The sequence below is a fragment of the Callithrix jacchus genome, chromosome Y (genome assembly GCF_049354715.1).
Source record: "Callithrix jacchus isolate 240 chromosome Y, calJac240_pri, whole genome shotgun sequence".
NCBI lineage: Eukaryota > Metazoa > Chordata > Mammalia > Primates > Cebidae > Callithrix > Callithrix jacchus.
In genome coordinates, this window is record NC_133525.1 from 8,544,935 (window position 1) to 8,616,835 (window position 71,901).

General features: G+C 44.4%; 2 protein-coding genes and 1 long non-coding RNA gene across 4 annotated transcripts in view; all 3 read left to right on the forward strand.

Annotated features, from left to right (window-relative positions):
- LOC118150924 (uncharacterized) overlaps positions 1-2,814 on the forward strand; it is a 3,286-nt gene extending 472 nt beyond the window's left edge. Inside the window, exons 2-4 of the long non-coding RNA XR_004739028.2 lie at positions 1-75; positions 2,083-2,188; positions 2,737-2,814. The exon at positions 1-75 is cut by the window's left edge and continues 77 nt beyond it. This is a non-coding gene — a long non-coding RNA (uncharacterized LOC118150924). The remainder of the gene's footprint in view (positions 76-2,082; positions 2,189-2,736) is intronic.
- Positions 2,815-26,402: 23,588 nt separating this feature from the next.
- On the forward strand, positions 26,403-29,385 carry LOC118150952 (testis-specific Y-encoded protein 3-like). Of its 2 annotated transcripts, none has more exons than XM_078364517.1 (6): positions 26,403-26,767; positions 27,399-27,476; positions 27,605-27,716; positions 27,824-27,969; positions 28,077-28,158; positions 29,164-29,385. In XM_078364517.1, the coding sequence occupies exons 1-6, from the start codon at positions 26,501-26,503 to the stop codon at positions 29,184-29,186; spliced, it is 708 nt and encodes a 235-aa protein (XP_078220643.1). In that variant the 5' UTR covers positions 26,403-26,500; the 3' UTR covers positions 29,187-29,385. The 2 variants fall into 2 exon arrangements, with proteins under 2 accessions (XP_078220643.1, XP_078220644.1); XM_078364518.1 differs by having other exon boundaries at positions 27,851-27,969; positions 29,164-29,377.
- A 7,102-nt stretch (positions 29,386-36,487) lies between these two features.
- Positions 36,488-50,671, forward strand: LOC118150921 (RNA-binding motif protein, Y chromosome, family 1 member B-like). Its single transcript, XM_078364531.1, has 12 exons — positions 36,488-36,625; positions 38,693-38,805; positions 40,077-40,180; positions 42,526-42,703; positions 44,309-44,461; positions 46,430-46,544; positions 47,410-47,520; positions 47,612-47,700; positions 48,376-48,493; positions 49,353-49,463; positions 49,548-49,636; positions 50,027-50,671. Exons 2-12 carry the CDS (start codon positions 38,700-38,702, stop codon positions 50,314-50,316), a joined length of 1,464 nt encoding a protein of 487 aa, XP_078220657.1. The 5' UTR covers positions 36,488-36,625; positions 38,693-38,699; the 3' UTR covers positions 50,317-50,671.
- Positions 50,672-71,901: the final 21,230 nt, after the last annotated feature.

Below are 71,901 nucleotides of genomic sequence, written 5' to 3' on the forward strand. Positions count from 1 at the left end.
TGGTTAGCGTCCATGGCTGAATGCTGCCAGGGCATGATTCTGGATCCTCTCTACAGCCAGCTGTCTGACTAAACTGTAAGTATTTAGAACCATGAGCAGGGAATCATGCTTATTTTTACTTTTTAGATCTGTTTCATCTCATTAACTATATTTGCATTGGATTTCAGTACATGAAAGGGACTTTGGTGTTCTTTAGAAAATATTAGGCCAGGCATGGTGGCTCACGCCTGCAATCCCAGTGTGTTGGGAGGTCAAGGCACGAGGATTGTTTGAGCCCAGGTGTTTGAGACCAGCCTGGGCAATATTGTGAAATGCCATCTCTACCAAAATGCAAAAATTAACTTGGATGAGGGTGCACACCTGTACTCACAAATACTTGTCAGGCTGAGTCAGGAAGGTGGCTTGAACCTGACAGGCAGTGGTTGCAATGAATCAAGATTATATCACTGCGCTCAAGCCTGGGCAAGTGGATTGAGAACCTGTTTCATCTCCTTTCAAGGTCGAGGTGAGAGGGTCACCTGAGCCTGATAACTCGAGGCTGTATTCAGCCATTATCATGCCAATGCACTCCAACCTGGGTAATGGAAGTGAGACCCTACTAGCTCAAAAAACAAACCAACAAAAAATGCAAACTAAAAGAAAATATTGAACAATATTTTAAAATATCAAAAATAATATGTAATATTTAGATATGTAGTATTTACATATATATTTACATATTTTTATATTATTCAGATTTATAGTATATTTATAAAATGTTGAGCCAAGATTGTACCACTTGTAGATGTCAAGGCTACAGTTAGCCATGATCAAGTTACTGTACTCCAGTCTGGGTGACAGAGTAAGAACCTGTCTAAAAACAAACAAACAAACAACGAAAGGAACAAAACAAATTGTAGCAAGAGTGAAGTTTGAAGATGTACAAGTTAAACACTATTCAGTGCACAATAGAGAGCACCAGTATACATATATATTTTATTTATTTATATTAATATATTACACATTAATTTAATGTGTGTGTGTGTGTGTGTGTGTAATTTTTTTTTTAATTAACCATGCTTGGTTGTACACACCTATGGTGCTAACTGCTTGGGAGGCTGAGGTGGGAGGATCACTTGAGTCCAGGAGTTCAAGACCAACTTGAACAACACAGAAAGACATTGTCTCAAAAAAATATTTATTTAAAAATTAGCTAGTTTTGGTGACATATGCCTGTAGTGCCAGCTACTTAGGAGACTAAGGTAGGAGGATTGCTTCAGCAGAGAGGTCAAGGCTACCGTTAGCCATGATCAAGGCACTACATTCCAGTCTGGGTGACAGAGTGAGAACCTGTCTTAAAAACCAAACAAACAAAGAAAAAGTACGAAATAAAGCGTAGGAAGAATGAATTTTGAAGCTTTACAAGTTAAACACTATTTGGTGTACAATAGAGAGCACCAGTATAAAGTAATATACAATAGAAATTTGTTGGATTAAATTGCCAAATAACAATTTACTTAATTTATTTTGTCATTATTACTGTTGTTATTGAGACAGAGTCTTGCTTTGTCATCCAGGCTGGAGTGCAGTACCACAATTTCAGTTTACTATAACCTCCACCAACTCAGGTGCAAGTGATTCTCTTGCTGAGCCTCCCTAGTAGCTGGGACTAAAGGAGCATGCCACTCGGCCTAGCTTTTGTTTTTTTCTTCTTCTCTGTATTTTTAGTAGAGATGAGGTTTCAACATATTTTCCAGACAGGTATCAAACTCCTGACCTGAAGTAATGTGCCTTCCTCAGCCTCTCACAGTGCTGGGATTACAGGCATGACCAACCATGTGCGAACTAGGAAAATTATATACAGCAACCATTTAAGTTTAAATTGAGGTAAAATGAAATGCTTTTCTCATTTTAATTTTTATTACATTCTCTATGTTTCCATTTCATTAGGAAGCATGTGCACTCTAACATTTCAGGAGTTATTGACCAGGAAGTTTTTTTACTTGGTCACAAAACCTGCCTGCACCCAAGTTTTAATCCACAAATTGGAACAGATCCAGAAATGGGAGATATACGAATGGTCCTTCTCCAATTCCCTTTCAGAAATGAAGAAATGGAAGATGCTCACACTTATAACACGTTTTGGAAGAGATGGATAAGAGATGTTATAATTGCTTGTAGAGACACTGCAGGGTATACCAATATCAGAGTAAGCCACGAGTCATATTTTCTATATCATTAATATAATTCAGGTGAACTAATGGAAAAATACAATCAGAAGTACATAAAAATCTTGTAAGCAATTGAATCCATTTGCTCCACTTTGTAGGGGTAAAAATTGAAGTAAAGTCACAATGTCAGGCATTGAAATTATTCTGTCTTCTAGTACTTGGTTTAAAGTGATTGGCCAGCATCTGAGAGGATGTGGAGAAAAAGGAACACTTTTACACTGTTGGTGGGAGTGTAAATTAGTTCAACCATTGTGGAAGACAGTGTGGCGATTCCTCAAGGCCTTAGAAATAGAAATTCCATTTGACCCAGCAATCCCATTACTGGGTATATATCCAAAAGACTATAAATCGTTCTACTATAAGGACACATGTACACGAATGTTCATTGCAGCACTGTTTACAATAGCAAAGACCTGGAATCAACCCAAATGCCCATTGATAATAGACTGGATTGGAAAAATGTGGCACATATACACCATGGAATATTATGCAGCAATCAGAAATGATGAGTTCGTGTCGTTTGTAGGGACATGGATGAATCTGGAAAACATCATCCTCAGCAAACTGACACAAGAACAGAAAATGAAACACCGCATATTCTCACTCATAGGTGGGTGATGAAAAATGAGAACACATGGACACAGAAAGGGGAGTACTAAACACTGGGGTCTATTGGGGGGAAAAGGGGGAAGGCCAGTGGGAGGGGGAGGTGGGGAGGGATAGCCTGGGGAGAAATGCCAAATGTGGGTGAAGGGGAGAAGAAAAGCAAAGCACACTGCCATGTGTGTACCTACGCAACTGTCTTGCATGCTCTGCTCATGTACCCCAAAACCTATAATCCAATAAAAAATTAAATAAATAAATAAATAAATAAATAAAGCAGACCAAAGTTTCTGAAAAAAAAAAAAAAAAAGTGATTGGCCAAAATCTAAGAGTCTATGAAGTAAGCATGTATCAGAAGGAAATGGTGGGAAGGGAGAATCTTAACTATCTCAGGAATATTTGTCATAATTGAAAGCTATAAAATAAAATCTTATAGGAAAGCCATGTTACGTGCTGACTAATGGAAGAATGCATATCTCATATCCTTCTCATCTCTATTCCTTCACAGCACGATAACTTTGGCGGCAGTATCAAGAAGTTGACAGTTCAGCTTCTAGACCTCTCATTCTGCCACGATCAACATATTCACATGGCTAGAAATAATACTTTATGTATCTGGACTCTGCCACAAGAAGACTGCTGGGTACGTACTATATAAAGGGAAAATTAGCATTGTTGGGTGGTTGAGATTTATAGTATCTTTTTCAAATGTTGAGCCAAGATTGCACAACTTGTGGATATCAAGGCTACAGTTAGCCATGATCAAGTCACTGTACTCTAGTCCTGGTGAAACATATTAACAATGCTACAAAGGTGCATAATGACATGTATTTTTCTTAATCAGAAATAAGGAAGAAGCATTTTCACTTAAAAACTCAGATTAAAAAAAAAACGAGAAGTAGTGAACTTATTTAAAAGGTCATTGAAGGTAACAGTGGCCCATGCCTGTAATCTTTGCATTTTGGGAAACTGAGGCAGGAGGAGCACTCAAAGTCCATGGGTTCCAGATGAGCCTGGTGAACACAGCAAGACATTGTCTCTAGGGAAAAAAAAAATTACCTGGGTATTTGGACTGTGCCTGTAGCTCTAGCAACTTGGAAGGCTGTAGTGAAAGAATTGCTTGAGCCTGGGAGTTAGAGGTTGTCGTAACCCATGATCTTATCACTTCACTCCGATCTGGGTGAATATGTTCCTAAAAAATAAAAATGAATAACTACAATACATAAAAAGTGTTTAGAAACAATGGGAAGAACAGAGTTATGGTTAGTTTCCCGGACACGGTTGTTAGAAAAAAAAATATCATCTAATTAAGCAAATATAAACTGAGAATTTATAAAAGTGAAAATCTGCAGTTATGAGGGCTTATTATCAGTTATGAAGATCCAACATAACACAACAAAATTAGTCATGAATGACACATGTCTACAAAGAACCACTTTTTGAAAGAATATAAGGGTCTTCTTCTTAAAGCCTAATGTAGCATATCAGGTAGTACATTTTGAAGAAGATAATATTTAGTATGTAAGATAGCCACACTTAAGAAGATAAAATAATTATTATTTGTTTATTTATGTTTTTACACAGGATCTTCACTCTGTCTTCCAAGCTGGAGTGCAGTGACATAATCAGAGCTCGTTGTAGCCTTGAAATCCCAGGCTCAGGTGATAGTCCCATCTCAGCGGTCCCAGTAGCTGGAACCACAGATACCTGCCACAACAGCCAGTTAATTTTTACGTTTTCTAGTGGTGGGGTCTCGCCATTGCCTAGGCTCATCTTGAACTCCTGGACCTCAACCTCCCAAAGTGCATAGGATTACTGTCACATGCCACCACACTTGGTCGTAGAAGACAACTTAACTAGCCTCACTAACATGGTCTCTAGTAAAATTACAAAAGCTAGTTGGGCGTAGGTCGTACACACCTGTAATCCCAGCAGATCTTGCCATTGTACTCCAGCCTAGGGGACAGAGAGAGAGACCATCACACAAACATACACAAACACACACACAGTTAAAACATTTAAAATATGAATGAAATTCGTGATGGAGAAGGAATATTATATCATTTCAATATTCTTTCCTAACAAACATTGTGAGAGCATTTTCCCAGTTTAAAAGACTAACATAAAACAATCTTAAAATCTGTAATTAAGAAACTTGCAATTAGACAGAATACCTGTACAGGCAGGGTATTCTATCTTAATAGGGTACTTACAGGAAACAGCCCTTCTCCTGGTTCTCAGAAAATCCAACCCTGAGCCCAATGGTTTGTAAACTTACTGTTTGATAAGAAATAAATCAAGTGTACAGCATAGTGCAGTAATTAATTACGAGATATTATGGTCAATGATCCTGAAGAAACCTGTATCACAAACAGCAGGACTATATTGAATACATGAGTTGCTACCTGTCTGGATTGATTACATTTTTAAAATGGGCTTTGTCAGAAAAGCAGCTCTTTCTTACAGAAATAAGCTCTACAGATATATTAAGAACATTTAACACAATAAATATTTGGACAGGAAAGTGTGCTTTTTGAAGAAAGTTGGTAAAAAGATACAGAAGGCATGATGACAGAAAAATTAGCTGGATCCACAAAATTTGACATTACCATATTAGACCTGTTTCTTTTCATCAGTGGGAGCCACAGAAAAATTTTCCCACAGAAATATTTCAAGGCAAAACTCGCATATTTTAAAAAAAAATAAAACATTTTTTTTTCTTCTGGAAGATGGTAGACAAGATGACCTTTAAAAATTGAATCACATTTAACAATCTGTTAAGCAGTGTATTAAAGAAGTTTATACTCTTTACATTTCAACATAATGATCCAGCATATAGAGCAAAAGCAATGAGGGGTCATTCGTTCATAATATATTAAGTGTGTAAACATGTATTTCGTGTTTGCTAAGGGTTATTGGTTTTAAAAACATGTAAGTATGCTTACTATCATGAAGCTACTACAGGAAGGCAGGAAACAATGCAAAAGTGAAGTGTTCAGTGGTAAAATATATTTTGATAAATTAATAGGTGAAAGGTTAGAAATTAATACATTCATAAGTAAAGATGTTGGAAACTGTACTTTTGGAGCTACATGCCTTTAAAAATACTTTACTCCAGCAAAGACTAAGCCCATGGGGAACTAACCTATGCAAATGTTTGTGGGAAGAGAATTGCTGGGAGACAAAATTACCATTGAAATCACCCTGAGACTAGAGTTAAGCAAGAAGACATACTCCCATCATGCGGCAAGATGAACAAAGGAAAACTCTTAAGTGAGATCAGAGGCAAATCCTTTTGCTTTTACTCTGAGTATAATTCTGGCTAATGGGAGAACAACCTGTAAGGTGTAGGTGGGTGTCAGAATCAAGCACAGAGACCAAACAAATGACGATGGCCTGAACAAATGTAATGGCAGTGGAAGTGATGCACACAGTCATATGAATGTGTAAGTCGTGCTTCATCTAAACTTGCTTGACTAAGGATGTAAGTAATATTCAGGTAATGCAGTTGAGTACAGAGTTGATTTTTTTGTTGTTTAGAACTTTTCTCTAAATTCCCTCGACCATATGATTTCACTCTTTTTTCCAGAGTTACAATAATTTATGCTTAAGTGTTTTACGGAATTCTTGAAGTATGTACCATGCAAAATTTATTACTGTCCATCAAGCAACATGGAATGAAAAGCGTAATATTTTATATATACATTATATATAGATATATATATAATGTAGATATCCTATAATTGAAAATATTTATAAACCATATAAGCTAGATAACTGATTTATAAATATAAGTATTCATAAACATATACAATGTATGTAGCTATATATATATATGTTATAATTAAAGCCTATGTATTACATATATGTAATTATGCATTATCTATCTATATAACGTATCTATAGTATATGTCTATATGTATTTCTAATATGTATGTTTATCTCTGTTTCCACCCATTCAGGTACAGCAAGGTAGTCCTGTTCTTTGCCTCTTTGGCAGTCACTGGGAACCGGTAGGCTTAGTCAGTCACACCTCAGAAACCTGCTATGACCCTGCTCTTGTCATCAGGGCAGCCCCATACATACCTTGGATGAGATGGCTTATCAAGGCATCCCAAAAGCCACTGGGTTCTATTGCCTCTATACCCTGCTATTTTACTCCTGCAGTAGCCAATGGTCCACAAAACACACTTAGCTCTAACACAGGCTCTGGACGTTGGCCTCCCATGAATTCTCAGTCCAAACATGGAGGAGATTAAGCATTTCTCCACTGAACAGAAAGCACCGGAATCGTTATTCAATATTTTTTGGTTCAAGTAATACAGACTTTTTTCATGACAACAGGCTATTACACTCTCAAAGTGGTCACCTCTCCTCAGCTAGCAAATTCCCAATGATACAATCACGGATTTCTCCTGATGCTAAACTATGGGATCATTTGGATAGAGCTGAACACTGGAGTACCCCAGAAATGGATACTTCTCAATCTTACGTTTTTCTGTATCCCAGAACTTCCAAACAGCTATTATAGCTATATCCAGGAATCTTCCCCAGAAAACTACATTGAATTATAAATATCAAACTGTGACTGATTCAGCAAGATCCTTTATTAATATATTAGCTAATATAATTAGGTTTTATACTCTACCATTAGTTAATGCTGGTGGAGCCTGGTTTTTGTTCTCAAGTGGCATAGATGGATCTCCAGTTCCTTCTAAGGTAGATACTGGTCAGTCTAAAGTTCAGTCTATTAAGGTTTCATCTAGTGGGCAACTTATAACTAGACTCTTGCTGGAAATTACTCCTGAAGTTGAAACTTGGAAACAATTTGTATCTTATGAAACAGGAACAGTGATGCAGATTCAATTCAGTGAAGAGAATATTAGATACCAAATGTACCATGTAGCTGATAGAGTTAACCCCAGTGCTGAAAGAGTAACCTACAGTTTGATTCCACAGGGACCTTTCATAGTTAATAAAATTGAATTGTTGGGCTCACTCTTCCCTCACTGCATGTGGATATCAGTATCCTACAGTAGCCCATATTTTTGAACCAGTCTTGAACCTATTTGGGTCCAAAGAAACTACAGAAAAGACAGACGGACACTGGATTCTCGCTGAACCTAAGATCAACTCAGTTCCGGATTTCTTTGATAATTGATACACTGTACTCATGTGCTAAGTCAAAAAGTGACAATCTTAGGTCTGGGACCCAGCATAAAACTGATATGATCAGGCTCTCAAATCACAGATACGAGGCAAAATTAGTCCATTGAATAAACATAAAGCTGTTATACACAAACACAGGATGCAGACATGTATCTTAGTACATCCTATCATGAATATAATTGAGCCCTTAATTCACTCTAAAGTTGATATAATCAGAACTTGGAGTCAGCCTGCAACAGACATAGTCCAAACTTGGACCCAGCCAGAAACTCAGGCAGGAAGACTCTTGACTGACCTGAAAGCTGATGCAATTAAACCATGGTTACAAACTAAAACTGAAAGAATGAGAACCCAGATTCAGCATGACTTTAAAATATTGAGGCCCAGCACCCAGAATGAAGAATGTAAAGAAAAATGCTGGACCCAAGCAGAAACAGATCCAGTTAGGTACTTGGCCCAAACAGAAATGCAAACAGTGGCACCCTGGACCCAAACTGAAGGTGATATATCCAGACCTTGGAATCACACTGAGGCTGATATCACCAAACTTTTGTGTCAGTCTCAAGCAGAGATAGTCACACAGGCGAGAGAACCAGCAACTCTTGACAGATCACCAATGGATGCAGTCTGAAACTGAAATAGTGAGGCTCTGGAACCATCCTGTGGCTAATAAGTTAAGAGACTGAATAAAACATGAAGCTTATGTATTTAGACACTGTGGTGAAGTTGAAAGTGATAAAGTTAGATCCCCGACCCAATCTCAAGCTGACACTTTGAAACCCTGGATTCAGAAACACATTGTTGTAATCAACCCCTGGGTACAAGATGGGTACATTAACACCATGGATACAGGGAGTGTCTCAAGAATTATATCCCTGGACACCACTTGGAAACTGACACAGTTGCACTGCAGACCCAGGCTGAAATTCCAACAGTAAACTACTGGACAAAAATATTAGCAGATACAGTTGCAACATGGACAAAGGCTGAGTTTCAAGGAATAGCCTCCTGGAGACAGTCTGAAACTGATCCAATCATACTGGGGACTATTCACTACCCAGCCGTGAATCTCTGGACATATTCTGTCTCTGAAAAAGTCACACATTGGAACCAAGAGGAATTTACAGCCTTATTACCTTTGACAGAGCCTATGGATCAAAGAGTCGCACTACGGATCCAGGACAGATTTCCGACAATGAATCCCTGGGCAAAAACTATAGCTGAAACCGTCATACCATTGATCCTTGATGAAATGCCACCAATAAATCCCTGTACGAAGTTGCAGCCTGATTATTCAGCAGTAAACAGCTGGCTCCCATCTGAATTTAATCCAGTCTCACTGTGGACCATGGTTTATTTGCCAGCAGTAAACTCCTGGATACTGACCAAGTAACACTGTGGACCCAGGCTGAGTCTCCAGCAATACATTCCTGGAAACAGTTTGAAACTGATTTGATCACACTAGGGATCCTTGCAGAATCACTCATAATGAATTCATGAATAAGCCCTCCTTTATCTCATAAGATGACAGTGTGTATCCAGCCTGATCCACTATTATTAAATCCTTGGACACAGTCTGTAACTGATACACTCACAACATGGATTCTGGTTGAAACTCTAGGAGTAAGTCCCTGGGCACATTATATATTCATATCATGGACTGCTGAAAGACCAACAGTATGCCGGACTCAACCATGGACTCAGGATGAAATTCTAGCAATAAATCCCCAGACAAAAGCTACAGCTGATACAGTCCTTCCATGGAACCAGGCTGAATTTATAGAAGGAAATTCTTGGACAGACACCATCTGAAACTTATGTAGTCACACAGTGGATCCTGAATGATTCTCCAGCAGTAAATTCATGGACACATACAATAGCTGATGCAAACAAGCTGTGGCCCAAGCCTGAACATCCAGTAATAAATCCCTGGACAAAGTCTGTCGCTGATAGTACTATATATACCATGGATTCAAGATGAGTCCCTAGCAACAAAACTATGGACACAGTATGTATCTTATACAACCACACCATGGGCCCACAATGAATCTTCAGCAGTAATCTCTATACACTACCAGTATCTGATAACATCATTCTGAGGACACAGGCTGAGTCTCCAACAGTAAATCCATGGACAGAAGCTGTAACTTCCACAGTTGCACAATGTATCTCCAGCAGTAATTCCATGGAAACAGTCTATACCTTCCATAGTTGTATCTTGGACCAAGGTTGAATGTCCATCAGTAAACGCCTGGACAACATCCATAGCTGATACCATCACACTCTGGAACCAGCCGGCATAAACAGCAAGATACCCATGGATACTGCCTCGGGCTGATACTATCCCACTATGGGCACAGTCTGAATCTCCAGCAGGAAATTTCTGGACACAGCCTATGTATGACACAGACATACCATGGCCTCAGGCTGTATCGCCAGTAGTGGTTAACTGGACAGAACCTGTAGCTGACACATTCACACCATGGACTCAGTTTGGAATTTTTTTTTTTTTTTGAGACGGAGTTTCACTGTTTTTACCCAGGCTGGAGTGCAATGGCACGTTCTCGGCTCACCGCAACCTCCACTTCCTGAGTTCAAACAATTCTCCTGCCTCAGCCTCCCGAGTAGCTGGGACTACAGGCACGCACCACCATGCCCACCTAATTTTTTTGTGTGTTTCTAGTAGAGACGGGGTTTCACCATGTTGACCAGGATGGTCTCGATCTCTTGACCTCGTGATTCCCACCTCGGCCTCCCAAAGTGCTGGCATTACAGGCTTGAGCCACCGTGCCCAACCCCAGTTTGAATTTTTAAGTGTGAAGGCTTGGATCCAATCTGTATCAGATACACTCATACCATGGTCCCAACCTGAATCTTCAGCACTAAAGCATTTGACACAGGCAATAGTTTTTACAATGAAACTACGGAACCAAGTCCATAAATCTCGGGAAACAATATGAAAGTGCTTATGTTCACGTGGTGGACCAAGGCTGAATCTCCAAAAGTAAAAGACTGCACACAGCCTATGCCTGATATAGTAATGCCACTAATTATATAGCTGAATCTGTAGGAGTAAATCCCTCCACAACGCTTGAAACAGAAATTGTCATACTGTGAACCCAGGGTCATTCATTCTAAAATCAGCAATCCCTGCACCTATACTCCAGTTGATGGGGTGACACCATTGGCTAAGAAGGTTTATGTCACAGTAAATCCAGTGATACAGTCAAAAATTGAAATAGTCACATCATGGACCCAGGATCTGTTACCAGCAGTAAATCCCTTAACAGTGCCTATAAGTGGTATAGTCACACTGCACAACATGGCTGTATCTCTAGTAATACTCTCCAGGAGAGAGGCTCTAGCTGATGCAGTGAAAGTATGGACCCAAGCAAAATATCCATCAGTAAACACTTGGAACCAGGCTGAATTTCCAGCTGTAAATCCTGTGATACAGCGTTAGTCTCTAATTGTAACCTGGACAGAGTCTGAATCTCCAGCCCCAAGTCCTTTGTTACAGGCTGAGACTGATACAGTCATACCATGGACCCAGACTGAATCTCTGGTAGTAAATTCCTGGACAAAGCCTGTAGATGATGTACTCACACTGTGTACCCAGCCTATAACTATAGATGATACACTCACGCGGTATACCCAGCCTATAACTGCATCATTAATTTTATTTTCACAAACTCTACACGTTACACTGAAGGCATGGATTCACACTAAATTTCTACCAGTAGTCACCTCAAAAGTTATACCCAGGACCCAGGCTTAATTTCCAGCACTAAATCCCGGGATCCAGCCTGTTGTTTATACAGTCACAATCTGGTCCCAGGTTGTCTCTCCAACAGTAAAGACCTGGGCACAACCTTCATCTAATACAACCACATTATGGTCCCAATCTAAATATCCAGCATTAAATACATGGATACAGTCTGCATTTGATACATACATAGGACTGATCCGATCTAAACCTTTGACAGTAAATCCCTGGATACTACCTACATCTAATACATTAACAGGGTGTATGTCTAGTAGTAAATACGCAGATAGAGGCAATAGCTTCCATAGTCACACCATGGACAAAAGCTTGTTCTTCTAGCAACAAAGCCCTGGACACATCCTGGACCCGATATAGTTGCACTGTGGACCCAGGCTGAATCTTCTGCACTGATTACCTCCACGCAGCCAGTATCCAACACGATTACACCTTGGATGCAGGCCCAGCGTCCAGCAGGAATTTTCTGGACTACGCAGACTGTGTCTGATCTACTTATTTCAAGGACCTATCATGAATCCTTGGCAGCAAATCCAGGAGCATGGGCCATAGTTTCCACAGTGTTTACCACGGACCCAAGCTACCCCTTCAGCAGGAAATTCCTGGACACTACCTGTGTCTGAATCAATCACCACATGGGCCCAGTCTGAATTCCCAGTAATAAACACATTGACCGAGGCTGCAGCTTCCACGGTCACAAAGCAGACTCATGATTTTCCAAATGTAAGTTCTTACACACAGAACGGTTTGGGCACAATGGGGACAATGCTTACAACTGGAGCTAGGACATTGTGGGCACTGCCTGAAGCTAAATTATGTAGAGTTTTAACACAACATCAGCCTGATACCACACAACCTTTGATCCAAGATGAAAATCAAGTGTCTGTTTTATGGACACATCATGAAATTGAAAATATTAATCAATTGGCCGTGTCTGAATTTGGAATACCTATGTCCTGGATAGTGACTGTGCTGCAAGCCGCAAAACCATGGCCCCAGCCTGAAGCACTCGTTAGCAGAACTTTGTTTAAAACTCGAACAGAGAAGATAAAACCCTGAGCTCAGCCAGAATTTGAAACACTAAGCACATTTACTCCATTTGGACCTGGTAAAACAGACCCCAGTGCCAAATATAAAACTACTACATTTATGACAGGGATACAAATCTGAAACTGGTAACTTCTACGCCTGCACCCAACCTGGAGAAGGTACGGTGAGATCCGGACCATTTCTGAAGGTGATACAGTAAAACTGTGGGTGCAGACTGAAGCAGGCTCAACGCACCACTGGACTCAAGCTAAAACGAAGCAAATCCGACCTTTGACTCATGTGCAGTTTCAAGCAGTCAGCCCTTGGACCCTGTCCATGTCTGATACACTATTGAATCATGTTGAAATGGAAACAGCAAAAATGCTTGACTGTGTCGAACATTAATACTGTGAGTCCGTGGTTTCAGACTCAAAACTATATAATTAGAAATGGTATTCAACCTGATTCTCAACCAGTGACTATGTGGTTGCAGCCAGACTGGCAAATATTAAAATCATGGAACCAATCTGAAAAGGATGCAGTCAGACCCTGGACCCAGTCTGAAGGTGATGTTGTCCAGCCTTGGACCTTTGCTGAAACCAGGACAGTCAGATTCTGGACACATTCTGAAACCAGTAAAACAACAGAATGAGCCTGAATCTCAAGCAGTTGGGACATGGCCTGAAGCTGGTAAGTTCACACTTTGGTCCCCAGTGCAAAACGATGCAATTTGGCCCTGGACCCAACTAGAATCTCTAATGACACACTCCTGGAAGCAGAATCAAGTTAGCATAAATTACCCTTGGAATCCACGTGTACCTGTTACAATCAGATCATTGATGTATTCTGAGATTCATGCCTGGACCCACCCTGAAGCCAGTACAGTAATAAGATACTGGTTCCAGACTCACATGAATGCAATAAGACCCTGCAGCGAACTTGAAACTGAAGGATTCCAAATTTGGACACCAAGCCAAGTAATAAAACCTCAAAAGTTGACTGAAATTGACACAGTCGCATCTTGCTTACAGACTCAACATGATACAGTTAGGCCCTGCATTCATCCTGAGAGTCGGTGTCTTGTCTGTCTCCCTGGACCCATGCTGAAGTTGGTATATTTTTTAGCAGTCCAAGAAACAGCTGCTACAAATCGAATGTGGACTCAGCCTGAAACCCAAGCAGTGAGACCCATGATCAAGCAGGAACTGATCTAGTCAGACCCTCATTTTACATTCAAATGAGTAAAGGCAGACCATGGGTTCAATCAAAACCTCAAATGGTCAGTCCCTGCATCCAGCCTGAATCTCATATAGTCAGTCCCTGGATAATTCAACCTTTTATCCAGTCTGAAACCTCCCTGGTAGGATCCCAGCCCACAGTTCTACCTCCAGCAGTCAAACCACGACCCTTGCTTAAAGAACACTCATGTCTTGGATACTGCCTGGAACCCAAGCAGACAGACCCTTGACCCAGTCTGAAGCTGATACTGAGTCCCTTGCTGTTTTCAAAGCTGTCAAAGTGAGAATGTGGATCCAGCCTGAAAGAGAAATACTAAGACCCAGAACCCGTTATAATAAGCCTGACATAACTGCATCATTTTCACCTCCTGACATTGAGCCTAATGGAGGAACACTATTAAAGAGTCATTTCGGCTTCCTATCTAAACGTGTACCCTTTCTGCCTGTAAAATCTGTTTCTTCCCCAGATCAGTATTTTGTAGCTTTGTCAACTGACGTAATTGCCACAGAAAGCCAAGATAAAATCGATTCTCTGCAACCAAGCCCACTTAGAAGTGTTTGGCTTCCTAGGTTTGTTTGCCAGCACTATGGCAGGAAATTAAAAATAACAAGACAGAAGAAAGGCCTGACCTCCATTCTACCTCTCTTACCTCTCTTTCTTCCTCCTTTTCCTTTCTTATCTCTTGTTCTCTTCCATCTCCAAGGACACTGTCTCCTTCCTGTTCAGTCTTTTCTTCTTGCACCTGTCCTTCATTGTGCATTTTCCCATCTTGCTCAGTTTTTTCTCCTGTGGACTTCTCTCCTCTTCTCCCATCCATAGCCTCTTCTGCTAATCCTCTTCAGGAAATATCTTCCTCAACATTTACTGACGAGTCCATTCTTCCTCATTCTTTATCATCCTTGCATGCTGCTCCAGCCACACTTTTAACAAAACAACGTCTCCTGATGCCTGGATCTCAATCCGGACACGAGCCTGGACAACAACCTCTTAGGCATTCAGAAGTCAAGGTTTCCCTGGCTGAGTGTCAACCAGCTGTGATCTGGAAAGAAAGTTTCCAGGCTTTCTGGCTCTTCAAGATGGCAGTTGTTTGTCATGAAACCACGGGCAAGTTTAGTCAGGCCATATGTTTGCGTTAACGTACTTGGTAGTAAGACTCTTTTTGAAGACCAAAACTGGAGTTTGTAAAATCAGAGGTTATGTTCTCAGATCTTTGCAATAGCAAAATTTACATTATTGTATGATTCATCAGAGATGTCTAAATATTTAGAGAATATCTTATTTTAGACAAACAGGGCTTATGAGCTGTGTTTTATAAACACAATTCTATTCTGAAACAGTACTTTAAGGATAGTCTTACTTCTTACACATGGTATTATCGGTACCTTAAAAACAGTCTTACTGCTAAGAAATGGCGTACTACTCCACTTGAGGTATATACACATATACAGACATTTTTGGATAACAATAATACTATGATATTTTGGATACTAATATTTCAAATGTCAATAATGCATATGTGGGTGTTTGTGTGTGTCTATATATATATACACACACATATATGCATGTATGTATATGTGTATATATATGCATGTATGTATATGTGTGTATATATATGCATATATGTATGTGTGTATACATATGCATATACGTATATGTGTGTGTGTATATCTATATATACAAATTAAATTATTATTTGAAAGAAAAGTCTGCAGATCACCTTAGTGCTATACCTAAAATTGTAGGGTAAATAATGTGTCTTTCCAAGTATTTTCTCAGAAATGAAGATACAGAATTTTCCAGCATTTTCCTAAAAACCTAAAATTAGATTTCAGAGAAAGGAGTCTATTAACACTAATCTTACTGTATCCCACATGCGGATCCCTTCCGCAGACTGTGCATCACACCCTGGTCTTATCTCGAACTGTCCCGACTGCTGGGAGGCAGAAATTGGTGACTTCCCTTGGATAGTTTCTGTGCAGCTGTCTTTCTCTCATTTCTGTGCTGGCTCCATACTAAATGAACAGTGGATCCTTAGCACAGCTAGATGTGCCAATTTAATGTAACTCTGAGTAATTCATTGCAAGATTAAGACACTATTATAAAGAAATTAAAGCATTGAGATTATTAATGAATATATTTCTCTTTTATTAATATATTTGTGTGTGTGTGTGTGTGTGTGTCTCACTCTATTATCTATACGTGGAGTGGGTATCTATACGTGGGAGGCTACTTGACTCACAGTAGCCTCAAACTCCAAACATTAAAGGACCCTCTGACCTCAGTCTCCTGAGCACCTGGAACCACAGGCATACACCACTGTATTTGCGTATTTACTTATTTATTTATTTATTTTGCATGGATGCAGTCTCTCCAAGTTGCCCATCTGGTCTCCAATTATGCTTGAAAATTGTTTACAAACTGCTATTTGTGCTTTAGTGCTTATTTGAACTTCATCTGTTTCACATGACGTCCAGCGCTTTTTTCATATTGAAACAGGGAAACATTAAGACTCTTTTCTGATTGTTTTTTCCCAGAAAAAAAACTCAACAGCCCTGGCCCTGATCCAAGTGGGGCCTATTGATCTCCAGGATCCCGCCCAAGCTCAGACTGTCAACACTGATCACGCCATGCCCTAACTAGGTACGATGGGACCTCTAGGACCTGGGTTGATCTTCCTGAAGCAGCCTCTTCATTTTCAACCCCTACTGCCTCCTATATGGCTAGCTCAAAGTCTGAAACAAGAGAAAAATATACAACTATATGACTGTTGGCTACCCAGTTGGTCCCTTATGAGGGGTGAGTATTGAAGAAGACAGTGGGATGGAAGAGCAGCATCTTTAAAAAGATAATAGTATCCTCCCTTGAATAATACAAGATTTTGTCTTTCCTGTCACCATACTCTTCCTCTACTATCTAGGCTAAAGTTAAAAATAAACAAACACAAAGATCTTTTCTCTGTTTTCCATCATGAAGTCCTGGAGTTCTGCAAAAAAAGGCATCTGAGCGTCCTACGAGTCAGCCCTTGTGCCCAATTCTGGCCCAAGCTGAATGAATTCACTTTCTGTGTGAAGGCAAAAAAAAAAAAAAAAAAGCTACAGGGGAGGCTGGCTGTAAGATGACAAATTCATGGGGTGGGGATATCAGGGAGAAAGAGGAATAACTGAAACACCAAGAGTTACTTCTGGCCCTCCCTCAAAATAATTATCGATATCTTGTTTCTGTTTTCTTTCAGGGTGACCTGGGGCACCTTTGGCGTGCCATCTACAGCAAAAGGACGCTTGGGTGCAAGTGGGAATCTTGACTCAGTTGATGAGCACTGCACAAAGCCCTGTGTCTTCAGGCAAGTCCACTCTTTCCTTTTCTGGCTCCAGGGAGTGATACGGCCTAGCCATGCACACTGGTACCAGCAAGGGCCCATGACTGTCTCTGGTTCCACGTCTCTTGCACTCTCCACCTCCGAAAATGCCTCAGCTATCACCTCCACTCCTGCTTCTATTCGGCCGCCGTTCATCTCTCTGCCACAGCGTCAGGGTAAGGCTCAAAAACTTGGTAGGGGAAGTAGAAAAAGAAGAGAAAAAGAAACTTGGTAGGGGAGATAGATAGAAAAGAACAGAGGAAAGGAGAGGGAAAGCTCTTCCTGAGAAATGCATGAGATTTCTATCTACCAAATCTTAGAAATTAATTTCTCATGGCTTACAAAGACATTTCATGCCTTAAATATGATTTAATTTCCACAGTATTTTTGTATCATCAAGATTAGGATATAGATCATATGACTTGATTTTATTATAGTTACCTTAATTGTTTACTCTGATACTAGAAAGTAGAATGGATTGAACAAGTTCTTATGGCAAAGGATGAATAGGGCTAACATTATGACTCACTCTCCTAACACAAAGTTATTTCTTCACTACCACATAGTACCTTACGTTTGTAATAGAATTCTTCTAAAATAATGTAATTTTCAGTTAAAGATATTCTGATGTTTGGAAAAAGAATAGGAGTTGGTAAATAAAGTGTTTTAGTTGTCAATGTAGTAGAATGTGTTACATTGTGATGATCATTTTTCTCCTGCCATTGGCTGCTAGAAGAAAAACCAAAAACTATTAGCAATGACTGTTTCACATTCCTTTATTTCCAGTTATTTCCTTGGAAATTCAAGGATCTCTTTTGGTCTCCTGTATTAAATTTTTACTTAACCACAGCTATTTTATAGCTACCTCCTATTGCCCTAGCTACAGTGAATACTGCATTTAAAATACAAAGTAGGCTGAAATAATTTGCTCACATCCTCGAAAGTCTAATTCAATGACAACTACACTGAAGATGTTAGTTATGCTTCTTATTTCATCTATTTTATTATCCCTTCTATTGACAAATTACGTTCTCATTTTATCTCGATATATTTATTGACCAGCATTGCCTCAACTCAGTTTTCTGAGGAACTCTAAAATATTCATGAAAATATGACCTCCTTCCTGAACCTCAAACTTGAATTTTCATTTAAAGTCTTGGTCTGATATCTCCCTAAGATTATCAGTTTAGTAAGACAAACCCCCTCCAATTGGGGGAAAGGTGACTTATCTCCAAATTTTTCACGTTTCTAATTTCTTCAAATTTAATTATTTTTTTGTGGTCTACCTACTTCAAGAACTTTCACGTACTTACATAAATGTTGCAGTGGGGGAGAAAGGTGGAATGACTCCTAACATTTCAGCTAAACAAATGTAAGCTAAGACATAAAGAAATTATAAACTTGGAAAAAGAGTAAGAGGAACACTTTTTTTTTCAAGAAATATGCACTAACCAAAAATAGGCAGACATTCGTTTTTTGCTAGTCATATTTAAAGATGCTTACCTGGTTTTGCAGAAATAGGAGGTGTCAGAGTTGCCCGATATTTGTGCACTACTGTTGGGGTTACCATCCGCGGGGTCTGTCCTGCTGACCTGACTCAGCCATGGATGACTGAAGTATACTGACACATAGATATTATGTCTTGCCAGTTTGGCTAAGGGTCCATGGCCTCTTAAAGACTCCCTGGAGAGCACTATAACAGTTGCAACTGTCGCCCCACACTCCCACCAGCCAGTGAGACTCACTTTTAGTTAGTAAAGTTTAATTGACAAATTAAACTTGAGTCAACACCACCATATGTTAAAAGTGCAGGTTTTGATGCCCACAGTAAACAGCATTACATGGTAATCTTCCTGGTCGACCTCTCCTTGAGAGGGCCATCCAGCTCAGAAGTTACTTTTAAAACCACATGAGTAAACAAGATATTAACTAAACTGCCCCATTAAACCTTAGCTATTTGCTTTGCTTATTAAATAAATTTTAAAAGAATTTAGGCTGCTTTCAGCCAAAAACTACAGAAAAAAGAAAAACCCTTAGGTCTTCCAAAGGGGTTTGCGACACTATTCAATAACTTTCTCTAAATATTTTCGCTTAGTATTTGTGCCACCACCCTGAGTGAATTCCTACAAGGAGGGATGGAAAACTTTAAAAAATGGTCTACAGATTAACTGTGCTTATTTTTCCCCTCAGTTTTGGCAAATCACATTTCTCTGTGATATGCCATGCCTTGGCAGGCTGTGATCATCAGCTGTGGCAGTCAGATCTGCAGTGGTTCCACAATTAGTAGCTCTTGGGTTCTCACAGCTGCCCACTGTGTCCGGAACATGTAGGTTTGTGCGCCTCTTCCTATACCCTATAATTCATTATCCCTTAATTATATTGCTGAAGGATTCTCCGTGCAAATTAACTTCCGTAGTGCGAAACTGCTATTTGTACATGAGTGCTTACTTGAACTTCATCTGATTCACACGACCTCGCGGGCTTTTTTCACATCGAAATGTGGAAATAATAAAACTCTTTCTTGATTGTTTTTCTGAGAAAAATCTCACAAGCCCCGGCCCTGGTTCAAGTGGTCCATCTCACTTACACAGAAAACTTTCTTGTTTTAGGCTAAAAATAAATTGCCTCTCTGTGTTTGGCTAATTGGTACTTCTGTTGGTTAATTCCTCTGCAATCCCATTGTGTGTGGACTCTCCATTCATAAACTTCCGATTTCTCTGATGAACTCGGAACCTGCCTACTGTATCATGGCTAAAAATATATGCTGGAAATCCTGGTGTCGTCTTGAAGGGTTCAGGTTTTCCAGTGGATGTACTTTAATTACCTTTGCCTACATACACAGGAATCTTGAAGGCACTGCTGTGACACTGGGCCTGAGGTACCCAGGAGCATCCCTGAGACTTGTTAAGGTGTCTACCATTTAACTGCATGAGAGATTCCGGATGGGGAGTGGGGCAGCAAGGAATGACCTGGCATTACTTCTCCTTCAAGAGGTCCAGACTCCCACTCAGCTCTTAGCACCCTTGGGCTATCTGAAGAACCTGAATGGTGCAGAATGCTGGCTCGCTGGGCCACGAAATCTTATTCCAGGTCAGCGGTTACTTTTCTCATTAGGGTAGTAGCTCAAAGACATGAGGTTCATATTCTTAATATTATGGTTCAGAGAATAACTATGAGTACAACTGTATTCATTATTAACTATAATGCATTTAATCCTCATCAGATACCCACTAGGAAATTTGTATATGTTTTATACGACGATGATAGTGATGATAACGTCACAGGAATTCAGATCTGAAAAAAATTATATGAAAATCTTTCTCTGTACAGTCAAGTTTTATAAACCAAAGTAGAGATGATTTGATTCCCAACTCGGCCAACTTTTGGACAAAGGAAAAACAGGAGTTTTGTTATTTTGTTTCTTTTTACCTTTACATGAAAATGAAGTGGAACTTCACTCGGAATTTCAAATTGCATAATTTAAACTTGACTTGTTAATTTTGAAGAGTGGCATCTATAAAGCGATGAAAATGTGAGTAGGCTGTCCGCAGTGGCTGAGCTATGGATAGTTCCAGCACTGTGGCAGATTTAACTAGGAGGAGCCTTTCAGCCCAGGAGTTTGATACCATCTTGGGAGATATAGGAAGACTTCACCTAAGGAAAATAATCAGGGATGATGTTGCACAGCTATGTGGCTATGTGGGAAGCTGAGGCAGGTGGATAGCTTGCACCCAGGAGGTCAAGGCTGCAGTGAGCCAAGACTATGCCAATCCACTCCAACCTGGGTGTAAAAGCAAGAACTTATCTCAAAAAAAAGCAAGAAAAAATGCCAGGCGTGGTGCCAACAATTTGGGAGGGTGAGGCGGGTGGATCCCCTAAGGTCAAAAGTTCGAGACCAGTCTGACCAACATGGGGGAAAACCCATCTCTACTAAAAATACAAAATTAGTCAGGTACGGTGGTGTGTTCCTGTAATCTCCGCTACTCAGAAGGTTAAGGCAGGAGAATTGTTTGAACCCAGGAAGTGGAGGTTGCAGTGAGCTGAGATCACGCCACTGCACTCCAGCTTGGGTGACAGAGCAGTACTCAATCTCAAAAAAAAAAAAAAAAAAAAAAAGACTAGAAAAAGAATGAAATACATTAATGTAGGGTATAAAATAATAATGATAAAATAAACTGAATTTCTTTGTATAAGTTACAGATGCAAATGTGTTTACAGGACATTAGGAATAAGACAAATCGTGGTCTCATCTCAATGCTTAGTGTTTACATGTAACGTATGTTCTTTGGGATAGTTATAGTCCATTTGTCTTTCTAGGAGAGACCGATGAGAGTCCAGGATGTTAAAGATGCAAGTGATGGAAGCTTCAAGTTGTGCCCATCTGTACCCTGACATAGGCAGTTCTGTCCTTTGCTTCATCACTCAGGCCAAAGACTCTGATGCAAATGTGGTATGCGGTCATTCTTTTTGTCTTTTAACAGGTTAGAAACTATCACTTTGTTTCTGTATAAATGGATATAGAGCCTATGCCTAAATGAGAAGTACAAATGAATCATTGATCAGTAGGAATAAATTTTCAAATTCTTTAATTACAGAACAAACTTTCTGAAAAAAACCTTTGTTAATATCTGAGTTTTCTTACATGGGTTGTTAATCTCTAGCCATGCTAAATCACTAGTATGCTGCTCTTCAAACAAAATAGATATTTTACATAATTCCCTTATTCTAATAATTCTATCTTTATACCTCAGAGCTTAAGGTGAGCTTAACATTTTCCGTTTCCCTAGTGAAAATAACGTTTTAAGGATTAGTTGTCAGTGATATTTTTGAATGTATTTGATCAGGATAATTTACCTATGCACTTAACTGATGTCTCCCTTTCTTCTGAATAGATCCTTATTATCCACTTAAATTTAAATCTAAGTTTTAGAAGTTGGGATAGAGTTTAAATCCAAATTCTGTGTTTGAATTCACAGGAGTCGGTGAGTCCAGGAAGTGCCATTATGTGCAGGCCAATAACTGGCTATGGCAGTTGGAGGCAAATAGGCTTCGCCAGTCTCAAAGCCCTAGCTACTATAGTGAGTCCACAGCTCCCTGGATCTTATCTACGTCAGCAAAAGAAGGCCACCCAGTAAGCCAGGCCTCGGGTAGAAACTGCTCATTCATCTACTCTCCTTAAACAGCCAAACTCATTGCCACTTTCTTCAGCAATAATTACTGCAGCCCAGAGACTTTGGTAGCCTAGCGACTATAACTAGTCACGCTACAGTCTGGTCACAGTCTGATAAAACCCCAGAGCAACAAAAGCTAAAATATTGACTTAAGCCTTCTAAAATCTCTCTAAACATACATTCAATAAATATGGTGTTTCTTCATAACAACTGCCGTGTTATTACTTCCTAAACTAACGCATGGCCTTGGATTGTTTCCATTTCATTCTTGAAAACGATTCACGAGTGTGTCTTTAACATGAACGTGAATACAGGATTTCATTTCTCTGCAAATAGCGTTTTCAAAACGATGTGAATTAAAAATGCAAACACTGCGAAATTGTACTTCTGAACTTCACTGGTCTTTCAGATTATATTTTCACACCTACTCACTCACACGAATTTTCATATCTGCACGTTCTCCTCAGGTGGGGGAAAATAGTATCAGAGTTCCTGAAGAATTTATGAAGGAAAGAATGACAGTGCTACCCAAGCAAGGTTCAACCTATTTGCAGCACTGTATTCAGTGAATGAAAACATTGCTTTTCAAATCCTACTAAAGTAGTGAGTCAATAGATAAAATATTACAATCACTCTACAATATGTGTACGTGAAGAATACAGAACAAGAGTTAAAATACGTAAACAAACAAATGAGGCCGGGCATGGTGGCTCATGCCTTTAAATCCCGGCATTTTGGGAGGCCCAGGTGGGTGGATCACTTGAGGTCAGGGGTTCGAGACCAGCCTGCCAAACATAGTGAAACCCCATCTTGACTAAAATGACAAAAATTAGCTGGGCATGGTGGCACGCACCCGTAATCCCAGCTCCTCAGCGGGCTGAGGCAGGGGAATTGCTTGAAGCTGGGAGGGGGACGTTGCAGTGAGCTGAGATCACACCACTACACTCCAGCCAGCCTGAGCAACAGAGTGAGACTCCATCTGAAAAAATAAACATAAGTTCATATTCTGTTCACGAAAAAGTGCTCACAGGCAAACTCACATATCCAACAGGAAAATTTTAAAAAAATCCTTTGAAACAAACATTCCACAAGAGGCAAGTAAGAAAACAAATATACATCACAAATAATAAACAGAGCCACAGGGGAAAGAAGTTAAAAATGTACAAGTAAGTACTCTAAAGGAATCTGCAGGTCACTCAAAACTTTTCTTGAGTCTATTTCCCTATATTATCATATTATCAGCCAAGCAGCTGAAGAAGCTCAGGTTGTTGGTGTCCCGCCTGCCTGCAGATGGGGGCTTCACCCTCATGAACCTAGAGCCACTGGAGTGCAGTGGAATCAACCACCCTGTATCCTGGAGAGAGGGGAGTGGGGAAGGCTCATGCCAGGCCTAGCCTCTCACGCACCACTTCCCCTGGGGAGCCTGGAGGCACTACTTACCTAGGACACCAAGGGGATACTCCTTAATGATCACCGCACGGACGAAGTAAAGGTTGTGAGGAAAGGAGAACTTCATCCTGCTGCTGGTACCTGGGATGGCTGAGTTCCTCCACCTGCCTGGTGACGAAGGGAGAAGGAGTAGGGCCACAAAGAGACCATTTCAGCTACCTGGGCTGAAGCGGCCTGCCAGCTGCTGGAGAGAAGCAGGCATTTCCTCCACCCAGCTCGCCCCTCCCCCCAGAAACCCCACCCCCGCACCCGGATCCAGGCCGACCCCTGAGTCCTGACCTCTCCCCCAGACCTAGGCTTCCCAGCCTGACCTGCAAATCCATCATGTAGCTAAGCAAGTAAGCCAGACTGTATGGTGGCTTGCGATCTGGGGGGGAAATATCTGGCTGTGCTGCACAATCTGCCTCTGCTCAAAGAGCCTCCAGATGATTGAGTGAATGTCCCATAAAACACAGTGGAACTCTGCAAGAGGGCAGAGAGTGTGGGGCAGGGGTCTCCGGCAGACCTTGGGCCTGGCACCCTTTCTTGGTGGTCCTCTGACTGTGTCCGGCGTGGGGGCACTTCACGGCTGTGGTGGACTTGGGCGTGGGTGGAACGAGGCCGAGAAAGCCTACGCTGTCCAGGGGCCACCCACGGAAGAAGTGGTCAGGAGGTTAGGGGGCGGGCTGGGTGGTATGAGGCGGCTGCTTCCTCAGGATTCCGGAGCCGCACGAGGCCCTCGTGTGCTGGCTGCTGAACAGGGTCTGATGCTCTCTGGCTGTATGGTGTTCTCCTCTCCCGAACTCCCTGAGGGGTGGATGACTCCCCATGAGGAAACCGCTGAGGGTAGAAGGGGCTGCAGGGCTGTGCCTGGTGCTCCCCAAGGGGCTCTCGTGGGTGCGGCGGAGGTTATCTATGCTCCCAAGGGGCCTACGACACCCCTTTGGGGGCAGGGCCAGCAAAAGGGAGGAGAGCGTGTCTGGGGAGCTGGTGCCTGCCTTGCAGAGGAGGGCAGCCCCGTGTCCCAGGAACCCGAGTCTTGAAACCTGCAAGGATATGGGTCTCCCCAGAAGCCGGAGATGCCCTGCCATCTGGGGCATTAACGGAGCCCAGCTCCGATTGAAGGACCTCCGGCGAGTCCGTTGCCAGCCAGTGCTTGCTGGGGCCAGGGCTAGGCTGGGCCCGCTGGTCCACCTGCTGCCGCTCCTCGGTGTTAGCCCCCTCCTCGGCCACCGCGTCCACGTCCACCATTACGTCGTCCACCACCACGTCGTCCACCACCAGCACTGCCTCCTCCCGCACGGCTGCCTCCTAGCTCCTCGCCCCAGCCGCCCACCCTTGCAGAGCCTCCAGCCTGAACTCGGCCCCTCCTGGGGGCGCTCACAGACCATGCCCTGCGGCGTCCTCCCCAAGACCCCGGCAGCCCTAGACTCCCCTGCTGAGAACCCCGTGCCGTGCCTACCTGGACCCAGGGTTCCTGGGGAGCCCCACCCGGCTGGCTGCCCTAGGCACTTGCCGTGGGGCCCAGGTCCCCAACAGGAGCCAGGTCCCCAACCGGGGCCCAGGAGCAGGAGGCGGAGGCCCTGGTCTTACAGAGCCCAGCCAGCAGGTACCACGGCCGCTGCTGCGCTTGCGGTAGCCTCTGGGTCCACAAGGTGTGTCCAGGGCACTGGACGCCAGGTGCTTTGGAATGCTCCTGCGAGTCCAGCATCCTCAGGGAGGAAGCAAGGTACTCGGAGCCTGTATGCGCCTAGACCTGCAGGAGTCCGAGCGAGAGTTTCCACCTCTGGAGCAGACAAATTCCACTCCAGCAAGATATTAGGCAACTTTCCTTCCAGGCGCCTGCCCCGCCCCACTTCCTCAAGCCTCTCCGCAGCCCTCGCCCCAGCAGCCAGCGCTGGTGCCTCTCTCTCTCCTCTCGATCTTGGATCTTGGAATACTCAGTACCATCTACCTGGCCTGCCGAACGAACTGAGATGCTTCATGTGTTCCCTGTGGATCAATGGCCTGCCACACTCATGATGGCAGTTAGGGCACAGGGCTTCCATGCCCACAATTCCAAAGGGCGGGCAGCCCGCGTGTGCCCGCACACACCGCCGCCTGCCGCGAGCTCCCAGGGCTTCTCACCCAGGCTTACCCGAGGAGGCTGCGGCTGCAGGCCCAGCCGGGGGCGTGGCTTCCATGGACACGCCCACCGCCCTGGCACTGACTGGCCGCCGGGAGAGGCCTACAGCCTGCTTCCAGCTCGGCCACCCATTTGGAGGCAGTTGGCCACGGGTTCGCCCGGAAAGTCCTGCGCATGCGCGCTGGGGGTCCGCCAAGCCACGCCCAGGCTCCCGTAAGCGCGGCAGAGTAACGGGTTGGCGGCGGGGGGCCCGGCGGCGCCTGGAAGTCCCGCGCATGCGCCCTGGGCGTCCGCCAAGCCACCCGCAGGCTCCAGTAAGGGAAGCAGAGCAAGTAGGACGCCTTGAGGGAGGAGGAGGAGGAGGCGGTGCTGGTGGTGGAGGACGACATAATGGCGGAAGTGGAAGCGGCGGCCGAGGAGGAAGCCGATGTCGAGCGGGAGCGGCAGGACAAAGGGGCACAGCCGGGGCCTGGGCCCCTGACGCCAGAGTCCGCACTGGACGAGCTCCGGGCTGTTCAGGTGGAGCTGGAGCCTGTTAACGCCCGAGCCAGGAGGGCCTTTTCTCAGCAGAGGGAAAAGCTGGAGCGCAGGCGCAAGCCCCACCTGGATCGCAGAGGCGCCATCATCCGGGGCATCCCCGGCTTCTGGGCCAATGTCGTATCCTTTTCAGCACTTTTTCTGTTCGTCCGGTTGAAAGATGCTCTAGGGGAACTGTAAATAACTTAGGGGCAGCTCAGCATGGATATGTCTATTCTGGAAACAACGGTGAGTTGCGAGATGCGAGTTGCGGCGTGAAAGTCTGGCTTTAGAAGGCCGGAGCGGTCGCAGGTACTGTTTTCCTGCCTGCGGGCGGCACAGAAACCCTTCGAGATGCCGAGCAGCAGGTGGTTGAGTCATGCTTTTGAAGAGCAGAAGCGAGTTCTCCCCAGCAGAGTTTCTTTTTCGGAGAATCAAGCTACTGATAAGGGAGTGTGATCGCTCCCCCTTGCCAGTCAGATCTGGGACAGGACATTTTCGGGTATAAGCTGGCTCTGCCCCTCCTGAGACGCCAGCAGCCCTCTGCAGATTGCCCCAGTCAGCCTCAGAATTATACACGCTCCGAGAACCCACGAGGCCTTAATTCCGGGCAGGGGGTGGGGAAATGAAGGTCACACACTGAAGCAGATCTCAGAAATCCCGTACCCCAGCCTTAGAGCTTCTTCCGTGTTCCTTCTGGCTCTTAGACCTGCTTCCCTGTTGCTTGTACCTCTTCCTTCCATCCCTGTAAAGGCTCTTTGACCTAATTCAGATTGCAAACCACCCCCAGATGTCAGCCCTGATCACTGACCAAGATGTACGCATGCTTAGCTACATGATCAACTTGGAGGTGAGGCCACGAGGACTGAGGCTAGAAGGTTTAGTGGGGAGGGGGAAGGGAAGCAACTCCTTGCTGTCAGCAACAGTGGGCACCTCACCTGGAAAGATACGTAAGCTTTCTCCACTTTGTCCTGACAGGTGAAAGAAACAAAGCAACCTATTCACGTCTGCAAGATCATGTTGTTCTTTCGGAGCAACCCCTACTTCCAGAATAACGTGGTTACCAAGGAGTATCTCGTGAACCTCACAGGTGACTGGTGGCTCCCAGGAGGGGCAGTGGAAGGAAGGTGGTGGGTAGGTGGATGGATCATTGCCAACGTGATCCAGCCCACTTCCCACAAAATCCCCTCTCTGTAGAATACAGGCCTTCTCATTCCACTCCAGTTCAGTGGCATCAGCGTTATGAACGTGTGGCCTACCGCCGCAGACACCAGAACAGCAGCCTTAACTTCTTCAACTGGTTTTCTGACCACAACTTCGCAGGATCTAACAGGATCGCTGAGGTGGGTCCTCGCTGGAAAACATCAGGAATGACCCCGGTGTGTTCCCAGCTGCTTGGCTCACCAGTCTCAGCCCTGATGAGGCCTTTCCCAATTGATTCCTGTGATAGATCCTAAGTAAGGACCTGTGGCGCAATCCCCTGCAATACTACACGAGGACCAGGCCACCCGAAGAGGGAACAGAGATTTCAGGTAAGCCGTTCAGTTGGAGCTAGAGCTGACTGATCCTCAGGATGAGGAAGGTGGACATGCCTGTATGCAGGGAGCCTGGACGCTGCATTCGGAAATGTAGAAATTGAGGCTCCTTTCATACACGTAGGAATACCTCGACAGGGAGACAGAGAGTGACAGAATCCAGTACATCCAGGGCATTTGGGCTCAAAGAGGCACATCAGAGACGGCACTGCAAGGCAGGTTAGAGCTGGGGAGTCTTAAGCCCAGCCAAGCATAGTCGCTGTCCAGACTCACTGAGAAGTGAAGCTGAATCATTACCTTCAATTTGTGGCACTTGTTTCCATGGCTGCCAACCCCACTGGCAGTCATCCTACCAGCCCCTTAAGATTGGGCTCCCTGGATATGCCTCCTTGCCACAAACCACAATGACTGTTTAGACTGCTGTTCTTATACTATAGCCCGATCAGATTTCTGTGTGCTCTTACTGTCCCAGAAAATCACCAGAGAGGTGATTATGCATTCACCTATAAAAGAAGAACATGTGAACTCAACGCATAAGTGAACGTCAAGATTTCCATCATCCTTGTCTAGCTTAATGTGCTTAATGTGTCTTATGATACCCCAAACAAAGGACTGTGGAGGTACCTCATCCCAGCACACTGGGCCCTGGATATCTTAGTGCACATTATCCCCTTTCCTTGAACCACTGCTGCTTCTGCAGCACAAAGCAAGCCTCCAGCTGCACTGTCTTTGCTTTCTTTTGCCTCTCCAACTCTGTCCTCTTGGAAGAATCCCAGATTGCGCCACACCCAGTCACTGTTGTTAGCTGACTTCCGTCACAGGGAGAAAATGCTGGCAGTGGGGCAGGTATGACAGAGAACAGCTGGTAACATATGGTAGGAGGAAGTTTAGGAGATCACAAACGGGGAAGGGGTAGTCTTTTCTGGGCGGGCCCTAAAATTAAAGCATTTAAAACTATTGCTCAGAGGAAATGCATTTTGACACGCAGTTGTGTTTCTTTAGGGGACTCCCATTTTTCGGGTTGAATATGATGGTGCGTCGGACTTCACCTGAAACGGCAGAACTCCTGAAAAGTTACTACATTATTCAGGATGTCAGTACTCAACATGGTCTTATGCACAGGAAGCAAAAGAAAGACAGATCCTGTCATAGAAAAATGCAGATAGGAAGAGGGGGTAAACTTGGATTTCATGGAGTGAAAATAAACACTGTCAAGGACGTGTGACTCTTGTGTGTGTGTGTCTGTGGGCGGGGGGGGAGGGTTGTGTGGGTCTGTGTGTGTGTGTGTGTGTGTGTGTGTGTGTGTGTACCCAGTGGATTCCATGTGTTTCATTCTCTGCATCATCTGCAGTGGAGACGGGCCGCTAAAGTTATAGAGTGACTGGGTGTGGCGCATTTTGGGATTCTTCCTAGAAGCCAGAGTTGGAGAGGCAAAAGAAAGCAAAGGAAGTGCAGTTGGAGGCTTGCTTTGTGCTGCAAAAGCAGCAGTGGTTCAAGGAAAGGGGATAGTGCGCACCAAGATATCCAGGGCCCAGTTTGCTGGGCGGAGGTACCTCCACAGTCCTTTGTTTGGGGTATCATAAGACACATTAAGCTAGACAAGGATGATGGGAATCTTGAAGTTCACTTGTGCGTTGAGTTCACATGTTCTTGTTTTATTGGTGAATGCATAATCACCTCTCTGGTGATTTTCTGGGACAATCATCCTCTCGGGTCCCAGCAACATGGTAAGAAATGCGCATGTGAGGTGTGTGTAGGGACTGTGAGAAAGGATACAGACGCATGTGGGAAGGCATTTGGGATATGCCTTTCTCTTTTTAATTTCTGTTTGTTTTTTTTTTTTTTTTTCCAGCATAGATGACTAAGGGAAAACACAGACATGCAGAGGTGAGGGTAATGGGGGTGGATCCATGAAATACAAGAATGCCAGCGGGTCCATGCATGGACTCTCTGTCCCTTGATGACCCAGGATATGGACAGTGTTGTTGATGTTTACATCTTCAGATGGATTAAGCTTTTCTCCAAGATTATTAGGTCAGGAGTCAATATTGTTTGTAACTAACACATTGCGGGTGCATTTTGTTCCTTGCCAAGTATAGTGAGGATCTCTTCTCGCTAATGCAGGGCACTGTATATTGTTTCTGGAGCCCAGGGCCCTTTTACTTTCTGTGGGCATGCTTTTTTTTTTCCAGCGTACTTTGCAGAAGGTTAATAATGTAAAGAGAAGGAACCCGAAGTGGCAGATCATGTGTTACAGGCCTCACGCAGGAGGACAAAACATAACAGCCTTCATTCCGGAGTGAGTGACTGGTAGCCAGGAACATCTGCGTCCACGCACAGGACAAGGAGTTGTCTCTGCCGCAGAGGGGGAGGGGGATTTCAGTGGTGGGTCCAGAACTTGCTTCTCCGATCTCAGATAAAACAGTTCCAACAGGAGCATCCGCGTTGGCGAGGCACTAAGGGAGTGCTAAGGTTCCTGTGCCGTACGGACTCTGGTCACCACAGCTTCTGTGAGAAGAGCTGTGCTGTCTCAGGGAAGAGGGTTTGAACAGTCAAAGTTCTTGCAGTTTTTGTGCTGCCTTCCATATGCATTACGGACCTCCTGCTGGGTATCAGCAGTTGAGCTTTGAAAATCCATAGCCCAGTTTTGCCCCTGTTCCCATGCAGACAGCTGAGGCTCCTGAGTGAGAGCGTTGGCCTCCTCTGACTGCTGTCCCCATGACCCACCAAGGCAGGAGAAACGGGTTTTCTCAGCAACTTACTCTGTAAACAGCGGGAACTCTTTGGCTCCCTCAAGCTGTCCTCTATGCTTCCCTGTGCTGGTCAAAGGACACTCCTGCACAATAGAGTAGCCCGACGGTGGGAGTCGGCAGCAGATTGGTGTGTACACTCAGGGCAGCTCAGACTGGGAAATGTCTAGGGACTTGCCTGTTACCAGGACATCACGAAGGGTCTTGCCCCAACCTTAGTGCCTGAGAAAAAAGTGAGGAAAGGGTCTTGCCATGATTTTTCTAGGAGGGAGCTACGTAACGAGAAGATCATAAGTAAATCCCAGGACTTGTTTTGGGATTGGTCTGTTGTAAAGTGGTGGTAGGGGAAGACCTTGCCCCAGGGAAGAGAGTAAACCAGCAACTGTCCCTGTGGACGGGAGTGCCAGGGCCTGGTGCCTCAGGCATATTGGCCACCCCTCAAAGTGAATGCAGCTGACTGGCCTTCTTCGACTCCTGCTTGCAATTCAGTCTAGTGATTTCACATGGGTCCCGAAGTCATAATTTCTTATCAGAGAAAGTGCTCAACTGTACCATCGGTCTAATAAAAACAATCAGACATCTTTTCTTGGTGCTATGTAAACTTTTGGAAAATATTACTTTGGCCAGTGTGCTGCCCACACCTTCAATCCCAACACTTTGGGAGGCCAAGGTGTGTAGATCAGCCGAGATCTGTAGTTCGAGGCCAGACTGACCAACACGGAGAAACCCAATCTCTACTAAAAACAGAAAATTGGCCAGGCGTGGTGGTGCATGCCTGAAATCCCAGGTACTCGGAAGGCTGAGGCAGGAGAATCACTTGAAACCTTGGAGGAGGACGTTGAGGTGAGCCGAGATCACAGCACTGCACTCCGCCTGGGCAGCAAGGCTGAAACCCCATCTAAAAAAGAATGTATTTTAAGCTCTGGGGAACACGGACATGTGTGCAGCTTGGTTACATAGGTAAAAGTGTGTCACGGCGGTTTGGTGCAGCTGCCAAACCATCACCTAGGTATTAAGGCCACCACGATTTAGCTATGGCTCCTGATGCTCTTCCTCCCACTACTTACCCTGAGAGGTGCTGGTGTGTGATATTGTTGTCCCTGTGCCCATGTGTTCTCATCTTTCAGCTCCCACTTAGGAGTGAGAACATGCGGTGTTTGGCTTTCCGTTCCTGTGTTAGTTTGCCGAGAATGAGGGTTTCCAGCTCCACAGACGTCTTCGCAAAGGACATGGTGTCATGTGTGCACGTATTTCTCCAGGCTTTCCTAGAAAGACAGAGCACACTGCTACACCCACATACATAGCAGCATGATTGACAACGGCCCAAAGATGGAAGTAGGCCACGTGTCAATCCATGGATGAACAGGTGAATGGAATGGGCTCTGTGCACATTCCATCGTGGAATACTATACAGCCAGGAAAAGGGATGAGGCTCAAACACAGGTGGCAGTGTGGATGAACCTTGAAGACAGCAGGCTCAGTGAGAGACGACAGACATGAAAGGCCACATAGCATATGACTTCATTTATCTAAAATGTCTAGAACAGCCACAGATTTCACAGAGACAGAAACTAGAACTCTTGAGTGGCAGGGACTAGGAAGGTGGAATGGGGAATTGGTGTTTCTCTTCTTTTCTTTCTTTCTCTTTGTTTGAGAGGCAGTCTCGCCCTGTCACCCAGACTGGAGTACAGTGGCTCCATCTTGGCTCAGTGCAGCCTCCGTCTCCCGGCCTGGAAATTGGCAATTCTCTGCCTCAGCCTCACGAGTAGCTTGGAATTACAGGTGCGTGCCACCACGCTCAGCTGATTTTCGCATTTTAGTAGAGACAGGGTTTCACCTGTTGGCCAGAATGGTCTTGACCTCTTGACCTCCTGATCTGCTGGGGTTACAGGCCTGAGCCTCCTTGCCCGGCCTGGAAATTGGTGCTTACTGTGGACGGAGTTTCTGATTGGGAAGATGGAAGGCGATGGTGATGATGGTTGCATAATTATTTCAAGGTACTTATTACCAGTGACTTGGACTGTAAACTGGCTGAAATGATAGGCATCACATTATCTGTGCTCTACCACAATGTTGAAAAATTATATTGCTATTGACAGGAAAAGATGCTTTCTTTGTGGAAAAGGATAGCATTTAGCTGGCAACAGTGAACATTGCCCAACATTTAAAACATATATACATATGTTTTATATATTGAGTATATTTTATATATAGTATATTTTATATATATTATATATTTGTTTAGTATATTTTATATATATTATATATATATTTAGTATATATATATATACTAACATATAATATATAGTATATTTTATATATAGTATATTTTATACATATTATATATATATGTTTGTATATTTGAGATGGAGTCTCACTCTGCCACCCAGGCTGGAGTACAATGGCAGGATCTCATGTCACTGCAACCTCTGCTTCCCTGGTTCAAGCGATTCTCCTGCCTCAGCCTGCCAAGTAGCTGTGATTACAGGCACCCACCACTACGGCCGGCTAAGTTTTCTATCTGTAGTAGAGATGGGGTTTCACCGTGTTGGTCAGCCTGGTCTCAAACTTCTGACCTCAGATGCGCCCTGAGACCTGGACTGCTCACCTGACATTTTTTTCTGTTCCATCTCAGATGGCCAAACTCCCTTGGGTGGTACTGCAGTGGATTGAGACACAGGCCCTGGCTGATGATCTGGGCTACTGGGGAAATTTTGGGGGACAGATCGGGCCGTGGTTCGAAGCCAATTCTCCAGAGGCCTGGGATTAATCGGCAAGGTCCTCTCCCAGGATCCCCACAGTGGCCCCACCTCAGCAATCCTGCCCGACCCTGGGCAGTCATGGTGCACCAACCAGCTGACGAAGCTGAGGTAGGCGGTATTCCGCCTACAGCTGGGGGCTTTACCTCCATGACCCCGGAACCACTGGACTGCAGTGGAATGAGAAACCCTGTACCCTGGAGAAAGAGGAGTCGGGATGGCCCATGCCAGGCATATCCTGCCACATACCACCTCCTATACCATGCCGGGAGGCACTCCTTACTGAAAGTGCAACAGGATAATCCTTAATGATCACTTCACTGTGGAGGTAAAGGCTGTAAGGAGAAGAAAACCCCTCATCCTGTGGCCCATTACTGGAGATGTCTGAGTTCCTCAGCCTGCATGGCTGAGGAGAAAGGGGACAGACTCAAAGGGACCATACCATCTAGTTGGACTGAGGTGGCACATGTGTTTCGCCTTCCCAGCTCTCCCCTGACATATGCTGGGGCCTCAGGGGGACCCCACCCTGACCCAGACACATGAGCCCTCACCAAGACCCAGTCCCCATTGCCTGACCTGCAAATGCATCATGTAGCTAAGCAAGACTTCATTGTGCTTCCTGATGCGGGAAGCATCAGGATCTGGGTGGGCTGCACAATCTGCCTGGAGTTAAGGAGCTTCCATACGATTGGCTGGGCGTGCCACAAAACAGAAGTTTTGTTGGTGCGTCCAAGGTTGGTGCTCCAACTTTGCCGGAGCACCAAGAGTGTAGGGCAGGGCTATCCCCAGAACTCTGACCTGGAACCCTTTCGTGGTGGTCCTCTCTCACTGTCCGGAGTTGGGGCACTGATGTGGCTGTGGTGGTCTTGGGGGCAGGTGGAGCATGACCGAGAAAGCCTATACTAACAGGCAGCCAGGCACAGAAAAAGTGAGTGGGCGCGGTGGCCTGGTGTGAGGTAGCTGCTTCCTAAGGGTTCCTGAGCTGCACGGGTGTTGCTGCTGTCCGGGCGTGCAGTGTCCTGTTCTCCCGGCCTCCCTGAGGAGTGCAACGGAGGTCACACGTGTTCAGGGCCTGCACCCCTTTAGGTGCAGCACAGAAAAAGTGTGCCGGAGGGAATAAAATGCGTGCGGGGTGCCGGTGCCTGCCTTGCAGAGGACAGCAGCCCCGTGCAGCATGAACAGTCTGGACTACCTTGGCTTTCTGAGGTGAGCATACTGGAAACAGGCATGGGGAGCAGGGGTAGTTGAGAGGTTGCCATAGGCAACCAGACTTCCTTTCCTCCAGGGGCTTTGCCAGAGAAATGTGTCCTTGAACTTTCGGCTGGGGGTGAAGGCTTCCTGATGAGGCTACTCCCCCTTGTTAGGGATGAGCTTGGCTCCCCGTCCCTACCCTGTGCTCTCAGGCGGGCAAAAACAAGCTGCCATCCTACCTACCGGACTCTAGCAATGGCCCCCCTCTGGTTCCCCCCCCGCCGCCCCCCAACCCGGAACTCTTGCACCTTTGGCCTGGCCCCACCAAAGCCTGCCTTGGGAAGCCTGAGCTCACCCTCTGCTGCCAGCCATCCCACATGGGCAGTTGCAAGGAGACTGCTCTGGTCCAAAATCCCCAGAGCACATCTTCAAGTCAAGTGGCTTCAGCGAGTTTGCATCTGGCCCAGGAGTGCTGGGGCCGGGGCCATGCTGTGCCCACTGGCCCTCCTGCTGCCGCATGTCAGCCTCCGCCTTTGACAGCCACCACATCCACTACCGCCATTACGTCGTCCACCGCCAGCAGCACCTCCCACCACAAGGCCGCCCCCTGACTCTGTACACTAGTCACCCTCCCATACCTGCAGGCTGAACACAATGGCCTCCTCTGGCATCCCAAAGACACCTGCCTCTGCTGCTGGACACACGCCAGGGAACCCCTACACTGTGGGGAGCAGTCCTTGAAAAACACATGGACTGAGAAACCATTGCTAAATCTACGTGGACCCAGGGCACCTGGGAGGCCCCACTGGGCTGCAGTCCCACGCACGCACCTCGGGGTCCTGGGCCACAGCGGGATCAGCTATGCCCAGCAGCCCAGAGTACACAGGGCCAGGCCCTGGACTTGCAAAGCCCTGATGGCAGAAGTGCACGCTGCTGTTGCCCGCTGGCGGGAACCTCTGGGTCGGTAATGCAGTATCTTGCATGCCACAGTGTGTACACAGTGCATCCATGGGTGACCCTGGCAGCTGGCCTCAGGTGTGCTTAGGACCCAGCACGAGCGGAATGCTTCCAGGAGTCCAGCATCCTTAGGGAGGAAGCATGGCACTCGCCTAGACCTGCCAGGGGTGCAGACAAACTCCACCCCAACGAGGTTCCAGGCGGCTTTCCTCCCAGGGGCCTGCCCCGCCCCACTTCCCCCAAGCCTGCTCCGCTGCCGCCCTTGCCCCGGCAGCCCGCGCTGGTCCCTCCCCCTCTCCTCTGGAATTGCAACATTCAGTACCATCTGCCTGGCCTGCCTAATGAAGTGAGATGTTTCATGTGTTGGCTGTGGGTCAGTGGCCTGCCACACTCATGATGGCAGTTAGGCCGTGGGACTTCCATGCCCGCAATTCCAAAGGGCTCCCTGCCCGCCAGGCCTGCGCGTGAACCCAGCGCCACTGGGCGGAAACTCTGACAGCTCGTCACACGTGGCTTGCCCGAGGAGGGTGGAGCTGCAGGACACCCGGATGCGGCCCCGCCCCGCCCCACCGCGCCCCACCGCGTCCCACCCACCGTCGCACTGATTGGCTGCTGCGGAGAGGCGCAGTTTCCGCTTCTTCCGCTGGGCTGCCGGGGGCTCTTTCCCGCGCAGTCCGGTTCCAGGCGTCTCACACGGCAGCGGGGCTAGAGGCGTTCCAGAGCCAGGTGCCAGCACCCTGAGGGCCCGGTGACCCAGAGGCTGTTTGTCCTACTGAGAAGCACCTGTGGTTTTGTTTCTCCGCTCAGGTTGGTCTCTCGGCAAGAATACAAACGCAGCGAGGTGTTCGGACGTCTTCAGTGAAAGGGGCTGCTGTGGTTTTCAGTGTGTGGGTGTTGAAATATGGGAGGAGACGGTAGAGAGGGGGTCGTCCTTAGTGCTCGTGAGAAACTCATGTTGGTTAAACTCATTGATGTTTCTTGAGGATTCTTCCCTTTACGGTTGGACAAGTCCGATGTGGGGGCAAGGTGTGGGAGACGGACCTCGGGCGCCATTGTTGTCCCGTGCACTTTTTATGGAAACGGTTATTCTCTGTGAATGCGGTCATAAGTCAAATGCACAGGCAGTGTACTTAAGCACTGTGATCAGAAAAACAAACAAACAAACAACCTGTACTTTTACCTAGCACATTGCAAATTTCTGATTTTCTTCACAGGACTTAGCAAATTTTCACATAAATTGCATTACTCTCGGGTATGTACAAGTCTGGAACCATGAATAATCAGTTTAAATTTGCCTCTTTTAAACGTGTAATCGATGACAGTATTTGAAAGGCTTTTCATGTATCTCTGCTACCGTAAGTAATTTAAATGGAAGACGTGTTTGTAAGGGAGATAAATGGCGGTAGATAGCCGAAAACGGAAACAAAGAGATGTGCTTAAGGTTTTGTATTAACCTGGCAAACTGACCTACTCCTGTAATCCCAACATTTTCGGAAGTGAAGATGTAAGAATGACGAGGTCACGAGTTGGAGAGTAGCCTGAGTAACATAACGGGGGTCCTATAACCTGTTGCCATTCAGGCACCAGGGACCGGTTTGGAGGAAGGCAGCTTTTTCACAGACGAGGGGTTGGTAGGGGGAAGAAGGCGGCGAGTGGACATGCTGCCGAGCGGAGAGTCGGCCGCTTGCCAAGGGGCACGGGGTGCGGCGGGGCTTCTGCTCAGAACGGCGTGATGGGGCAGTTTTGGCGGCAGCGGGGTGGAATGGAGTGCAGTGTGTGACAGCATGGTGATAGGGTGGATGGTGTCATGCAGCTGTGGCACCTCACGTCATTCTCAGATGCTACCTTCTCATAAGGAGATGGCCACTGAGATTTCTCGCGTGCCTAGGCCAGAGTACTGCTCCTAGCCTCTGCCGACCTCACGGAGGCGGGGCTCAGAGACTTAGAGTGCTTCACCCCTTAATTTGCAGCCCGGTCCCTGAAAGGCCAAAGATATTTATGGCAGAAAGCCAGAGTTTGTAGATACCCGATCTCGTGTATATTTCCAATCACCAAAAGATTGTACAATATTTAAAATGTTCTCCCCGAAGAAAGCATGTAGGTTAAGCGTGTCATTAAATCATTTATCAAGATATCAGGTGGTTTCCTGTGGCAGTTCCCCCTTAAAGAAACCATCACCTTGGTAGCTTCTTGCTGGCACATCACTTGAGCCCAGAAGATTCAAAGGTGGTCAGCATGGGACAACCTGGGTCTATTTAAAGACACACACGCGCGCGCGTGCACACACACACACACACACACACACATCCCTGCACACACCCCTGCACACATACACACACAAACACACCTACACAGCTCTGTTAGCTACATGGGGCCACCTGGATCTATGTTGAAAACACACACGCACACCCCAACTCTGGTAGCAGGCCACTGTAGTCCCAGCTACTTGGGAAGCTGACATGTGACAGGATCACTTGAGGCTGGCCGGAGGAGGCTGCAGGGAGCAGTGCACATTGGCATCAGGAATCTTACCTCTTTACAACAATTGTACTTCATAAAAGCTACAATTTTCAACGAAAACTATTTAAATTGGGGAATCCTGTGTATTTCCACTTTGTAAAATTAGAATAGCTTCCCTTTTCTGGTTTTACTAAAGAGATTTTCTCAGGTATGCAGTGAAATATACCATTAAGCCATGAAGCCATTCCCCCTTGTGCTCTTTATGTTACCGGTATAGGAAGTAAGATACATTAAAATAGGACAGCCCCGTTAAGGGAATTTCACATCAGTTTTCAACACAGGATGTAAAAAAATTTAATATTTTCACCTTGTTATTATTATCTAAATATAGATTTATTTTTTTACCATTTACAGCAAAATTATGGAAGCAGGTTGCCTTGGCAAGCTGTTCGTTGGTGGGCTCAGTAGAGAAGCCACTGAAGAGACGCTAAAAGCAGTATTTGAGAGACATGGTCCCGTTTCTGAAGGTAACCCTTAAAGCCAACATACAGGTTTTGTCCCCAAAGTAAACATATACTTAATATCTGTAATTGTTTACATAATTTTCTGTTTGTATTTACTCTCTTGTTTTGAAGTTTCTATTCGTTATTCAGGATATTCTCATGGCAGCAGGTGAAGGGTCTGTGGTAAAGTTCACCTGCATAGTACGGCCAGTGGGGCGCAGTGGCTCACGCCTCTAATCCCAGCACGTTGGGAGGCCGAGGCGGGTGGATCACGAGGTCAAGAGATCCAGACCATCCTAGTCAACACGGTGAAACCCCGTCTCTACTAAAAATACAAAAATTAGCTGGGCACAGTGGCACATGTCTGTAATCCAGCTACTCAGGAGGCTGAGGCAGTGGAATTGCTTGAACCCAGGAGGCGGAGGTTGTGGTGAGCCCAGATGGGGTCATTGCACTTCAGCCTGGGAAAGGAGTGACACTCAGTCTCAATAAAAAGAAGATGAAGAAGGAGAAGAAGAAGAAGAAGAAGAAGAAGAAGAAGAAGAAGAAGGAGGAGGAGGAGGAGGAGGAGGAGAGGAAGAAGCAGAAGCAGAAGAAGAAGAAGAAGAAGAAAAAGAAAAAGAAGAAGAAGAAGAAGAAGAAAAGTGGAAGAAGAACAAGAAGAAGAAGGAGACTCTGAGTTCCAAATTAAGAGCCCATTATTTGTCTGAGAGACAGCTCACCCTGATAATCTCTCAGGCCAGACGAAGGGGCTTGATTTCCCTTTATGCCTTGCGTTAGGTAGGGGAGGTGGAGCCTAGCTGAAGCAGAATTTTACAGACGCAGAACAAGCAAGTTAGATAAGGAACCTGGTACCCAGGGGGCAGGAGGTTCCCAGGATGGTTGGTTGCTAAGGGTATTTGCATCCAAGCATGGAGGAGGTAGCAGGGGGAACTTTTCATAGGCTCAAACCCCGAGGAGGGTATTGAGAGTAGCAGGTAGACTTGCCAAACAGGATGTGGTTACAGTGGTTACAGGTACTGGGAGTAGCTTTGAATGCAGTGTGACCTAGGAATGCACCTCTAGGGGGCCGAGGCAGGGAGGGAGAAGCTAAATGGAGCATGTCAGGCTCACAGCTAAGATGGAGTCAGTTAGGAAAATGGAAGAAAATAGGCTGTTGATAGGGGTGACTCAGTGTGAAGAATCACAGGAAGGATGTGAATTGGAATTTTCTTGTTTCTTGATGTAACATTCAGATAGTTAGTACTATCGTAGTAGGTCCATTCTATAAATGAAAAGGTTTTCATATATTTTAGTTCTCTTGATGAAAGATAGAAGAATGAAGTGCAGAGGCTTCGGGTTCATTACTTTTGAGAACCCTGCAGATGCTGAACTTGCTGCCAGCGAGTGGAATGGAAAGGTAAGTTTCCCTTATTAGTGCTATTCTAAGCCTGTTCTTCAATTAACAGCATATCTAGGTCTTTTCAGTACCAGTACACTTTGAAAATAATATAATGACGTATGAATGGAAATGGATTAGCTATCCTCTTTCTTGGACATATCAATGCAAGTGTAGTTGGAAGGATATTGGAAGGAACATTATATAAATTGCGTTATGGTAATCCAGTTTCTATGTTTTTATTTCAGTCTGAGTGTAAATAGGGTTTGAAAGCTTTTGAACAGCTTTAAAACTTAGAAGGAACTCTGACGAAAATAAGAAACATCAGTCAAGTTTATTAAATGGCTGCTAAAGGAATCACACGTCCAACTCGTAGGGAAATGTCTATAGCACAGAGAAACGGTGGATCGACATCTAGACAGACGTAGAAAATATAAGTCTTTTGTAGATCGACGTCTAGACAGACTATCACAAGAAGTAACGATTCTCTGCCATTTTCTGAAAATACATTCTTGAGAAAGTTCATTTAAACAAGACCGTTACATTTAAGGAAGTGTTAGGTACTTGAAAATAGAAAATAATGCGAGAACATTGAAGCCGGATAACACAACAAGCAACTGACATGTTTGCCCATCCTTGCGCCCTTCTCCTGAGAACTTTTTTTTTTTTCCTTCTGTAACCGGGGTGACATGCATACCTCGTCACTAGGTAACATGCATACCTTGTTGCTAACTCTTCCAGTGTGTTCCAGCACTTGCTTCGGTCCGAACAGTGCATCACGTCCTGTGGAGTCTTAAATTCTAGGGACTCTGTATTTGTTACAGCTTTAAACTTTTATGCAAGTCTCTTACCTACTGAATTCCTTTACGTTGCATTCAGGATCATTCCCTTGGAGATGCCCTGGAGCTTTTTTATTTTACAACGTTATCCCAATCGGTTTTTAGTTCCTGCTATATGGATGCCATTCCCAGTATGTTTTCCTGGACCTCTTGAGTATTACTCTTCCACGTAAATGTTGCGCAAATGGCAGTTTATCCTTTAAGAACAAGTTAGGTTTCCTGTGTTCTCCCTCAGTGTCTGTTACAGAAATTTTGTGCTCACTGTATTAGGTATTAATCACTTGATCACTAACTTATCTCTATTCACCCATATCCTCTCATATTTTAAGGTGTGGTACAACCTGATAGTTGCTTCGGTTCGTGGTTTCATGCTTGGTATGGGGACAGTTTTGACCTAGGTATCGTAATATTTTGGTATTTCCCCCCAGGTTTCGTGCTCAAGAAGAGTTCATCTGTGTAGATATCTTTTCCAAATTACCTGTCTCACATATTTTATAATGGAAAAGTTAATATAAATGTCATATGCAGACAAACGTTGAGAAGGGAAATAAAGAAGATCCTATAGAGTTTTCACAGGGAGCTTGCAGTTTAAGAAATTGTGTCTGACTTGGAACACTGGGAAGGAAGCGACCATGCGCAAAACTGGGGAAATTATTCTGGGCCGAGAAATAACACAAGATGTCTCAAGATAGGAAGAACTGCTGATTTGGATGCAGCAAGTCTTGGATGGAGTTTAAGATCTTTCCCAAATAACAAAAGCCATGTAATGTTCAAATAGAGTTATTAGCAGAACTCGGTCAAACATTACTTGGGCCTACAGAAAAGATGGAACTGAAGAAAGTTTTTGTGAATTTAATTAGGACAGTAAACCATTTCTCAGAAATAACATGAAGTACTACATTAAGGGTCTTGTTTTAAGACACCTCTAGGCAAAGTAAGAAATGAGTAAGGCAGAAAATATGAATGAGACTAAACAGGGATCACGTTTATTGAGAAAGAACTAGAGTAGATACAGAACTGTAAATCATATTGGGACATTTTGTGTGATTGACAGCAGCAGGATCAAGAAAGTATTCATAATGTATAATGTGACTGATCACTTTGAATAAATAACCTTATGTTTTCAAATGACACATCCTTTCGTATGGGCTCCAGACACCGAGGCTTTTAAATATGTGATGTGAGTGCAAAGGTGAAAGAGATTCTGTATTGTGAAGAAGAGATGGGCGACATTGTCCCGTACAATTTGTCATGGTTTAACTTTTCTAGGTGCAGTTTTTAGTAGCGGAGGCCTTTTCGAGGGAATCGAATAATGGAATTGGTGTTCATTTCTTAACAGAATGCATGGTCCCAGTGATTGTTGCAGGTTTTGCAGTGTTCGCAATGTGGGCATTTCAGGAAAAAGAAAGTTTGTGTTTATTTAGGAGACGACATCTAGAATGTTAATACAGTTGATATAAAAACGTCTGTAAAATATGATTAGTTCAAATGTGGCACTTTTGCTGATGGTATGCTTAATCCTTTCAGTTTGTGGATGGAAAAACAATAAAAGTAGAACAAGCCAAGGAACGGTTTTTTCAAAGTGGTGGCAGGCAGGGAACACTGCGTTTTTCAAGAAAGAGGAGACCCACAGGAGAGCAGAGATCTGCAAGTGGAAGTAGAGGACAGACGAGACGTCGGCATCCCTCACGTGGAGAACGCTTGGGTAACGTTATAAAATATAAAGTCGGAAGCACAGGACTGAAAGACAAAAAGCTTGAAAACGTGGAAATTTCTGAAATTTATTTATATCCTTTATGAACAGAAAACTAACTGTTAATGAGCAACATTATTGATGAATACTAAAAGTGGAATGATTAAACTAATATCTGAAACTGGTTCTAAACTCCGAATTACTTTGCATCGAAGTAAGACACGTTTCAAATTGAATGGAGTTTATGAATCTTGATTACATGTTCTCCACAGATTTTCCACTCAACACGTTTCCATTAGTTGTACTTTAGAGTTACTTATTTTGGGTCTCAGAATTTCATGTGGGTTGTGTTATCCAAATGCCATGAAACCTAGAAGCCCTTCCAATGGGACATTAGTAACTGCGCAGTAGAGGACTTACTTAACAATATTTGTTTGTGTGTGTGAGTGTGCGTGCGCGCGCGCACGTGTGTGTGTGTAAACATGTACACAATACAGAACCGTTTCGGTTTTGATACGGAGAATGTGTAAATAGGCCTGCCATAAAGCATTTTCCATTCATGGAGTATAGAACTGCAACGTCTCAAATGATTCTGTGACTCAGAAATGCCAGAAACCGTGGCTTCACAGATACGTATGTGTCTTTCTTTGCTGGAGGAAGAGCTTCTGAAAATGGTATTTAAGATTGGTTTACTCAGTAGGACAGAGGGCTTAATTTTTACTTAGAAAAAGAAACCATGTATTGAGAAAATACCTGTTGGTTAACTTGTTTTATCAATTAACCAACCATCAAAGATCTAATATTTAGTTTGGAATTTTAATTGCTAGCCATGTAATATATGGGAGAGATATTTTCTAAATTTGAAACTGCGGTGTTCACTTCATTTTAAGAGGCAGGTCTTTTTGTCATTTTTGATTGCAATTAATCTCGAGGGTGAAGATTATTAATACTGTGCATGCATGAGAACGTGTATATTTTTACATGTGACACCACCAAGGAATTGGAATATGCCTCACACTTGTTTGTAGATACGTAAAAGAATATTATTATTTAATACGTGATTCTTAAAGATTATTAAAACTGATCATGGGCTAAGAGTAAAAGTGGTATGTTATAAAGAACTATAAGAATTCTGTGTTATGTTCATAAATTTGCAGATGACATATCTTTCTGAGGTGTCACTGTATCGTTGTATATATAACTGAGATTCCTTGAGTGTAGTTAGGTTTATGTTTATTATATGATTTGAAAATGGTTTCATAATATCAGAAGGATATGAACAGTAATTTATCGTTGATCTCCTAACTTTTTTTTTGTTTGATTATATTTTTGTATTTAGTCAATAGGCTTCTGCTGTGAGCTCCCTCTCCACTTATCCCACTTGTCTTTCTCACACCAATATACAGTGTTCCTTGAGTGTTTATTTTATAGATGTTTAAATGGATTTTGATATTTTGAAACTGCACTGATTTGGTATACCAATTCTACATTCCTTAGCATAGACCAACGTGAATGTTTAAGATTACAATACGTAGGGAAGATTTAGAAGTATCTCCTGCTCAGCCATTTAAGAAATGTTGGTGTTACTGAACTGACAAGATTTTCTTTGAAATACAGATGGTGGTGAATCCACTCGTGATCTCAACGTGAGTTCTTTCAGGGGAACTTTTCCAGTCGAGAGCCGTCCATCTTCAGCGAGCGGAGGTCCTCATCCTAAAAGATCTGCTCCTTTTACTGTGGCTAGAAGCAATAGTGGGATGGGAGGTCGAGGTAAATGCCACCTGATGGAATTCCGTCATTTTTGTATGACTGAAAATGAGCCCTTTGAACTGAAGGCTTAACTTAAAGTTCGAGAAACAAAACAGATGTGACACATACATTGGCATATTTACTGTTTGAACACTTTGATATAACACTTTCCATCTCACTGCCTAAGTTACAGCTTTATGGTGAAGAAACACTTGAGCTTCAAATGTCACATAAAAAAGGGATTACAGTGAGGGCAACACTCCTTTTAACGCTGTATTCGCTAGAGAATGCCTTTTAATTTTTCTTGAAGTTCCTGGTAGTATACTTTGAGGTCATCTTCTTAATTCTATCAATTCTTCCATTTCCTAGGTTCCTTTGCATTGGACCACTGGTGTTCCGATGTCCAAATTGTATGTTCAGTTTCTTTGTTGGGTTGAAGTACTGCCTTCACCAGGCCAGAGTGCACTGGCCAGATGATGGCTCATTGATGCCTCACATTCTGGGTCTCAAGCGGTTACTCTCCATAAGCTGCCTGCTGTTGCTGCAGCTAGTGGCATGCACCAGCACACCTATGAAATTGTTTTTTAAATACATATTTTGGTAGAGACAGGATCTCACTACCTTGTCCTAGTTGACATTAAATCCCTGAGCTCAAGCAGTCGACTTGCCTCAGTCTCCCACACTGGCCCACGCTGTGAGCCATTGTGCCTGGCCATCCAGATTCTGAGACCCCAGCAATGCTTATGTGAGAGGCATTCTGACCGGTTTTTAGGATGCTAAGAGCATCCTCAGACATGCATGTTGGACAAGAGCGTGTCCGACATTTTGAGCTATGTGCATGTCACAGAAGTGCAGAGTTGTGAAATATAGGAAGGGCTGTCAATTAAGACGGTACAGGGATGTTTAAACATTAACACAAGATACTTAGTGTAGGACTTGAAGTTGTTTGAGGGGAGATTTCCGAACTAAGCAACGTGAGGCAAGCAGTAGGGTTGAATAGAAGTAATAGTTGTGCGAAGGAGAAGTGTAAGTTTTCAGAGCGAACAGAAGAAAACCAGACAATAAAGTAACAGCTCTCAGCAAAGAACTCATTAAGCAAAGTAACAGCTCTCAGCAGAGAATTTTAGGCAGAACACATTAAAATTCTTACTCTTAGCCCTCCATGATAATATGGAGAAAATGAAAACATTGCATTTTCAACTTTATCTTTTGTAGTGGAGGATCAGTGAAGTTAGGTATCTGCCGACCTCAACATGCACAAGTCAGCACATTTTCTTTAAAACTTTAGCCACCGGACACATCATAGGTAGAAGGCTGACCTCTAAGAATCTGCACATGAAGAGTATATTAAAGAGGCTTTTTCTATTTTGAGAGCAGCATAATGATGTAATTAGCACTGTAATAGTACTGCTTATTGCCAGGAGAAGAATTCTTGGCCATCATTAGAAAACCTGCACTAGTACATTTTAATTTTTCAACCTCTATGATGGGGACAGTCACTTAGACAGCAAGGAGAACACTTAGGTGGAATCATACCATGCAGCCATTCGAGGGTTGCAGTGTTTGTGCGAGTGAGATACACTGACCAACATGGGTAAGTTTCCTTTCTTGAGCCGAGAAAGCACAAACGTGGAAACTTTACAATCAGCGAAGACTTTGATGGTTTTACAGGTTTTGCCTGTGTCATTACTAGACGTAGGCGATTCGTGTGAGAAGGAAAATAATAACTAAGGGTTATAAGCCATTGAAAGTGAATCTTTACCTCAGTATTAGTGTAGGGCTTAAGTGTGTAAGAACTGGCCTTGCAGGAATGAAGAGATAATTCACAGCCGTAAGAAGGTATTCATGGTGTCATGAATTTCTGGCGACCTAGAGAAAGAAGAACTGAGTCATTGGAGAAATATCTTGTAACAGTTGTCATAGAAACCAAGTAACAGTGTTTCAGGTTTTGTGCTGGTTACATGACATTTAATCATGTTAAATTTGCAGGTTCCCCATCACGTGGAAGAGGGAATTACCGAGGTCCTTCACACGGAATGTCAGTCTCTTCCTGGAGACGTGACCGTATGTCACCAAAACATGGTGGTTATGCAACTAAGAATAGGTAAAGGAAAAATGAAAAACTAGTCTGTTGCGGTTTTAGTGATGAAATTCACGTAAGGAAATTGAACATTTTAAGGTAAACCGTCGAGTGGTTTACATGCTGTGTTGTGCAACAACCACCTCCGTCTAGTTCCAAAACCTCTTCATCGCTCCGCACTGCAACTCCCTTGCCAGTTAAGCAGTCCCTGTCATCTTCTGTTTTCCCTCAGCTGCTAATAAACTCCAGTCTGTTTTGTTTGTGAACTGACGTGTTCTGCCTGCTTCGTGGTCATGGGCTGAAACACGACTCGACTTTTGTATCTGTTTTCTTTCTGCCTCATGTCCTGAAGTTTCATTCACATCATACATAGCACTTCAGTTGTTTCACAAGCTGTTAACCCATTCTTTTGTTTGCGTGTTTCCGCCACACTATTCTTATGCAAACGTTTGTTTGAGTACACTTACTCAGTGCCGGGTATGTACCAGTGATAATTCTTGGTCTACTGTTAATCTTTTCTGTTTTGAGGCCCCACCACTGATGCACTCCGTAGTAGCTGCATCATTTTCCGTTCCGGCAAGCATTGTATCAGGATTCCAGTTTATCCGCATTCGCTCACAGTCTTGGTGTTCCGAGCATTTTGAAATGTATAGCCATTTTAGTATGGCTGAAATATGATCTCATACTTGGAATTTCAAGTGAATTTTCTCAATAACTATTGATGACTGTCAGTTCCACCTGTCTTTTGGGTATTTCCATGTTGCATTTAGAGAAGTGCCCAGGCCTTTGTATATGTCTGGCCTTTATTTCATTTAAGCTGCAAATAAGTTATGTTTTTGATACTAGAAGCTGACAACTTAAAATTTGTTTCTTCAACTTATGCAATCAGAAGTAATCCAAGTTTCCGAGACACCAAGGAATATGCTTCGATTCGCAGACACCGTGCATACCGTGATCACGCTCGTTCTAGACAGGATAAAGGTCCCACCAGAGGATATAGGTATTATAACATTTTTCGCTTTTGTCCAACAGATTTCTTAAATTTTTCATTCTGACAGTGTCAATCTTTTTTTTTTTTTTTTTTAATTTAGTGGTCATGATGGCTACGGAAGGCATGGTGGTAGAGATCATTTTGAACGTCCTGGTAGCAGTCCTAACGGAGCGTCATATCAGACATATAGTAAGTCTCCACGTTTGATTTTTCAATTACAGAATCATATTGAATAGACCTGAGTCTGTAAAAGGGAAAGGATAAAGGAAAAATATAACATGTTTAAACACCGAGAGTTTTGAACAGTAGAAGGCTTAGAGAGTTTTACGAAACTGCAGTAGTACATTTTAGTTTTTCCACCTTTAAGATAGGGGCAACCACGTAGAGACCAAGGAGAGCATTTAGTTGGAATCATAGCATGCAGCCATTCGAGGGTTGCAGTATGTGTGTGAGTGAGATGCACTGAACAACATGGGTAAATTTCCTTTCTTGAGCCGAGAAAGCACGAACGAGGAATGTTTACAATCAGCGAAGACGTTGATGGTTTTACGTGTTTTGCCTGTGTCATTAATAGACGTGGGCGATTCATATGAGAAGGAAAATGATAACTAATAGTTATAAGCCATAGAAAGTGAACCTCTACCCAAGTATTAGCGTGTGGCTTAAGTTTGTAAGAACTGGCCTTGTAGGAATCAAGGGATAATTCAGAGCCGTAAAAAGTATTCATGATGTCATGCATTTCTGGCGACTTAGGGAAAGAAGAATTGATTCCTTGAAGAAATATAACAGTTGTCTCAGTGAACAGGTAATAGTGTTTCAGGTTCTCTGCTGTTTCCGTAACGTTTAATCATGTTAAATTTGCAGGTCCCCCATCACGTGGAAGAGAGTTTTACGGAGGAGGCCCTTCACGCGGAATGTCAGTCTCTTCCTGGAGACGTGACCGTGTGTCAGGAAAAGATGATGGTTATGCAACTAAGACTAGGTAACAGAAAAATGAAAAACTAGTGTGTTGTGGTTTTAGTGATGAAATTCACGTAAGGAAATTGAACACTTTTAGGTAAACCATTAAGTGGCATTTATTACATGCTGTGTTGTGCGACAGCCACCTCCCTCTAGTTCCAGAACCTCTTCATCACTCCGCACTGCAACTCCCTTGCCAGTTAAGCAGTCCCTTTCATCTTCTGTTTTCCCTCAGCTGCTAAAAAACTCCAGTCTGTTTTGTTCGTGAACTGACCTGTTCTGCCTGCTTCATGGTATTGGGCTCAAACACGACTCGACTTTGGTATCTCTTTTCTTTCTGCCTCATGTCCTGAACTTTCATTCACATCATAGCACTTCCCTTGTTTCACAGGCTGTTAAGCCATTCTTTTGTTTGTGTGTTTCCTCCACACTACTTTTATACACACGTTTGTCTTAGTACACTTACTCAGTGCTGGGTATGTACGAGGGATAATTCTTGGTCTGATGTTAATTTTTTTGTTTTGAGGCCCCACCACATTTCTCCGTAGTAGCAGCATCATTTTCCGTTCCGGCAAGCATTGTATCAGGATTCCAGTTTATCTGCATTCTCTGACAGTCTTGGTGTTCCTAGCATTTTAAAATGTATAGCCATTTTAGTATGGCTGAAATACGATATCTCTTGGGTTTTGAAATGCATTTTGAGAATAACCAATTATGGGTATCAGTTCCACCTGTCTTTTGGGTATTCGCATGTTGTACTTGGAGAAGTGACTAGGCCTTTATATATGTCTGGCCTTTATTGTATTTAACCTGTAGATAAGTTGTGTTTTTGATACTAGAAGTTGACAACTTAAAATTTGTTCTTCAACTTTTGCAATCAGAAATAATCCAAGTTTCCGAGACACCATGGAATATGCTTCGATGAGTAGACACAATGCATACCGTGATCACGCTCCTTCTAGACAGGATAAAGGTTCCACTAGAGGATACAGGTATTATAACATTTTTCGGTTTTGTCCAATAGATGTCTTAAATTGTTCATTCTGACAGTGTCAAACTTTTTTTGTTTAATCTAGTGATCATGATGGCCACGGAAGGCATGGTGGTAGAGATCATTTTGAACGTCGTAGTAGCAGTTCTAACAGAGCGTCATATCAGATACATAGTAAGACTCCACGTTTGATTTTCCAGTTACAGAATTATATTGAATAGACCAGAGTTTTTAAACGAGAAAGTATAAAGGAAACGTACAACATGTTTAAATATTGAGCGTTCTGAACAGTAGAAAGCTTAGAGAACGGTACGAAGCTTAAAACCTCAGTTTTAATTGAGGGCCGGTTCAGAATGAAATTCCTTGAACTTGGAAATACTGCTCTTACGGCTCTTTTCAGTAGAGCCTTGTGAACAATGCAGAAATAAAGAGTCTCCTGTCAATAAAGACAGATGAATGCTAATGTTTCCAAATAGTACTTTATCTGATTCATGCTTTAGTGATGCCAGTAAAAATGTTTACATGTATTTTAACATAAGTTCCGTAATTTTATTAACCCCACAGGGACGTCTCGTGGTGCAGCACCTGCACAGGGGCCTCGGAAGACTTATGGTGGAAGCAGTTTCCCTGATGATAACAATGCGCGAGATAGGTATGGCAGAAGTCGGGAGAAGTACTCAAGGAGCCATGGTGATTTCTCTTCCACTGATGCTGAGCATTGTGGCAGAAAAGAACCAACGTGTCCACCGTCTGTGGAGAGAATGAACCGTGCTTCTCCTGAAGCACATGGGAGCTCAAGAGATGGGACACCTAAGGGAGAGGATGGGGGAAGGCGATCTGAAAAAGGAGACTGAAGGTGCTGCTAAAAATCATGATTATTGCATACCAGACCTTGATGTTGAATGGCAAATCAATATGTGGTTTCTGCATTATTACCTGAGTATCACTATAAGAAATAGGTTGTTTTGGGGAGGGAGGGGAGATACTTCCTTCATGAATGTTTTTGAGGTATTAAGCTAAAAGCTTATTTTTTGCAAGTAATTTTACAACTGTTAGTGCCAACTGAATTGAAAACTATTCTGCTTTGATGTAATGTCCGTTTTAACATTTCCGGAATAAAATTTTCCATGTAATATAAAATGCCTGATTTTATTGCTACACATGCTTAAACGCAAATGACGGAGGAGAGTAAACTGCGGTGTTGAGAGATTTCTTCATTTGTTTGCACCTAAGCTGAAACAAGACTAGGCATCTCTGTCCAGATTCCGTTGGAATGTGTACAGGTTTCCTACCTGGGCTGTGTTTCTTTAGTTTATCCCTGTATTCCCAGCACTTTGGGAGGCCTAAGCAAGTGGACCACAAGGTCAGGAGATTGAAACCATCCTCGCTTACAGGGTGAAAGCCAGTCTCTAATAAAAATACAGAAAACTAGGCAGGCATGGTGGCACACGGCTGTAGTCGCAGCTACTCTGGAGGCTGAGTCAGGAGAACTGCTTGAACTCAGCAGGCGGCCCACCTCTTTGGGAGGCCTAAGCCAGTGGACCACAAGATCAGGGGATTGAAACCATCCTCGCTTACAGAGTGAAAGCCAGTCTCTAATAAAAATACAGAAAATTAGGCAGGCATGGTGGCACATGGCTGTAGTCGCAGCTACTCTGGAGGCCGAGTCAGGAGAACTGCTTGAACTCAGGAGGCGGACGTTGCAGTGAGCTAGGATTACACTGCTGCACTTCCACCTGGGGGACAGGGTGAGAATGTGTCTCAAAGAAAAATGTAGCGGTTTTGGCCAGGCCAGGTGGCTCACTCCTGTAACCCCAACACATTGGACACATCAAAAGGTTAATTTTCAGAAGGCTTCAGAAAGACTACTGAACTAATCTCAAACTAAACGATTTGCCCTTTAAGGGATACTAAAGGATAAAGGAAAGCATTAGGTGGGTTTTGTTGCTGAAGTTGAAGGTACCCAGAACATTCTTCTTGTAGCATTCTGTGACTAGAGGGCACAATGGTTATGAAAAACTATTTCCACCTTACTCAAAAGTGAGCCAGCTAAATTTCCTAAATACATAGCTTAATGATATTAATCGTTCCGAAAAATTGGAAAATCAATGTCTTTCATGAACTAACATTAATTATTTCTTGAAATACTTGCAATGGTTATAAATAAGTGTGTAGCAATACATTCTCACAAATACGTATGATCCAGAAGGGCTGGTGTTTTGTGAAGTTATTTTTATTTTATTGACTTGTTCATATATTTCTTTTGTGACGCAGACTAGCATTGTCACTGAAGCTAGGGTGCAGTGGCTTGAACTTAGCTCATTGCCATCTCCACGTATTGTTTTCAAGCTATGTTTCTCCCTCTGCATCTTTAGTAAGTGGGATTTCAGGTGTCTGTCAGCTGGCTAGTATTTTGTAATTTGTACAGAGACCATTTCACCCTGTTGGGAATGGTCTTCCCTTCAATCAGGATCCACCCTCTTCTGTCTCCCAAAGTGCTATTAATACAGGCATAAGCCAGCATGCAAAGCCTGTCAGCTTTCCCCTATGCTCAGCCTATCGGGTTTAATTTACTATGGACAGGAGTGCTTTAAAAGTCGTCACTTTGGGACAGTTAAGTGTACAATAAATCGGCATAAAGTTTCAGAGTCCAGATTGCTTAAAGGTTCAAGAAATTATCTGGTAATCAAAATAAAAATGGTGGTGGAGAAACCCAATGATGCTATCAGATAAAAAGATTTGGACCCCAGTAGGTAAACCAATTAATTTACTGGATCACACCGCCTGACGAAATGGAATATATAATGAATAAAAATCTAATTAATGGATGAATATGCTATTCAAAGATACAAATAACTACTAAACATGTAAGAATGCTTACGTGAGTGCTCTTTAGTTTTCCATTGAAACAGAACTCTTATAATCCGTAGTGTTTAGAGGTAACAAACTAATCTGTGGAAGGAAGTATTTTCATGAGAAAATTGGACCAGATTTGTTTTTTAGGGTAAAAATGTGCAAATAATTTCAGAAGAGAGAAGTTAGCACCTTTGACCTTCGGGTGGGTTATTCATGTTATGATGTTGCATTTTCGTTCACATACAGCGTAGAAATCTGAAGATTAAATAAAATGATAAAACTCCCTAGTCTTGTGTGTCCTCACAGTGGCAAATCAAGATATAGTGTCTGTCCAGGTGTGGTAACTCGGGTCCTTAATGGCAGCACTTTGCAAGGCTGAGGCAGGCATTGCGCTTCACCTGAGGCATTTGAGACAAAGGCTGGGCGACATGGACAAATAGAGTCTCTAGGAAATAGGCAGAAATGGCTGCATTTAATTGTGCATCAGTGTACCTCCTCTTTTTTGGATGCTAAGGCAGCAGGATATCTTAAAGAGATGAGGACCAGTCTGCAGTGAGCTTACTAGCCCGCTCCACTGCAGGTTATTTTCAGAGGCCAGGGAGACACGTTTTAAACAAAAAGTGTCTATGATACTCTGACCATAGGAGTATTTTTCCTAAACCATCTCCATGTGAAATTCGTTCATAGGAATTTAATAGAATGGGAAACAGAAAATAACCTGTGAGATACAATCTCGGCTCACTGCAACATCTTATTCCCTGCTTCAAGCGTTCTCCTGCCTCAGCGTGTGAAGGAGCCGGAATTACAGGGACTCACCACTACGTCCGGCTAATTTTTGTATTTTTAGTACAGACAGGCTTTCACCATGTTGGTCAGCCTTGTCTCAAACTCCTGACCTCAGGCGATCCATCCACCTCAGCCTCCCAAAGTGCTGTGGTTACAAGAGTGATCCAACGCACCCGGCCTCTAATGTTTGTATTTTTAGAGGAGACAGGGTTTCTTCTCGGGGTCCTGGCTGGCCTCGAACGCCTGACCCCAATAATCCACCTGCCTCTGCCTCCCAACCTCCTGGGACTACAGTCGTCAGCTAACTCACCCAACCACATTTTTGAGTTTTCTTTCAGATGCACTGTACAAGGAACTCATCATGTGCTCTGATACCTTCACTTGGAAGTCATCAGTAAGTGTAAATTATACGGACAGGGTTTGCTGCATTTCCGCATATCTGTAAGTTGAAGGAAGAGATAAATGGACCTTTCAAAGCTGACTCTCCAACAATGTGTAACACCTCTCCAGTGGGGGTTTCCTTCTGAAAGTGGGGTTTGCTTTGAGAAGCAAACCACGCTGATATTACCAAAAAAATAGGAAGTTCTAGCCAGATGCACTGGCTCTCGCCTGATTCCGGCACTCTGGGGGGCCGAGACCGAAAGATCTCAAAGCCAGAAGTTCAAAAGAAGCCTAAGCAATATAGCAACAACCACCTTTCTTTAAAAAATAAAACCAATAACAATCAAAGAAAATTAGACATAGCGTCTAGTCCTAGTACCTGTGAGACTACACACCTGTACTCCCAGGTACTCAGGAGGCTGTGGCAAGAGAATTGTTTCGGTCCGGGAGTCTGAGGCTGCAATGAGGCTTCAGTTCACACCAATGCACTTCTGCCTGGGTGAGAGTGAGAACCTTCTGTCTCCAAAAATAAATAAATAAATACAATTACCTGAAAAAGTAAAACCCGCTGAACAGCTGTTACACATTCTTAGAGACTGAACTTGAATCAACGTCAATTACCTCATGACTGGACAGCAATGGGCATGTATGCTAACTATAATATGCATTTGAGATTTTACAAAGGTTTGATTTTCTGGTACATGATACTTCTACCACAAAAATGTCATAATTTGTTGGAAAATATTAAACATGCATTTTCTTTGGCACTCGTGAGATGTGCAATTGCGATTTTATCTAAAAAACAAAAAGATTAGTCAAACGTACCAGATTAGTCAAAATTGAAAACCAGAATACATTCGACTGCCTAGAATACTGAAGATCAATTTCAATTCATTTGTGACACTCTCTGCATCTGGAAAGAGATACTGCCATCCTTTATTGTCAAATTGGGCTCATTCAGGCTCAAACCTAACAGCAAGATATGCCAACTGGAGGCCGGGCGCAGTGGCTCACACCTATAATCCCAGCACTTTGGGAGGCCAAGGCAGCCAGATTACTTGAGGTCAGGAGTTCGAGGCCAACCTGCTCAACGTGGCGAAACCGCATTTCTCCTAAAAGACTACAGAAATTAACCGTGTGTGTTGCCAGGAACGAATAATGACAGCTACTCTACAGGCAGAAGCAAGAGAATCTTCTTTAGGAGGCAGTGGATTTGCAGAGAGCCTAGATAAAGGCACTGCACACCAGCTTGGGTGACAGAGCCAGACACTGTCCCAAATCATAAAATAAAAAGGATTTTGAAGTAATTTCAAAGCTGAAGTGTGGACTTTAATTAACTTCTCCCTCAAATGGAATTTTAATTAATTAATTTATTTTTTGAGGCGGGGTCTCACTCTGTCATGCAGGCTGGAGTGCAGTAGTGCAATCTCGGCTCACTGCAGCCTGAATCTCCTGGGCTCAAGGGATTCTCTCACCTCAGCCTTCAGAGTATCTGGGATTACAGGCACCTTCCACTATGGTATTTCCATCTGCTCAGCGTTCAGAGGGGCATAAGATCAGGTACCATGAATCTGAGAATAAATTCTAGCCACTCACGTTTTTCGTCTGTTAGTTTGGGACAGTGTCTGGCTGTGTCATCCAGGCAGGAGTGCAGTGGCCCAATCTCGGCTCACTGCAGTCTCTGCCTTTCAAGTTCAGGTGATTCTGATGCCACAGTCTCCTGGGCAGCTGAGATCACAGGTGCCCACCACCACACCCAGGTAATTTTTTTTTTTCTTAGTACAGATGAGGTTTCACCATGGTGTCCATGCTGGTCTTGAAATCCTCACCTCAGGTGATCCACCTGCGACGGCCTCTCCATTTGATGAGTCTACAAGAATTAACCCCCAGGACCAATTCAAGGACTGGTTTAGATAATGGTCACCTTGCTTGGCTCCAATTCTTTGTGACCCAGTTTCTTTCTTTCTTTCTTTCTTTCTTTCTTTCTTTCTTTCTTTCTTTCTTTCTTTCTTTCTTTCTTTCTCCTTCCTTCCTTCCTTCCTTCCTTCCATCCTTCCTTCCTTCCTTCCTTTCTCTTTCTTTCTTTCTTCTCACGTCTTTATTTATTTTGAGATGTAGTCTCACTCCAGGTTGGAGTGCAGTGTCAGGATATTGGCTCTCTGCTTTCTCGGTTTTTTGGGTTCTAGAGATTCTGCTGCCTCAGCCTCCTGAGGAGCCAGGATGATGAAGGTGCACCACCATGCCCCAAAGATTTTTGTATTATTAGTGTTTAGCTGATTGACATAAAGGTCACCTTAGCCATAGTTCTCTTTGACCCATTTTTTGGCCTCTCAGAGCAGAGCCCTGGGGAGCTCACCTGGCCTCCTCCCTGTTGCCTCTCTCTGAGGGTCTAAATGCCTCAGGTAGTGCAGTAGGGGATTGAGCCCCAGGCCCTGACTGATGATTTGGGGGACTGCAGAAATGGGTCCAGGACAGGTGGGGTCATGGTGGAAAGCCAATTCCCCAGGGGCCAAAGAGTGACCAACCAGCAAGGTGCTTTCCCATGATGCCTCACGGTGGCCCCACCTGAGAAATCCCTCCAGACCCTGGGCAGTCACAGTCAGCCAAACAGCTGAAGAAGCTCACACAGGCGATGTCCTGCCTGCAGGTGGGGGCTTGAGCTTCATGACCCAAGAAGCACTGGACTGAAGTGGAACCAGATACCTTGTATCCAGGAGGGAGAGGAGTCGGCAAGGCTCATGGGAGGCCTGACCTCCCTCACACCACCTCCCCTACCAGGCCGGAGGCACTCATTACCATGGTTGCCAATGCCATACTCCTTAATGATTACTTCCCTGTGGAAGGAAAGTTTGTGACAAATGGAAAACTTTGTTCTGGCGCCGGCACCTGGGGTGGTTGAGTTTCTCCACCTACCTGGCCAAGGAAGAGAAAGAGGTGGGACTCAAAGGGCCCATTTCGCCCACCAAGCTGGGCTGAGGTGGCCCACTAGCCAGAGCGAAGCATGTGTTCCCCCATTCCCAGCTCTCCCGCTGAACCCGCCCGCCATCCAACCAGGGGAACCTCAATGGGACCCAGAGCTCGGACCCCTCCCCCAGAAACAGGCTCCCCCTACTGGACCTGCAAACCCAGCATGCAGCTGTGCAGGAATTCATCATGGTTTCTGATGCAGGTTGACATCTGGGTGTGCTGCACAGTCTGCCTCTGGCCAAGGAGCCTCCAGATGATTGGGTGGTGGGCGTGCCAGCAAACACCCTGGAGCTTTGCAAGAGCTGGAGAGTGTGGGGCAGGGCTATCCTCCAGCCCTTTGGCCTGGCACCTTCCCATGCTGGTCCTCTGCCTCTGCCCTGTGTTGGGGAACACCGTCATGGCTGTGGTGGTTTTGGGGGCTGATGGAGCCAGGCTGAGAGAGCCTGCACTGACCAGGGGCAGGGCGCAGAATAAGTGGACAGCAGGTAGTGGGGGTGGTGTTGTCTGTTGTAAGGCTGCTGCTTCCTCAGCATTCCTGACCTGCAGGTGGCCCCTGAATTGCTGTGTGCCAGACAGGCTCTGCTGCCGTCTGGGTATGCCATGTCCTCTTCTCCTGGTCTCCCTTAGGGGTGGGCATTTCCCCAGGAGGGAACCGCTGTGGGTCGCAGGGACTGCAGGGCTGTGTCCGGTGCTCCCCACTGGGCTCACATGGGTGCAACAGAGGGAGCTGATACTGTTCTGGGCCTACCCCGCTTTGTGTGCAGCACCGAAAGAGGACAGCAGCCTTGTGCACGGTAAACCTGTGTCCTGAGTCACTTGCGTTTTTGTGGTGAGTTTGCTGGAAACAGGCACAGGGAACAGGGGTGGTTCAGGGGCTGGCATGGGCATGTGGACTCCCATTACTCCTTTGTCAGCGAAATGTGCCCTTGGACTCTCTGCTGGCCATGAAGCATCCTTGGCACTGCTGTTCTCCCTTGCGAGTGCTGTCCTTGTCTCCTGACCTGGACCATCTGCTCTCACGGCACTGGCAAGCCAGCTGCCCTCCTCTCTAGAGGATCCTGGCCTCAGTTCCCCTCCATATCCCGCACCCATTACCCCCTCACCGTCCTGACACTCTGGTCCTGCCTCTGGGCTCTCCTTCCCCACATGCCCTGTTCCAGGAGGCTGGAAGCCAACCCGGTGCTGCCTGACATTGTGCGTCAGTGTACCTCCTACTTTTTGGGATGTAGCTTAAGGAGATGAGGACCAGTCTGCAGTGAGCTTGCTAGCTCGCTCCACTGCATGTTATTTTCAGAGACAAGTGAGACGCGGTTTATAAAAAAAGTGTCTATGATACCCTGACCATAGGAGTATTTTTCCTAAATCATCTCCATGTGAAATTCGTTCATAAGAATTTAATAGAATGGGAAACAGAAAATAACCTGTGAGATACAATCTCGGCTCACTGCTACATCTTCTTCCCTGCTTCAAGCGTTCTCCTGCCTCAGCGTGTGAAGGAGCCGGAATTACAGGGACTCACCACTACGGCCGGCTAATTTTTGTATTTTTAGTAGAGACAGGGTTTCACCTTGTTGGTCAGCCTTGTCTCAAACTCCTGACCTCCGGTGATCCACCCACCTCAGCCTCCCAAAGTGCTGGGGTTACAAGAGGGATCCAACACACCCGGCCTCTAATGTTTGTATTTTTATTGGACACAGGGTTTGTTCAGGGGTGCTGGCTGTCCTCGAACACCTGACCTCAATAATCCACCTGCCCCGTCCTCTCAACCTGCTGGGACTACAGGTGTCAGCCACCACACCCAGACACATTTTTGAGTTTTCTTTCATATGCACCGTACAAAGAGGTCATCATGTGCTCTGTTACCTTCATGTGGCAGGCTTCAGTAACTGTAAATTTTACGGACAGGATTTGCTGCCCTTCCACATATCAGGAAGCGAAGTAAGAGACAAATGGACCTTTCAAAGCTGACTCTATCAGAAGGTGTAACACCACTCCAGTGGGGTTTTCTTCTGAAAGTGGGGTTTGCTTTGAGAAGCAAACCATGCTGATACTACCAAAAAATATGAGGCTCTAGCCGGATGCACTGGCTCTCACCTAATTCCAGCACTTTGTAGGGCCATGACAGAAAGATCTTAAAGCCAGGATTCCAAAAGAAGCTTAAGGAATATAGGAACAACCACATTTCTTAAAAAAGAAAAAAACAAAAAGATAGTAGAAAGAGCCTCTAGTCTTAGCACCTGTGGGACTACACACCTGTACTCCCAGCTAGTCAGAAGGCTTGTGGCCCCATCACTTCATTCTCTGCCTCCATCTCCACAGGACCCTCTCCTCTGTGTCTGCGTGTCCTCTTCTGCCTCCTGTGAGGTCAGGGTACCAAAATGAAGCAGGAGTGATGATGAAGAAGCCTCTTGAACATTGAACTGAAAAAGGAAGTGGCTTTTTATTTGGCTGGGAGCTGTGGGGCGCTACAGCCTCATTCACTAAACTCCTCGAGAAGTAGCTTGTCTCCTCCTTTACAGGCTTACAACGCTAAAGGGGAAACTATGTCACGGGGTATTTACTGAATATCCAACCTTACAAACTTTTGGCTTCACTGATTGCCTAATTCATATGCAGCTTGAGCATGAACACGCAGGGGAGGGGGCTTAGAGAGAAAAGACCAGAAAATTATTAGTTGGCAGGGGTGTTTCCAGGATGGAGACTGGACCGTGCAGATGTGGTGGTGGTGGTGACCCAGTGCTGGGCTTCAGCCATGACAGATAACATTCATTTGCAAATCTTTCAATGCTTACGGATATCAGAGACTCTGTGAACTATAAAGGGAGTCATTTTACCAACTGTTTGGAATTTTATTTATTTTCTCACCCTTCATTCCATCCAGAGGGCAGAAGGAGGAGGTTGAGGCCAGGAAGCTGGAGGAGTGGAGAGGGTCTCCTCTCTGAGTACCATGTAAGTTTTTGTATTGAACAATTTTAAACTACTTTTATCTATTAAATATTTGTATGAGTCACGTAAACTTAAATGCATATTTCTGGATGTTTAAAAATGTCTAATTCACAAGTGTCAAGGACCTTCAATAGAAATAATAATAGAGATAGAGATAGATACAGAGACAGAGATAGAGAAGGTCAACTTAGAGACAGAAATAATAATAGAAATGGAGATACAGGTAGAGATACAGATAAAAACAGAAATGGAGATAGAGAAAGAAGAAGACAGAAAGAGGTAAGGAGAGAGAGTGAAAGAGAGAGAAAGAGAGCGAGACAGAAAGAGAGAAAGAGAGGAAGAGGGAGACAGAAAGAGAGAAAGAGAGAGAGACAGAGAGAGAGATAAAGAGAGAAAGAGAGAGAGAGACAGAGACAGACAGACAGAGAAACAGAAAGAGAAAGAGACAGGAGAGAAGAGACAGAGACACACAGAGAGAGAAAGAGACAGAGAGAGACAAAGACAGACAGAGAGAGAGACAGAGAGAAGACAGAGAGAGAGAAAAAAAGAAAAAGAAAAAACAACAAAGACAGAGAAGGAAGGAGAAGGGAACACAGACAGAGTCAGAGGGAGAAAAGAGACAGAGGAAGAGATAAAGAAGAACAGAAGGAGAACAGGAGAGAGTCAGAGACACAAAGAGGAAAACGCAGCAGACGGCGAGGGTAGGAGAAAAGCCGGAGACAGGGCAGGACCCGCCGTCCCAGCGTAGACGCCGCAGTGGAGAGGAAATTGCTTCTTTCTGACAAGCTCCGGGGTAATGGAAACCAGGTGTGCTGACCCAGGGCAGAAGGAGCCCTGGGCCGTTACGCTCCGTTCCCCCCCCCCGCAAACCAGCAGACCATGCCTCGGGGTCCCGGAGGGGTCTGGACCCCCGGACCGCCCTGTCCCTGCACTCTCCGTGGCCCCCACCTCCGGCCAACTAATGGCACCCCCATGGCACCCCCATCCTTCCACACTTGTTCTCACTGGGGCCAAGTTCTCATGGGAGGCAGAACATCCCCAAAAGCAAAAGTCAGGGTCTGAGCCAGGCAGACTCCCCTAAGAACCATGCCTTGTATGCCACGCGCCCATGGACACCTGCTGTGTGGACAGGAAATGCCTTTGACCACCCCCCACCATACCACCCGCCTCTGGAATCCAAGAGAACTGTGCCCTGAGTCCTCACTGCACTTTCGGGCCAAGATGTCACCAGGATGGAGACCTGCGTGTCCTAGGTCTCGCCCTGGCAGCCTGCGCCCCAAAACAGTGAGCACAGATGGTGCCCAGGGTACCTCTGGAAAAATCATCATCCTGGCAGGACCGTGGTGGTGAAGGGTGGGTCGAGTTGCCAGCAGTCAGTCTGTTATTTCATGGTGTTGAAATAGGGTAGGACCGTCCAGGGGTGTTTTTGGGGGGAGGACACCTGGGACCATTCACACCGGTGGCCCCGGAAAACACAAATCCTACTGAGCACCTGTGAATCGGACGTTACATGGAAATAGAGTCATCCCAGCACTTTGGGAGGCCGAGGCCGGAGGATCCCCTGAGGTCGGGAGTTCGAGACAAGCCTGGCCAACATGGTGAAACCCGGTCTCTACTAAAAATACAAAAATTAGCCGGTCATGGTGGACGGTCAAACTCTATAGCTGGGATTTATGATCATACAGTTTTTTCTTTTTTGAGACGGAGTTTCGCTCTTGTCACCCACGCTGGAGTGCAATGGCGTGATCTCAACTCACCGCACCCTCCAACTCCTGGGTTCAGGCAATTCTCCTGCCTCAGTCTCCCCAGTAGCTGGGATTACAGGCATGCGCCACCATGCCCAGCTAATGTTTTGTATTTTTAGTAGAGATTGGGTTTCACCGTGTTGACCGGGATGGTCTCGATCTCTTGACCTCGTGATCCACCCGCCTCAGCCTCCCAAAGTACTGGGATGCCCGGCGTGAGCCACCGCGCCTGGCCCTAGAGACATGCTTTTTGGGGTGTGACGGTGATGACAGAGGAGTGTTCGTTCAATTCATTTATTTATTTCTGGCCGGGCGAGGTGACTGCAGCCTGTGATCCCAGCACTTTGGGAGGCCGAGGCGGGCGGATCAAAAGTTCAGGAGTTCGAGACCAGCCTGGCCAACACAGTGAAACCCCGTCTCTTCTAAAAATACAAAAATTACCTGGGTGAGGTGGTGCGTGCCTGTGGTCTTAGGTATTCAGGAGGCTGAGGTGGGAGAATTGCTTGAACCCGGGAGGTGGAGGCTGCAGTGAGCCGAGATCACACCAGTGTGCTCCAGCCTGGGTGACAGCGTGAGACTCCGTCTCAAGAAGAAACAAAAAAATGTTTATTTCAACAAGGTCTTGCTCTGTCGCCCAGGCTGGAGTTCAGTGGTGCAATCTGAGCTCACCGCAGCCTCCACCTCCCAGGCTCCAGCGATCCTCCTACCTCAGCCTCCTAAGTGCGTCGGACCAATCAGTTTTGTATTTTTCTTTTTTTATAGAGATGGGGGTTTTCTGCTGTTGGTGAGGCTGGTCTTCAACTCCTGGCCTCAAGCGTTCCTCCTGACTTGGCCTCCGAAAGGACTGGGATTACGGAGCCACCAGGCCCAGTAGACGTGTATTTGTTATAAAGGTTCCTATGTAACTCTCGTCCTCCTGAGCCGGTATTTGAAATTCGACGCTTTTTCACCTCCAGCATGGTTTACAGGTCAGCAGAAAGTGAAGGTTACAAAACGTGCACACGCATGTTCATTGCAGCACTGTTTACAATAGCAAAGACCTGGAACCAACCCAAATGCCCATCGATGATAGACTGGACTGGGAAAATGTGGCACATACACACCATGGAATACTATGCAGCCATGAAAAAGGATGAGTTCCTGTCCTTTGCAGGGACATGGATGCAGCTGGAAACCATCATTCTCAACAAATGGACACAAGAACAGAAAACCAAACACCACATGTTCTCACTCATAAGTAGGCGTTGGACAATTAGAACACATGGACACAGGGAGGGGAACATCACAAACTCGGGCCTGTGGGGGGTTGGGGTTAGGGGAGGAGTAGCAGGGGTGGGGAGATTGGGGAAGGACAGCAGGGGTGGGGAGATTGGGGAAGGAGAGCAGGGAGTGGGGAGCTATGGGAGGGATAGCAGGGTGTGGGGAGCTAGGGGAGGTACAGTAGGGGGTGGGGGGCTAGGAAAGGGACAGCAGGGGGTGGGGGGATTGTGGAGGGGCAGCATTAGGAGACCTATCTAATGTAGATGACGCGTTGATGGGTGTAGCAAAACACCCTGGCATGTGTCTACCTGTGTAACAATTCTGCATGCTCTGCACATGTGCCCCAGAACTCGAAGTATAATAAATAAATTTAAAAAGAAATTAGAGTACCTCAATTCATAGACATTCCACCTGAAATAAAAATCAACTAAAAGGAATCCATCCATCTATCTATGTATCTATCTATGTATCTATTTATGTATCTATCTATCTATCTATCTATCTATCTATCTATCTATCTATGTGTCTATCTATATACATATGTGTATATATACATACGTGTCTATATATGTATGTATGTATCTATCTATCCATCTATCTATGTATTTATCCACGTGTCTATTTATCTATCTATGCATCTATCTGTCCATCTACGTGTCTATCTATCTATCCATCTGTTTGTCTATCTATGTATCGATCATCTATCTACACGTCTATGTATGTACATATGTATCTGTCTATGTATCTATCTATATGTTTGTCTATGTATTTATCTATGTATCTATCTGTTCATCTATATGTCTATCATCTATCTACATGTCTATATATGTATATATGTATCTATCTATGTGTCTGTCTATTTATCTATCTATCATCTATCTATGTGTCTATCTATGTATCTATCTATCTATCTTCATGTCTATGTATGTATGTATGTATCCATGTAAAAATCTACCTACCTATTTCTCTATGTGTCTATCTACCTCTTTATTTATGTATTTACCTATGTATTTTGAGACGTCACCTCACTGTGTTGTCCAGGCTGGAGGGCAGTGCCATGATCGTGGCTCACTGGGACCTCTGCCTCCCGGGTTCAAGTGATTCTCCGGCCTCAGCCTCCCGAGAAGCTGGCATTACAGGCGCCCATCCGCACACTCGGTTAATTTTGCATATATTTTAGCCCAATAAACCTTCCACGTGTGTATGGGAATCTCAGCCTCCTCCTCTCCCACCAAGCCCAGGTCACTGACCCCCACACCCCCCACCCCCCAACAATCACACCTCTTCCACCCGTCTCTGCCATCAGGCTGCCACTGAGGACCTGATTATCTAGAAATCTGTGGGAATCCACAAACACCGGCCTTTCCCTCCTGATGTAATGTTTTCTGACACATTTCAGGAGGCGCAGCTGACGTGGGAGGGTATCCTGGGCACGGGGTGTTCAGCCTCAGCACCAGCTGGTCCAGCCCAGACCCCCCCCCCCGGGCTTCAGCAACATGTCAGGTAAGGAAAACAGTTACCCTGGAAACCTGTCCCTGGGATGCAGCCGACATCCTTGTAGGGGGGCGGTCTCCACCAAGCGTTATTTTTTATTTATTTACTGTGGGGCCCTTTGTCTGGCAGCTTTTTCAGGATGCAGCCGGAATCTGGGCAGGTGGGCAGGGAAGGTGGCTCCCATCTGCCATCCCAGCGCTTTGGGAGGTTGAGGCAGGGGGATCGCCTGAGGTCGGGAGTTTGAGACCAGCCTGGATGACGTGGTGAAACCCCGTCTCTACTAAAAAGAAAAGAAAAGAAAATTAGCCAGGTGCGGTGGGAGGTACCTCTAACTCCAGCTACTTGGAAGGCTGAGGCAAGTGGATCGCCTGAGGTCGGGAGTTCGAGACCAGACTGGATGACATGGTGAAACCCCGTCTGAATTCCCTGGTGAACTTAGGGAGTCCACAGGTGCTTGGAGATAAGGGGTCGAAGCCTCCCGCTTCTGGAATTTTCCAGGAAGTCCTAGAAGCAGGATGAAGAGACACCCGAGTCTTTGCTGTCGAGAGAGAGACAGAGGAAAAAAAAATCCGTGTCTGGCCCGAGTGTGGAATTAATTAGCAGATGCAGGTCACCTGTCACAAGCCAGCAGTGATAGGTAATTTTGAGTCTTGATTCTCTGTCTCTCTTTCTCTCTCTCTCTCTTTCTCTCTCTGTCTCTCTCTCTCTCTCTCTCTGTCTCATTCTCTCTCCCCCGTCCTCCCCCAGCCCTCTGACTCTGCTCTTGGCGATTATCTCTGCAGTTCATCCACACTGGGAAGATGTTGAAAAGGGGGCCGTGGGGGAGGGCTGGGTCATGCGCTGCCGGGAGGTAGGTCTACAGAGAGGTGGGTCCCAGTCCCCAAGGGTCAGGCAGAGCCCTCAGACAGTGACTCAGATGTTTCTGTGGCTAACGCTTGTCATCCCAGCACTTTGAGTGGCCGAGGCGGGAGGATCACCTGAGGTTGGGAGTTCGAGACCAGCCTGGCCAACATGGAGAAACCCTAGTCTCTACTAAAAATACAAGAAATTAACTGGGGATAATGGAAGGTCCCTGTAATCTCAGCTACTCGGGAGGCTGAGGCAGGAGAATTGCCTGAACCCAGGAGGCGGAGGTTGTGGTGAGCCGAGATCATGCCATTGCACTCTAGCCTGGGTAACAAGAGCAAAACTGTGTCTCAAATAAATAGAATAGAATAGAATAGAATAGAATAGAATAGAATAGAATAGAATAGAATAGAATAGAATAGAATAGAATAGAATAGAATAGAAATAGAAATAGAATTTAAGAAGTAATGGGGATGGGACGGGCGCTGCGGCTCAGGCCTGTAATCCCAGCACTTTCGGAGGCTGAGGAGGGTGGATCACAGGGTCAGGAGTTCGAGACCAGTCTGCCCAACAAGGTGAAACCTCATCTCTACTAAAAATACAAAAAATCAGCTGGGCATGATGGTACGTGCCTGTAATTCCAGCTACTCGGGAGGCTGAGTCAGGAGAATTGCCTAAACCTGAGAGGTGGAGGTTGCGGTGAACCAAGAAAGCGCCATTGCACTCCAGCCTGGGTAACAAGAACAAAACTTCGTCTCAAAAAAAAAAGAATAAGGAAAAGAAAGAAATGTCCTCCCCTATCCCCCTGGTCACCCAAACTCTTGTGTGTTTAGAGACATTGGCTGCTGCACATTTGCTGGTTATTTAAACTATTGTACTTTTTAAAATTCTGAGGAAGCTGACTCTGATGCTCCTGATGAGAAAGTGACTTTGCACCAATTTGGGGAAAATAGTTTAGCCATGTCCGTAGGCTCTAGGCTAGATAGAAGCATTTCCTATGTATGCCTTTGCTTTTATTTATTTTTTTTTTAATTTTTGAGAAGGGGTCTTGCTGTGCTGCCCAGGCTGGAGTACAGTGGCTCAATCTCGGCTCACTGCAACCTCCGCCTCCCGGGTTCAGGCAATTCTCCTGCCTCAGCCTCCCGAGTAGCTGGGGTAACAGACACACGCCACCGTGCCCAGCTAAGTTTTTGTATTTTTAGTAGAGACGGGGTTTCACCATGTTGGGCAGACTGGTCTCGATCTCCTGACCCTGTGATCCGCCCTCCTCGGCCTCCGAAAGTGCTGGGATGACAGGCCTGAGCCACCGCACCCTGCCTCTATTTCTATTCTTGATCTTCCCAGTTTGAGTGTCTCTTGGGGGCTGAGGAAGTATGAAATAAAGAGAATTTCTCTCCTCCTTCACCCAGAAAAGCTCTCCCATGTGTCTGAGAGAAAGTCCTGTCCTCTGCCTAAGCCAAAATGTACAGGCTGTTGCAGGGAGCAGCCGGGAGAGGAATTCTCTTCGGATGGAATATGTGTCCCCTCCTGCCACCCTGACCTCAGAAGCCCCCTGTTTAAGCTTCTCCGGTGACCCAGTTGCCAGAGAGAAAGGTAATTAATCAACCGAATGGACGTGATACTTCCTGAGAATTATGTGTGGCTGAGATTTTGTGGGAATTGTAAAGTCCCAGGAGAATGGGGGTCGAGAGATGTGCAGGAATGATGGAAAAATCGGAGGGTGTGTTACGCTGTCAAACGTGCCCCGGAGAATATGCAGAAAGCGTCAAGGAGGGTCATTACAGGGAGAAAAGGCCTAATGGAAGACCCCATTAAGTGACGTAAATCCTCCTGGCAGCAGGTGGCCCATGGGTGCTCTCAGGAGAGTGTCTCTGTTGACAAGAGTAAAGACCTGGAACTGACCCAAACGCCCATCGATGATACACAAGACAGGGAAAATGTGGCACAGGGACAGCGTGGAATACTATGCAGCCATGAAAAAGGATGAGTTCGTGTCCTTTGTAGGGACATGGATGAATCTGGAGACCATCATTATCGGCAAACGGACACAAGAACAGAAAAGCAAACACTTCATGTTCTCACTCATAGGTGGGTGTTGAAAAATGAGAACACATGGACACAGGGACCCACACTGGGGTCTGTTGTGGTGAGGGGGCTAGGCAATGGGTAGCTGGGAGTGGGAAGTTTGGGGAGGGATAACATGGGGAGAAATGGCAGATATAGTTGAGGGGGATGGAGGCAGCAAACCACCTAGCCATGTGTGTACCTATGCAACAATCCTGCATGATCTGCACATGTACCCCAGAACCTAAAGTACAATTGAAAAAAAATCATAACTGTGCCAATAACTCTCTGTGGGGCCCCATCCTATGTAGCTGTTAGACACGCCGAGCTCATCCTTTTTATGGCTGCTTAGTATTCCATAGTAATCCTACATGGCTGTTAGACAAGCCGAGCTCACAGGCACGTAAGACATTCCACATCCTTGTACTTTCACTGAGATATCAGAGCTGGACGTGCTCACAGGCGGGTCCCGGCTCTCCGTGGCTGTCACCTGATTAGAAAAGTTTTAAGTTGTCAGCCAGTCAGGTTTTAGTTTACATGGTGAGTCTGGCTCTGGCCCACGGAGCTCAGGCACGGTAGGAAGGACGACCCCACGTGCCTCAGGGATACATGTATGTGTTTTCCTTGGTTCATTGTACTCTCGTGGCACGATGGCTAGTTAGGGTCCCCTCCCTGCAGCCCAGGAGGTAAAAACTGCATTGCTGAAACTTCCTTTGTCTCAGGCCTGATTTTTTTCTTTGCAGCACCGAGTGTCTATTTCCAACAGGGAAATAGTTCAAGATAAAACAAGATGGATCAGTGGTTGCTTAGGATGGGCGGGAGGGGGGACCACGATTGGGGAAATGCGGAGGGGGTATCTGATGATGGGAACTCGGTTTCTTGTGGGCTGATAAAGATATCCTAATATTCACCGTGAGGGTGAGGCAGACTCTGTGAACAGAAGAAAACCTACAATGTTTAAGTTATTCATACTATTGCTGGGCTGGGGCGCGGTGGCTCATGACTGTCATCCCAGAACTTGGGAGGCCAAGGTGGGCAGATCATGACGTCAAGAGATCGAGACCATCCTAGCCGACATGGTGAAACCCCGTCTTTACTAAAAATACAAAATATTAGCTGGGAATGGTGACTCGTACCTGTAATCCCAGCTACTGGGCAGGCTGAGGCAGGAGAATTGCCTGAACCCAGGAGGCGGAGGTTGTGGTGAGCCAAGATCGCACCATTGCACTTTAGCCTGGTGCCTGGGACGGAGTGAGACTCTGTCTCAAAAATAAATAAAATTATTGCTTTATTTACTTATTTTAAGGCCCAGTCTTGGTCTTATTAATTCACTTTGAGATTAGAGTCTCGCTCTGTCCCCCAGCCTGGAGTGCAGTGGTGCCATCTCAGCTCACTGCAGCCTCCACCTCCAGGGTTCAAGCGATCCTCCCACCTCAGCCTCCTGAGTAGTTGGTACTACAGGCACGTGCAATTACACCTGGCTGACTTTTTGTATTTTTAGTAGAGCCAGCATTTCACCATGTTGACCAGGATTGTCTCGATCTCTTGACGTCCTGATCCGCCCGCCTCGACCTCCCAAAGTGCTGGGATGACAGGCGTGAGCCCCCGCGCCCGGCCGCACTAATATTTTCTGAAAGGGAGTCTTGCTCTGTCACCCAGGCTGGAGTGCAGTGGCGTGATCTCGGCTCACTGCAACCTCTGCCTCTAGAATTCAAGCAAAATTATATCACATATGATCATGATATCAAAGGACATAATGTATATAATTATAGCAATAAATATATGTGACATACATATATACATAGGTATATGGGGATCGTGGTGTGCACCTGTGATTCCAGGTCAGGAGTTCAAGACCACCTGGCAGCATAGCAACAGCTTAACTCTACAAAAATAATAATTATATATATAATATAATATGAATCTATATGTTATATAAAATCATATATAATTTACCATATGCTATATTATATATGATTTAATATACCCTATAATATATGAAATCATATATAACATATCATATATAACATATTACATTATACATGATATAACATATATATAATATATTAAATTATATATAATATATAATATATCAAATAATATATAACGCACACATAACATATTAAATTATATATAATATATCATATAATGTATTAAATTATATATAGTATATTATTTAAAATATATTAATCATAGATAACATATATATAACATATTTCATTATACATGATATAATATATCATATATAATATATTAAATTATATATGATATATTAAATCATATATAATGTATTAAATCATATATAACATATACATAACATATTACATTATATATAATATAACATATATATAATATATTAAATTATATATATTATATATAATATATTAAATTATAAATAACATATAAGTAACATATTAAATCATTTATAACATATCATATTTTAAATCACATATAGTATATTAAATAATATATAATATAATATATCATATATAATATACTGGATTATATATAATATATTGTTATGATATATTAAATCATATATATTATATCGTATATAATATAGTAAATTATTTATATTATATATATTATAGTAAATTATATATATTATATACAATATAATATGATATAAAATATACCATATATAATATAATGTAAATATATTAAACCATACATAATATATGTATATATATGTACATAATATAATAATATATAATATATTATGTCACAAATAGCATATAATATATCATATATTATATAAGTACATATTATATAATATATATTTATTATATATATTTATATATTATATATACTACATATAGTATATGTGTATTGTATAATATATATTATATATATCATATTATGTCAAATATATTATATAAGTATATAAGTATATATATTATAAGTATAGGATATAAGTATATAAGTATATTTATATAAGTGTTATATAAATAAATACATGTAAATATGTTAATAAATTCACATTATATAAATAACTGTTTGTATCTGGGCTGGGTGGTGCATGTCAGTGGTCCCAGCTTGTTAGGAATGGTGAGACAGTTGCTTGAGGTCGGGCGTTTAAGACCTGCTTGGGCAACATAGCAAGACCCTATCTCTATGGAAAATATATATATATATATAAATATTATACTATATATAAATATAAATATAAACATATATAATATAGAAATTGAAATATATATAATATAGAAATATAAATATATATAAATATATATTTATATAAAATATTTAAAATATAATATAGTATAGGTTGTATTTTATAATATGAACTATATTTTATATGTATTATATAAATACATATAAATATGGTAATAAATACACATTACATAAATAAGTATATATATGTCAGCCTGGTGGTGCACTCCTGTGTTCCCAGCTAGTCAGTAGAGGTGAGAGGATTCCTTGAGGCCAGCAGTTCAAGACCAGCCTGGGCAACACAGTGAGATCCCACCTCTAAAGCAACGTGTCGGCATGGCGTCCAGTTATCCCCTGCTCCTCTTGTTCTCTCTCTCTCTCGTCTATAACTTTTCTCTCAATCTCCGTGTTATCCTTTCTCTCACTCAGTCTCTCTCCATCTCATTCTCAATGTCTTTCTCAGCTACTCTCCCTCAGTCTCTGCCTCTCTCTCTCTCGCATCTCCCTGCCTCAATCTGTCTTTTAATCCTCTCTCTCATTCTCTTTTTCTCTGCCCTTGCTCTGGGGAAACCAAGTTACCACGGTGTAAGTTCTCCTGTCAACAAAAGACTCTGTCTTCAAAATAAATAATGACTAAATATGTATTAACTTGTCAGGATCTTTTTCCATGTGACCGATTGTAAATTTTAATCTTTTCTCTTAAAAAACGCAGTGTGTTGATTCCTTAAGGATCTAGAATGACAGATACCATTTGATCCGGCAATCCCATGACTGGGTATATGACCCGGAAGACTGCAAATCATGGTACTATAAACACACGTGCCCACGTATGTTTCTAGCGGCACTGTTCACAATAGCAAAGACATGGAACCAACCCGAATACCCATCGATGAGACTGGACAAAGAAAATTGGGCATGTAGATGCCATGGAATACTATGCAGCCATGAAAAAGAATGAGTTCATGTCCTTTGCGGGGACATGGAGGAAGCTGGAAACCATCATTCTCAGAAAACTGACACAAGAACAGAAAATCAAACACCGAAGGGGGAGTTGAATAATGAGAACAAACAGACCCAGGGAGGGGAGCATCACACACTGGGGCCTGTTGAGGGGTGGAGTTCTAGGGGAGAGGTACCAGGGGGTGAAGGAACTGGGGAGGGAGAGCAGGGGGTGGGGGGCTGGGGAGGGATAGCAGGGGTTAGGGGGATTGGGGAGAAAGAGCAGGGGATGGGGAGATTGGGGAGGGATAGCAGGGCGTGGGGGGATTGGGGAGGTTAGAAGGGGGTGGGGGGATCTGTCTCCACTGTGTCTCTTTTTTCCTGTGTCTCTGCATCTCTGTGTCCACTGTCTCTTTTTTCTCTGTGTCTCTGTGTCTGTCTCCACTGTCTCCCTCTTTTCTCCTGTGTCTCTGTGTGTCTGTCTCCACTGTCTCTTTTTTCTCTGTGTCTCTGTGTTTCTCTGTATGTCTGTCTCCACTATCTCTCTTTTTCTTCCTGTGTCTCTTCACCTCTGTCTCTACTGTCTCTCCCTTTTTTCTCTGTGTCTCTGTATGTGTGTCTCCACTGTCTCTCTTTTTCCTTGTGTCTCTGTGTGTCACTGCATCTCTGTCTCCACTGTCTCTCTCTTTTTTCTCTGTGTCTCTCTGTGTCTGTCTCCACTGTGTCTCTTTTTTCCTGTGTCTCTGTGCATCTCTGTCTCCACTGTTTCTTTTTTCTCTGTGTCCCTGCGTGTCTGTCTCCACTGTCTCTCTCCTTTTTCCTGTGTCTCTGTGTATCTCTCCATCTCTGTCTCCACTGTCTGTCCTTTTTCTCTGTGTCTCTGTGGCTGTCTCCACTGTCTCTCTGTTTTATCCTCTGTCTCTGTCTCCACTGTCTGTCTCTTTTTTCTGTCTCTGTGTGTTCTCTGCATCTCTGTCTCTGCTCTCTCTGTCTTCTCTCTAT

Bases quoted from the DNA above. Each gene is read 5' to 3' on its own strand.
- LOC118150952 (XM_078364517.1), top strand. From the start codon at position 26,501: ATGGCGGAAGTGGAAGCGGCGGCCGAGGAGGAAGCCGATGTCGAGCGG. The intron at 27,717-27,823 runs GTGACTGGTGGC...CCCTCTCTGTAG, and splicing joins GTATCTCGTGAACCTCACAG to AATACAGGCCTTCTCATTCC. The intron at 27,970-28,076 runs GTGGGTCCTCGC...TTCCTGTGATAG, and splicing joins GATCTAACAGGATCGCTGAG to ATCCTAAGTAAGGACCTGTG.
- LOC118150921 (XM_078364531.1), top strand. From the start codon at position 38,700: ATGGAAGCAGGTTGCCTTGGCAAGCTGTTCGTTGGTGGGCTCAGTAGA. The intron at 40,181-42,525 runs GTAAGTTTCCCT...TAATCCTTTCAG, and splicing joins CCAGCGAGTGGAATGGAAAG to TTTGTGGATGGAAAAACAAT. The intron at 49,637-50,026 runs GTAAGACTCCAC...TTAACCCCACAG, and splicing joins AGCGTCATATCAGATACATA to GGACGTCTCGTGGTGCAGCA.